This window comes from Phascolarctos cinereus, unplaced genomic scaffold (genome assembly GCF_003287225.1).
Source record: "Phascolarctos cinereus isolate Bilbo 61053 unplaced genomic scaffold, phaCin_HiC Scaffold_1;HRSCAF=81, whole genome shotgun sequence".
Lineage (NCBI taxonomy): Eukaryota > Metazoa > Chordata > Mammalia > Diprotodontia > Phascolarctidae > Phascolarctos > Phascolarctos cinereus.
The window spans coordinates 99,897,506-99,968,999 of NW_027555514.1; the positions used below are offsets into that span (position 1 = coordinate 99,897,506).

General features: G+C 43.4%; 2 protein-coding genes and 1 long non-coding RNA gene across 7 annotated transcripts; 1 reads left to right on the forward strand and 2 right to left on the reverse strand.

The window, feature by feature from the left end:
- The first annotated feature begins 22,797 nt into the window (after positions 1-22,797).
- On the forward strand, positions 22,798-41,980 carry EPHA1 (EPH receptor A1). Of its 2 annotated transcripts, none has more exons than XM_020997936.2 (18): positions 22,798-22,959; positions 24,114-24,181; positions 26,488-26,769; positions 26,950-27,361; positions 30,688-30,843; positions 31,161-31,505; positions 31,679-31,806; positions 31,970-32,120; positions 33,528-33,624; positions 33,971-34,029; positions 34,904-35,029; positions 37,761-37,946; positions 38,255-38,316; positions 38,600-38,809; positions 39,114-39,263; positions 39,783-39,976; positions 41,426-41,581; positions 41,731-41,980. In XM_020997936.2, exons 1-18 carry the CDS (start codon positions 22,878-22,880, stop codon positions 41,807-41,809), a joined length of 2,943 nt encoding a protein of 980 aa, XP_020853595.1. In that variant the 5' UTR covers positions 22,798-22,877; the 3' UTR covers positions 41,810-41,980. The 2 variants fall into 2 exon arrangements, with proteins under 2 accessions (XP_020853595.1, XP_020853596.1); XM_020997937.2 differs by having other exon boundaries at positions 30,688-30,791; positions 31,211-31,505.
- On the reverse strand, positions 26,083-33,967 carry LOC110216130 (uncharacterized). Its single transcript, XR_013486126.1, has 5 exons — positions 33,835-33,967; positions 30,268-30,630; positions 28,429-28,665; positions 27,290-27,405; positions 26,083-26,687 (listed from the first exon to the last, which is right to left on the reverse strand). It is a non-coding gene; the product is annotated as an uncharacterized LOC110216130 (long non-coding RNA).
- A 230-nt stretch (positions 41,981-42,210) lies between the features above and the next one.
- On the reverse strand, positions 42,211-52,147 carry ZYX (zyxin). 4 transcript variants are annotated; one of them, XM_020997938.2, is made up of 11 exons: positions 51,827-51,927; positions 51,308-51,413; positions 50,903-51,123; positions 50,214-50,404; positions 49,854-49,946; positions 49,203-49,676; positions 45,411-45,531; positions 45,032-45,201; positions 44,696-44,874; positions 43,388-43,508; positions 42,211-42,823 (listed from the first exon to the last, which is right to left on the reverse strand). In XM_020997938.2, the coding sequence occupies exons 3-11, from the start codon at positions 51,108-51,110 to the stop codon at positions 42,719-42,721; spliced, it is 1,662 nt and encodes a 553-aa protein (XP_020853597.1). In that variant the 5' UTR covers positions 51,111-51,123; positions 51,308-51,413; positions 51,827-51,927; the 3' UTR covers positions 42,211-42,718. The 4 variants fall into 4 exon arrangements, with proteins under 4 accessions (XP_020853597.1, XP_020853599.1, XP_020853598.1 ...); XM_020997940.1 differs by lacking the exons at positions 50,903-51,123; positions 51,827-51,927 and adding an exon at positions 52,127-52,147; XM_020997939.2 differs by lacking the exon at positions 49,854-49,946.
- Between the last annotated feature and the right edge of the window lie 19,347 nt (positions 52,148-71,494).

The window sequence follows — 71,494 nt, forward strand, 5'->3', positions numbered from 1 at the left end:
TAAAACCAAAATAGATTTAATTAAAAGAGGTAAGCAAGTAACTGCATTTTGATAAAAGGTACCATAGACAATGAAGTAATATTAATACTGTATCTCTATGCACCAAATACTATAGTCATCTAAATTTTTAAAAGTTAAATTAATTACAGGTGGAATATCTTAGTACTATAATAGTAGGAAACTTTAACCTTACCCTCTCAGAACTATACAAATCTAACCAAAATATAAATAAATAAGAAAGATGTTAAGGAAGTGAATACAATTTTAGATAAGCTAAATATAATAGATATCTAGAGAGAATTGGATGGGAATAGAAAGATATTTGCCTTTTTCTCAGCAGTTCATGATACTGATGGGGGAGGGATAGGACCTGAACCCCTAAAAGGAAAAGACCATGTCTCTGAAAACAACCCAGACTCTGAACCTAGTCCCTGGTGTTCACCTGAGGCATCCACCCATTCCAGTCTATGCAGATATTCAATAATCCTTTTAACTGTACCTTCATTGTGGCCCTATCACTATCTCTTTTCATTGTCTGCACTTGGCTCACCCCAACTACTTACCACTCCTTAATTCCATCAAGATCTTTTCACTGACCTTTTTTCCCCTTTTTTCTGTATAAAAGTACCAATTTATCCCCATTAAATTGTGCAGATTTACTAGACTCTCACCTGCTTCTATGAATAATACAATAAATCTTACTACTCTGACTGAAAGAAGGCTTGAGTGGTCAAATTCTTTCAAGGCAAACCTACCCTGTACCCTTGCATTTCAGGGTTCCCAGCACCCCAAACTGCAACACATAGGTGGCCCGTATGGGGAATTGCCTGACCCCCTCAAGCCCTTCTCCAGCCAAGACCAGGATGTATATATGCCTCCTCTCTCTATTCCTTTCTCAATCTGAAGTTGGGGTCACTCTCCAAGCACCAAGGAAGGCTTGGAGTGCTTTTCAGGCCTGATGCTCTCAGGTTCCATTTGGGTCAAATGGTTACAAGGCTGTCTTGGACCAGGGGAAGACCTTCAGCCACATGGGGGATGCCGTATCTGAAAGTAAATGCCTATTTCTCTCAATTCTCCAGGATGCTATGGAATTGGGAAAACTACAGGTCCTTTTTTGTTTCCTGAGGCTTACTTCCCTCTACATCCCCAGATCCTCCTTCATGGAGGGACTCCCTGTCCCCATGCCTGTGACTGTAGGATCTCTTTTCTCTTCCAGCTTTGTGGCCACTGGATCTTCACAGTCAGTGGGACTTCCTTGAGATTTGCCCCTAGATTAGATTTGGAGAAAGGTCAGTCTCCAAGACCTTGAAAAGGAAATCTTTGTGCCCAGCCTTAATATGATCTAGAGGACCAAGAAAATTGTTGGGCCTGGCCTCAGTAAGATCTAGAAGACCAAGCAAAATTGTGAAAGTTCAAAATAAATTCTCAAGATTCTTCTTCCTGTACTCACAGCTCTGATCAGCCTAAGGCTACAGTGAAAAGTTAGAACAGCTAAAAGCATTTTAGCAGATTCTGGAGCTTTTGAGATTGATCATTAAGGAGTTTTGAAACACCTCCTCATAACCCTGGTCTCTCCCTTCCCTTGAGTCAAAAGAGTATCTCAGATCAGGGATTGAAAATACTCCTTGTCTTCCTGTTAACTCCTCCCATCCCAGATAAGATTAAGAGAAGAGAGTGCTGGAGAATGGTAGGGAATTTAGGTCGCCTGTGAATTCACCCTCCCCCACCTGGTGAAAGGAAGAAGGGGGGAGGGGCGAGGGACAGTAGCTACAGCAGAGTCCCACGGGTAACAGCCATGTCCCCTGGGCACCCTGTAGCCCACCCACAAAACCCAGAAGTATCACCTAGGTTCAGCACATCCTGCTCACCACTACCACCACCCACCAATCTGCTCCCCCTCCACCCCAGCAGCTGTGGGAAGAGAGGAAAGTGAGATGGGTCAAGACAGTACAAGGTAAGAAGCCAGCCAGAGTCTGCACTTGGTAAGGCCATCCCTCTATCAATAATTTTTATAAGATCTGGAAATGCAATTGATGTCATCTTAAGTTTATTGTTTGTGTAACAGCTAAAACAATTTGGCTATCACTAATGAAAATTGTAAGATTATTGGTTGTTGTTTTAATGCTAAGACCTAAAGCTGGTAATTGGTGTGTGTGTGTGTGTGTGTGTGTGTGTGTGTTGAGGAGGGTTGGGTTCTCCCCATTCAGAGCAGTCCTCAGGGCTAGTCAAAAGGCACAGCCCACAGAACCTCTAAAAGGTAAATGAGGTAGATAGGAAGCCTCTTCTCTGGGGTCCCTGTCAATTCCCCCTTATTTTGTAAATCTCCCAAAAAGCATGTTTGGGTTATGGAGTTCCTAAACAATGAGAATTTCCAAGTATACAGAAATGATCTCTAATGATTGGCTTTTACACCAGGACAAATTTAAATTTGAGATGTAAATCCTGGTAAATTTCCCCCCAACCTGTAATTAGTGAAACTTAATGTCTTAGGTAAAAGCTCACGGGACTGTAACTGATTTTGAGTTGTCTGATGGATTATAATAATCTATCCATAATCGATACTCAATAATCCAACATCTGAGAGAAATGTAACAACCTACTCAGAGAGAATGTGACACAGGTAGACGTCTGCAGCTAGAAAAGCTGGGAGAACAATTTTAGCTCAGTCTAAAATGACATCCTCCTGGCACAATTTACCCATTGTGTTCCTTTGAAAAGGAATGTTTCCCACCTAATTATTCCTAAGTCTAGCTATGAGGTGGAACTGATGCTGTGTGGTAGGAATCATGTCCCTGCTTTTCCTTTTCACAGCAAATTTCTGTAATCAAAGCAAGTGGTCAGTAAAAGATGTGAGCACAAATACAAGTATGTGAAATCTTGTTGTTTTCAATCTGAATGTGTAGTCATTCCATATCCCCGAACAACTGGGTAAATTAGTACTCCTGCATGACTCCAGTTACATGAAAGATTAAATTTCTGGAATAGAACATTCTTTCTGAATGTTATGGGAATAATTAGACAAAGGGAAAAGAAGTTTGTGAAACAGAGGTACACACGCAATGCTGACAATATAGACTAAGGCTGGGATATATCTGAGCTACTATAATTAAGTGTGTGTTTAAGATCTGAGCTATTCAGCCTAAAATTATATTCCTTTCTATATTTTAAACAACTTAGTAAATGGGTATTTGGCCTAGTTATCTGCCTGTTACTAGATACACGTCTGTATGGAATAAGGACCTTACATGTTTCAAAATAATGTAAGAATAATTGAGTATTGGTACAACTGATAGAAAGACCTAGCTGTTATTCTATTAATTACTGAAATTAAATCAGAAGCATCGTTAGTTTGGTTTGGGAAAAGAGAATTTCAGTGCAATCAATTTTCTTAGAGTAAGGTAACCTATTTGGCATAGTTGTTACTTAGGTACCTCCCAAGTCTTTTGCTATAATTGCAGTAAAAGTCAGTCTCCCGAAAATTCATTTGTGTAACTATTGAACCCAAGGGTGGAAAACTTCTACATGCAAAAGTGTTGTTACTTCCCAGTAGCATCTGATCCTCCTAATGGAATTGGAATCAGAGTGGAAACTTTTGAGACAATAACAACATCAGATAATCCTGTATGACAAACGTAAATGATTCTAACTGGGCTCTTTCTTTGTTTTCCCCCATTCTGACATTACTTTTAATTCTCCCTATATCTGGGCCACTCACCTGCAGTTGGCAACAAACAACAGGTACCAGTCCATGTCCACCCATTGTCCCCCAGATACAGCGTATCCTCTGCTCCAGTCAAACTCCTCTTTGGTTCCCCCTTGAGGCAGGGAAAGCTCTATGGCCTTCCCAGCAGGAAGCAGTTTCAGAAGCTGAGACCTTCACCCCCTTACCCCCAAAAGATTTTGGGCACCATTTGTTTGAAGGGGGAATAATGGGGGGATGGGACCTGAACCCTTAAAAGGAAAAATCTTTGAATGCAACCTAGCCCCTGAATCCAGTCCCTGGAGTTTGCCTGAGGCATCCAGCCCACCCCAGTCTCCCTAGATCTCTATAATCCTTTTAACTGTCCTTTCATTTGTGGCCCTGCCACTTAACTCTTTTCATTGTCTGCACCTGGCCCACCCCAGTCTACTTGCCACTCTTTAATCCCATCCAGATCTTCCCACAGTCTTTTTCTGTATAAAAGTACCAATCTTGCCTCTCTTAAATTGCACAGATTCACTGGAAATCTCACCCACTTCTACTGGCAATACAATAGCACAGATTCTTAGAATCTTGTCCACTTCTATTAGCGTCACAATATTATGCAGATTTACTACAAATTGTGTCAGCACAATTGTTGTTATAATAAAACCTCACAATTCTGACTGAAAGAAGGCTTCAGTGATCAAATTTTTTCAAGGCAGACCCCACTCGGTATCCTTGCATTTCAGGGTTCCCAGAACCCCAAACTGCAACAGTAAGAACTTGCACTTTTCTGAGTCTCAGTTTCTTCATCTATAAAATAAAGGGCATCAACCGTATGATCTCTAAAGCGTCTTCCAGTTCTAAGTCCTATTAACCCGAGACCTAGAATCATGAAAATGAGGTGTCCCTGAAACACCGTTAGTTGGACAACCTTTTTGGATTAGGAACCTATGTAGGAGAGACCGAAGGTAATTGAGGGAAAGAAGTATACCCTAGATTATACCCTAGAGAAGTTTCATCTCTCTCTGAAGGAATTAATTCAATTCAATAAACATTTGTTAAGTACTTTCTATGTGGCAGGCACTGTGCTAAGCACTGAGGATATAAATAAGAAAAAGACAATCTCTGCCTTGATGAAAAGAGTTTACAATCTTATGAGGGGAAACAACATACAAAAGGAAGCTAAAGGGGGAGAGGGGAAGGAGAGGCAGGGAGAAGGTAGCCATGCCCAGGAGTATGATGATGGCAGATTCAAATCAAGCAGTGCTGATGGAAGGAAATGAAGAGCTGGCTGGGAATTCTGAGACTTCTTTAGAAGGAGGCTTTAGGAGGACTGTACTTCCCTCCAGCACTTCGATCACAGGGGCAGAGACTATAGAGAATATTGATGAGGAGTGAGTACTAAAGCTGATCTCCAGATGATTAGTTTCCTGGTCATGACTTTTTCCTGGGAGCATGATGATAGTGGAGAAGGATCTGAGGAGTGGAGGTGGTGGGAAATGGTTTACAGGAATACATACGTATATGCATGAATATATATATATATATACATACGTATATGCATGAATATATATATATATATAGTATACATAATTATGTATAATATACTACATCATTATAGTTAATATATTTTATATATTATGTTTATGTGTTATATGATATGTTATATATAATTATATCATACATAATATAATCACATGTTATATAATCATATTATCTTATGTATAATTAAATATAGTTGTATTATATATAGGAATACATTAAATAATTAGCACAATCTCGATATTGGTGCCCATCTATTCTACATCTCTCCTGGTAAGAACATATGTGGAGCATGGTGTTAATTCCAAGTGTCTAATGTTAGGAAGGATACTGATAAGCTGAAGAGTATCTCAAGGAGGACAACAGGAATGGCAAAGAGCCTCAAGATGATACTATATGACAACTGGGTGAAGGGAGTTGGGGCATTTCCTAAAGAAGAGAAGACAGGGAAGTTATGATAGCTGGCTTCAAGTTTTTAATGGGCTGTTTCCTAGACAAAGGATTAAATCTGTCCTGCTTTTCCCCAAGGAGGAAAATAAGGAACACTGGGTGAAAACTGCAAAAAGGTAAGGTGGGATTATAGGGAAAATGGGAGGGTGTCATTTTAGAATTAAAGAGGGAAAGGATATTTCTTTTTAATTTCACCAACTCATAAGGATAAAGAAAAAGTGGAGATATTAAAGAAAACTATATTAAAGAAGTATGAAGACCCATAATTTAAATAATGCTGAAAAATTTCCTTACACTTTTGCATTAGACATATCACTCTCACCCAAGAATTCCACCTGTGTTGCTGCAGTGGTCTCAAAAGTGGAGCCACTTGAAATCTGCTGTCGCCAAGAATCCAACATTATAATGTCATCCTGCTCCTTCACAGTCCTTCCACTTGCTTCGTGCTGAAAGGGAGCAGCATTGTTTACCATCATAGTTTTGGGCTGTGCAACCCTGCTTACAACACCTCAGTTAGTTCAGGCTTTCACCTAGGCTTCCTTCTTTTTAGTACTTGTCACTGCCAGTAGATGGTAGCATTTAAGCATTATGCCAATAAGTAACCTTAAAAGAGAAATTGTCATAAGATGTTATCCCCCATACACATGAGAGAGCAAGTGCTCACGTTCTCTCTCTCTCTCTCTCTCTCTTCTCTCTCTCTCTCTCTCTCTCTCTCTCTCTCACACACACACACACACACACACACACACACACACAAGTATGCTTTACTAGAATCCTAGAAACTTGATTACTAATTCATTTATTATCAATTGTAAGTAATGATGAATGCTTTGCTTTTAAAAATTAAAATATTTTATCATAAGAAAAAATAACATACATAGAACAAAACAACAGAAATTGTAATTCAATTCAACAAAGTGCTTTACAAACTGTATCTTATTTGATCCTCACAACAACTTTGGGAAGTAGGTGTTATTATTATCCCATTTTATAGAAGAGGAAACTGAGGCAAGCAGAGATTAAGTGACTTACTCAGGGTCACAGAATGAGTAAATATCTGAATTTAAAATCAGGTCTTCCTGATTCCAAGTGCAGTGCACTGTCCACTTGGAAGGGGTGCTAAAGTTGCTAATCACCAGCTGTATGTAATATACCATGAGAGCAGTGGAGGATGCAAATACAAAAGCAACACAGTCCCTACCCTTAAAGAGCTTACATTCTTCTGGGGGCAGGGGTAGGGGGAAAAATGTGGGGGGACAGTCAGACAAACAGAAACATAGAGAAAGAGACAGAGACAGAAAGAAAAAAAGACAGAGAGAGAGACAGAGAAAGAGAAGATCTGAAAAGTCCTGGTGTAAGAGGGAACACCTGATATGTACCTTGAAAGAATCTAAGGCTTACAAGAGTCAGAGGTGACAGAGAAGAAGATGCATTGAGGGACTACCTGGGGAAAAAGCCTAGAAGAGACAGGATGAATAGGTGTGTACAGGGGATAATTAGTGGGCCAAATTAACTGCTTGTACATGGAAGGAAAAATATTAGGTCAACTGGGAAAGGCAGGTGGGAGCCAGATTGAAGGAGGCCTTTAATGTGCCAGACTAAGTATTTTGTGTTTTTCCCCTGGACCAAACAGGGAGCTGCTAAATTTTTTTTTTTACTACAATGGAAATAATACTAATACAATGGAAAAAACACTGGATTCTGAACCCAAAGCTCAAGCTTTGTCACATATTAGCTGTGTGGCCTTCAGTAGACGATAGAGGGATCACAAATATTGAGAAGACAGGGACCTCAGAATTCATCTGGTCCAATCCCTTCATTTTTTGGGGGGGGGTTTTGGGGTGGTTTTTTTTTTAGGCAATTGGGGTTAAGTGACTTGCCCAGGGTCACACAGCTAGTAAGTGTCAAGTGTTTGATCTGAGGCCAGATTTGTACTCAGGTCCTTCTTACTTCAGGATCGGTGCTGTATCCACTGCACCACCTAGCTGCCCCCAATCCCTTCATTTTTAAGATGTAGATGGGAGACCCAAGGAGATTAAGTGACTTGCCAGGCAGTAAGAGTCTGAGGCCAAATTTGATTCCTGTTCCTTTGAATCCAGAATAAATGTTCTTTCCCCTGAAAGAACATTGGAGAACCTTGCCTCCCCTAACCTTTCTGAGCCTCAGTTTCATATATAAAATAAGGATAATAATAATTACACTACCTACCTCACAGGAGGGAATCAAATGAGATAATGTATGTAAAGGCATTTGTAAAGCGCTACATTAATGTAAGCTATCATTAGACTTTGCCAACAAGTTGCCCAACCCCAAATCCTGTTCCCAGACTTAGCAAAATTATTTTCCTATCTCTTTTCTCATAAACTCAGGGTACTTTTGTACATAATAGGTGCTTAATAAATGGTTGATTAATTAATTACTATTTTTCTCCCACTCTGCCCAATTCCCCCCTAACCCCTCATGCAGAGCAGAGCAGAGCACTCACCTCCACCAATGAGCAGAGAGTTTCATACCAATGAGCTTTGGGACTGGAGTTACACTAATGTAAGTGAAGAGAAGCTCTGGGTACTCAGAAAAACCCCCACTCATAGAAGTGAAATTGAAAAAGCTCTTTCATTTGATTTTCTGTCACAACCCCTGCCTTCCTACACACACAAACATACACACGCACATACACACACACGCACACACACACACACACACACACAACACACACCAATCACTAACTGCTTTAAGGTTCTTCGGTCTTTATTTTTTTCCCTCTCAATCTCTAAAGAGGACTAACTGTAACCCCTTTCCCCTTAGTATTTAACAAAGTAATATTGTGCCAACTTTTCCAACATACACAACTGAGATACAACAATAACAACAACAAAAGATATGGATTTGTTTTCATGACACTGATGAAAGGGCTGTCAGCAGAACACTAACCTTCCCTTGGCCCCTATAATTGGATAAGCTTTGACAGATCATCCATAAGCATGGATGAAGAATCATTTGTTCATTGAAAAGATTGATCGAGCCCCTACAGCCATCAGCACAGCATGATTGGTGCTGGGACAATTAGTAGGCAGCTAAGTAGAGCAGACAGATAAAGTGCTGGACTTCGGAGTCAGGAAAATTTGTGTTGGAATGCACCCCACCTCTGATATTTAGTTAGCTGTGTGACTCTGGGTAAATTGCTCAACTCAGCCTCAGTTTGTTTGTTTACAACATGGGGATAATAATAGCACCTACTCCACAGTGTTATTGTAAGGATCTGATGAGGTAGCATATGTAAAGTGCTTTATAAACATTAAAGTCCAATGGAAGCAATAGCAGTAGCAGCAGTAGCAGTAGTATCTATCACACCTCTTGGGAAAATGGTTGAAAAGTTGCAAAGTGGCAAACGTATAGATGAAGCAGGAATGTCTACAGTCACAGCATGAGAGGAGGAAGAGGCAGAAGATCTGTATGGCCCAGCTGGAGGTAAGAGGATCTTGAGATTACGGATTTCAGCTCCAAAGGGTTATCTACTCTAACTCCCTCATTTCCTACCTGAGGAAACTGAGCCCTACAGAGCTTAGGTGATTTGTTTAAGGTCACTCAAATAGAAAACAGAAGAGCCGGGATTCAAATCCAGGCCTTCTGATGCTAAATCCAGCACTCTTTCCATTCTAAGACAGAAACCCAATTTAAAGGTTTGCAAAGAGAATAGATGGTGAGAAAATAGAAGTACTAAGTTTAGACTATTCAAGATGAGGTAAATGGTTATGCAAATAATAATAATAATAACTTATAGTTCTATGACTTCAGGCCCAATCACAAGAGGACTTCAGGAATTCTTCCCTAGTTTCAAGGTACCATCTGGGTCAGCACCCACTCAAAAATCTTATCTCATGCCCCCAGCAATGTATTTGCTTTTACCAGCCTGCCTGAGGACACAGTTCAAAACAAAGATATCTAACCAAATAGCACTGCAAATCAAATGACAAGGAAACTCCTTCCACATGTACATGGCATAAGGTCATACATGCAGAGAACATATATGATTAGGAAACACGTGTGACCAGAAAACAAAAATGAAGAGTCACATGCCAAGAGCTCCTACAGCCAAGACCCATGCGTGGCCAGGGCAGCTCATGTTCCAATACTGCAGGGCTGCTAATGTCATCTGGTAGCGTCAAGCTATAATCTAAGCAGTATCTGGTATCACGTCTGTGCGAGGCATTGCATCTCTGCTGAGCATCTCTGGTTTTCCTGAACTGTTCTCTGCTGCTATCAGCTGGGCTTCATCTCTTCTGGGCCATCTACTGGCTAAGCGTTCTACATGCCTATAAAGGCTTTGACCCAGTCTTTTGAGTTAAGAGAAGCCAAAATTTTAAAAAAGCCAAGAAGTGTGTCTCTATATTAAGATTACATCTAGTCTCTTGACTGCCCATGTCTGGTGCTGATTTGGAGTCTATTGTCCCATACAACTACCTGATTTAGTGTTAGAAATTCTTAGTAACTTCTACTTAATTCCATATGTACTTCCCCATCCTAAAAATAAGAACTCAACATTTTGAGGACTCTAAAAACACTCACAGAAGTATGGAGAAACTTAGAAAATGAAACCAAATTTGCTCCCCAAATCGTCTTTGTCTGGCATGAAAATGAAAATGAGTAAGAAAAAAAGCTACCCAAGAAGGCAAGGTCATTGTCCTCCACCCTCTTGGCCCACATTCCTGATTTTATCATGTATATCTGCCAGCAATGAAAAAAAACTCCTGACTTCTCTGTATTCTGGCCATTGCAAAATCTTACTGCCTCTCTACATAAATAATAAGATATTCTTATTCATCAGTTCCTAAGAGGAGCAAAATCCCTGGACCAATGGTTGCAGATGATTAAATCATAGCAATTTTAGATTCCAAACAACAAAAACATTCTACCCTAGAGCAGCTCACTAAATTAAATGCACAAAAAATATTATATTAAATATTAAATGCACAAAAAAATGCAAAATCACATCCTCTACTATAGGATTTAGTTTTGAAACAGAGCAATCAAAACAGTGGATACAACATGCTGCTTAGAGTGGAAGTTGATCTTAAATTGGGGAAATTGTTGTTATTCAACTGAAAATCTTAACAAGCACATAAGATCATAGATTTAGAGCTGGCAGAAACCTTATGAGTCATCTAGTCCAGTCCCTTCATTTTATAGACTGACAAACTGAGGCCCAGAGTAAGGAAATAATTTGTCCAAGGTCACCTAGGTTATAAGGAACAAAGCTGGGATTTGAACCCGGGCCTTACTCCGAATCCAGCTCTTTTTCTTGGGCACTACACCCAAAATATTTTCTAGTTTTTGGCCATCTTACTTCTGTAGCACCTCTTTCAAGGTTAAGGTTAGAATTTTACCCCTGAAGTTTTACTGCTCTTGTTATAAGTCAAAAATACTTTTGTGGGACCTTCAAGCAAACAGAGCTCAGAGGACGTAAAACAGGACACGCCAAGTAAAACTAGGCCATCTGGTCACCTTATCTTCCCATTTGTGCCCATGGCACTACGTCTGTCTCAGGCTGTGAGCTGCCCAAGGGCAGGGACTATGTCTATGGTACTATCTTTGTACATCACACAGCATAGGCCAGGGGCAATCAGCTATTTCATGAAGGCCTGGTGGTGATGCTGGTACTGATAATAACTAATTACAGTGCTTTCCTCAGTTGTGTTTTTCACTTCTGAATGTTGGATTTGTAAGCAGTCAGTATGTGATGATGCCTTTGGGTATTAAATGCTGGCAGCCTGGGAAGGGGTGACATCAGTTCCTGGCAGGGGAAAAAGGAAAAGACAGGAGTACTCTGGCAGTGATTTGCTGGGAGAAGTCAGGTGTCCAGGGGGCTTCCCTTGGACAAATAAAACCTTCTGGCAAAGGGACAAGGACAGACAGTGAGGGAAAAGGAACTAACTATAAGGCTGACCAAGTGCCAGTGAGCAGAGAAATCTACTAGATTCATGATGGGGAGGGTGTCAATTTACTAGCTGTCACTTGAAAATCCTTTTTTTTTTTTCTGTCATTGGAAGGCTACTATAGGGAGTAGATCTGTATCATCTAACAATACCCAGGAGGCTACATTTAGAAGTAACGTTTGTTGTTTTACTCTGAACTGGACAGAGTATTTTCCCCCACTCACACTGAGTTGTTTAGATAAAAATAACTGAAATTTATATCGTACTTTAAAATGACTAAGTGCTTTCTCTCATTGGATGCTGCAAGCATCGTGGGGGCAGGCCCTTACCACATCATGCTTGGACTATCAAAATTGCCTGCTGGTTGGTCTCCCTGCCGCAAATCTCTCCCCGCTTTAGTCTATCTTCCACTTGCTGTCGAAGCACTCTTCCTAAAACACAAGTCTGACCATGCCACTCTTCCCTAGCTCCTCTAACTAGGTTAGAGTCTAACAACTACCTAGAAAAATAAGTCAAATGCCAAATTACCTGGAAGCTGGGAACAGAGAAAGGAGGAACCCTACAGAAAATGAATAATGGATTGATAGTAAGCTAGTCTAGCTACAGCCAGAATAGTTGAAATGTAATTTGGTGCTGGATGTACTAATGTGTATGCTAATGTTTGTCTGAGAAAATAAAAGGACCTGTAAATTGAGACCATTGCAGTAAGTTGATGATTCTGGGAGGAGAGAACTACAAAGAACCTTTCAGACAATCAAGGGTTAAGAAAGTGTGTGGAGGTGATTCCCAAGGACTGAGAAGGAAGCATGCTCCTAACAGAGGTGAAATGTAGACTGAGACAAGTGCTTTTCAACCTGGGCAAAGTGGAATTTGTTTTGCTTGACAATATATGTTTGTGACAAGGGTTTTCTTTTTTCCTTTTTTTCCCTCACTAGGGAGGAAGAAGAGAAAATAATGGTAATGAATGGTAATGAAATGTTAATGAAAGTGTTAATTAAAAAAATAAAATAAAATAAAATAATTGTCTTTAAAAAAAAAAAGGCACGTGAACAGGGAGCCACAGAAAGTGGGTAGTGTTTGATTATGTTTTTTACATACCAGGTGCATAATGCACCATTTTGATTTTTCTTTCAAAACATGTAAAGGAATTTAGAAAAAGAGGCAGGAGAATTTCTCTTAGACCCTTTTCCTGTCAGTCAGAAAAGGGAATCTCCCCCAAGGAAATTCTGTGGGCAGAATCCTGGAAAGCCCTAAAGTCTTGGTTGGGGGGGGTCGCCTTAAGAGAAGAAAGTCTTACAGGGACCCCAGATTGACCTACAGCCCCAATCAAAAGGAACTTGCTTCCTCAGCGACAAGGAAATCTCTTAGTTTCTAATGGTGTCATAAGTAAAGATGAAATGGGATGTAGCATCAGCTAGAGATAACCGTTAAAAACCTGATCCTTATGCTAATTGTGCCAAACTAAAGTGAGTAATAGACTGGACTTATAATTACCTACCTTTATATAAAGGTTTCAATGCCTCATCATGCTGTAGAGGTGACCCTGGGCTCTTCAAAGTCACACTCTAGCAGAGCACAAGCTCTGACAGATTCTATCTTCCAAGCTAGAAAATCCTTGACCATGGGCCTAGCATCACAGGAGGACCAGCCTGAGTCCAGAGAGGGTGATCGCTAGGTAGGTCAGAGGGCAATGGATTTCTCTTCTAGCCATTTTTCTTTTGGCTCTGCCAAGAAGGTGCTATCTGCTTCAATGCAGGGAGTACTCACACCAGGAAAATCACAATATGCCTAGAGTATTAAAGTACATAAAGTACATGGAATTAGACTTAAAGATATCCACACAAAGATATTCATATCCACTCCAGAAAAACAACCCAGGAGAGGGGAAAAAACTTGTACACACAACACATTTCCTCTATCACTTTCTTAAATATAAACAATCAAAAAAATAATAAGTCAAGCCCTGATTTGTAGCACTTGCCATTTCCAAGGTGTAAATGCTCACACTGAAAATTTAACAAGTAGTACTCCTAGCTAGTTAGAGCTAGCTCCAGCACATCCCAGAAAACTACTTCCCCCACCCCCCATTCTAAAGACTGACTGTGTAGAGGGGACTGCCTGGAAGGGGCCTGAAGGAGAAGCACATGGCAGTAAACTAAAGGACAGAATCTTGATGTTCTCTGCAATGTTGACAGGAGGTTGTAAACTCCTGTTTGGAGACTAAGCTGAGCTATATTTTTGTCACATAAGCCATATGTGAGGAATGCTCATTTTAAAAGTATAAGGTCAATCTTCCTAGTTCTCAGCACATTCTGCTTCCCCTGGGATAGTTCTAAGGACTAGAAAGGAGAACTTTGGTTGTGGTATTAACTCTAGGACAAGGCCAGCCATGAGTTTTCCAAAATCATAGGATCATATAGTTCCAGCTGGAATCACAGAAGTCACCTAGTGCAGAGCTTTTTAACCATTTTCATACCCTGGACCCCTTGACAATCTGGTGAAGTCTATGTGCCCCTTCCCAGAATAATATTTTTTAAATGCATAAAATATATGATTATAAAGGAAACCAATCATATTAAAATATAGTTATCATTATTAATAAATATTCTATATATTATATATTAATTAAAAGTTCATGAACCACAGATTAAGAACCTCAATCTGGTATAAGTTTCTAATTACACAAATGAAGACACTAAGGTCCCGAGATTAAGTGTTCAAGGTCATATAGGCAGTTAAGTAGCAAATCTAGAATTCGCACCCAGGTCCTCTGACTTCAAATCCACTGTCCTCTTTACTGCAGATCCTAGCTATAGATTTGAAAGTGACCTTAAATGTCAACTGGTCCAATTCTCCCATTTGATAGATGAGAAAACTAGGGCCCTAAATCATTAGACTACAATAATTCTATTCTCCCTAAAAAATATATACTGCCCTGTGATGAAACTACTTTACATCTCTATTCTAAAGCCCCATACAATTCTCAGTTAAAAATACTCTGTGGGAAGAAATATTAGACTTCTAAAAAATAATTTCTAAGAAGGTTTATGTTAGAAGTTGTCTATAAAAGGCAAGTATGTTCAAGATTTTGCTGTAGGCCACCTTAGGTGTAAAGAGAGACAATATTGTAGATACAAGACAACTGCCTGCGTCAACAAACATTTATTAAACACCTAATGTGTGCTCAGCATTCTGCTACTTCTGAGGTCAGAGGTACAAAGATGAAAGAGAACATAGACCCTGACTTCAAGAAGCTACCTGAAGGGAGGGAGCAGGAGTGAGGCCTCTCAAGAAGAAACAAAGCAGATAAGGACAGTCCAGTCAGTCAAGAAGCCATTCATTTCACAATTAGAGGCAACCTCATCACAGGGTTTTCCTGTCATGACATCAGTATCATTTAAGTCAGTTGGATTGGCAAGGCAAGTCCCAACTCCCCACCCCTTCTCCAGAGTCTAGTTAATTACTCCTAGATTCTATCTGCCACTACATGTTGATTGTGGTGCTAATGGAAATGGGACAACAGACTCTGCTAATAAAGATCTCAATATCCACTCTACCCATTCAAAGAATTGTAGAAGTTTGTGGTTGGAGCAGACGTCAGGGGTCATTTAACCAACCATCTAATCCAACCAGGACTGGACAAAGGATCTCCACTTCAATATACCTAGCAAGGGGCCATGCAACCTTGTCAAAGGCCCTAAAGTGAATGGGAACCCACAGCTTCCTGAGACCACCCACCCACTCCACCTCATGGACAACTCAATCCTCCTGAAGTCTCAGTTGGCCTCTCTGCAACTTCTAGCCATTATTTTTAATTCTGTTCTTTGGGCCTAAGCCAAACAAATCTAATTCCTCTTTAAACACTTGAAGACAGCCATTGTACCCCTTGTACCATTGGGTCTTCTTTTCTCCAATCTAAACATTCCTTTCAACTACTGCCCTCAACTGACACTCATAGGGCATGACTTCAAGGCATTCACTATACTGGTTGCCCTCCTCTGGATACGTCCAACTTCTCAAAGTCTTTCCTAAAATGCAAACGGTGCCCAGAATTGACCACAATGCTTCAGGGGTAGTCTGATCAGGTCATAATATGGTGGGCTTCTTATTCTTCCTGGTGTTCTCTGAGCTCTGGGTGGGGATAGTGAGCCTCATGGGAAAGACAGCAGGGGGTAGTGGAAAGAACACTGGACTTGATGCCAGGAGACCTAGATTTGAATCCTGGCTCCAATACCCAACAGCTGTGACAACTCATATAACCTCTCTGTGCCTCCTCTAATTAGAGATTAATTTGGTCTGCCAAGCTCTTCTTTCAAAATGCAAATACCCCCTGAGAGAATTAAAATTGTAACAGAGATAGAATGATTAGCTGGATAAACTAGTGTTGCAATTGCCCTGTTTTTCCCTTGTTGCCTGCCTGGTGGTGAATGAATAATAATACATTACAAAGTAACACGTAGAATTTACTATATACTTTTTAAAAAGCAAACAATGTAAATTAAAGATTCACTGTCTCATACAGAATCCTTTTTTGTGTGTTTTATGTATATAGAAATGCTCTTTGGGGGAGGTGTATTTTAAATTCAGAATTTAAAAAATTTTAAAGAGTATATTATCAAAATAAGGAAGAAGGATCCTGAAAGAGGAAAGAATAAGGATAGAGCAAATTATAAGCAAAGTTTATCTTCTCATCTCTTCCAACTTTTCAGTTCCCCTCTTGTCATTTCTGTCTTCCTAATTGGGTTTCCCAGAGCCCCTAAACTCAGGGACCCACCTGGACCTGCCCTTTCTTTCTGGTTAATACTCCAGTCTCTATACTCCATACACTCTCCCACCCTTCGTGTCTGATGCATTCAGGTCTTAAAGTAACCTGACAATTGAGCTGAGAGACAAATGTGTGCTACAGCCTAATATCACAGCCTTTTTAATAAAGAAAGGTTTCACTTTAGAAATGAGCTTCCATAAACAAAATGCCCTAGCTCAGGGGTGAAAACCACCCAGCCAGTGGATCAGATCAGGCATAAAGTTTAATTTCCTCTAGCTTCCTTGGAAAGAATGATCAGAGATTGCAAGGTTCCAAGCTGCTCTGTGTTTGTAGGGAATGCAAGAAGGGGTCATCAGAATAGTACTCAGGCATGGGACAATATTGGCAACTTGGGAGTTTGTTGTCAAGGCTACATAACTCCATGAGAGGCCTCCCAGATTTGTTCCTAAATTGGCCTCTTCCTCTTTTGCGGTGATGTCCCTTAAGTTTCCTCTTTCCAATCCTTCTGACTTTATTTCTCCTCCTTCTAAATTATGGAACAAAATTATGGCAAATTATGGAACAAAAATTAATCTTTTATTTATTGAATTTATTAAATGAATTGCTATGTTTCTTGTTCTTGATTCATAAATGCAGACAAATATTTTATATTTACCTTCTGTTAAAGAAACCAGTCTAGGTGGCACAGTGGATAGAGGGCCAGACCTGGAGTCAGAAAGACTCTTCTTCCTGAGTTCAAATCTGGCCTGAGCCATTTATTAGCTGTGTGACACTGGGTAGGTCACTTAACCCTATTTGCCTTAGTTTCCTCTTCTATAAAATGAACTAGATAAGGAAATGGCAAGCCATTCTGGTATCTTTGTCAAGAAAACCCCAAATGGTATCATGAAGAATCAGACACGACTGAAAACGACTGAACAATAACAAGAAACCATGTGGTATGCTATAAAGGACTTGGAGTATGATGAAGTGTGGGTTTAAATCCTGTCTTTAACATATAATTACTAGAGCATGGACAAATCACTTAACCTATCTGAGCCTCAGTTTCCTCATCTGTAAAATGATAGTACATTGCCTTAGAAACAAACTGACATATGTCAAGATTTGAAAAGGGTGCTCTGTGTCTGTGTACGTGTGTGAAATCACATTCGCTCTTCTGAATAACTCTGTGAAGTAGGCGAAGTATTATTACTCCCCCCTACACACACACACACACACACACACACACTTTACAGATGAGGAAACTGAGGCTCAGAGAGGTTGACTTGCTTATGCTCCCATATTGTGTAAGTGACAGAAGCAGGATTCAAAACCAAATTGCTTTTTACTTCAAATCTAGTGTTCTTTCCAACTGTGCATGTTATGATGTATGGAAATAAAAGTTTATTTTTTGAGTTAGGTTGTGGTAGGTTCAGGTAGGTTAAATTAGAATACTGTAAAAGTAAAGGTGGGGCAGCTAGGTGGCGCAGTGGATAGAATGCCGACCCAGGAGTTAGGAGGTCCTAAGTTCAAATGTGACCTCAGACACTTAACACTCACTAGCTATGTGACCCTCAGCAAGTCATTTAACCCCAATTGCCTCACCAAGAAAATAAAAAAACAAAAAACAAGTGAAGGTGAATAAGACGCTCATTGGTAGCTTTCTTATGTCTAGAGATATAAATTCCCCCTCCAATATTTCTTGTCCCCTTCTCTCCACTCCCACAACCACTACCCTGGTGCAAGCCCTCCCTCATCACCCCACTCTTACACTATTGCAATAGCCTGCTGGTTGATCATCTTGACTCAAGTCACTCCACATTCCAATCCATCCTCCACTCAGCTGCCTAAGCGATTTTCCTAAAATGCGTATCTGATCATATCACCCCATCATTCAATAACCTCCAGTAGCTTCACATCACCTCCAGTATCAAATACAAAGTCCTTCGTTGGGTATTTAAAGCTCTTTACCTAAACCTGGCCACCTTCCTACCTTTCACTCTTTTTATATTTCGCTCCCTTCCACGACTCTTAAGATCCAACCACACTGGACTTCTTGCTGTTCCCCCTTGCTCTTCCATCTCTCTGCTCCGTGTCTTTTCAGTGACTGTCCCCCATGCCTGGAATATTTTCCACCTCATCTCCACCTCTTGGCTTCCCTGGCTTTCTTTAAAACTCAGCTCAAATTGCCCCATCTGCAGAGGATTCCGAGTCAACCCACCTCCCACTGCTAATGGCCTCCCCAGGAAGTTATTCCCCATTTACATTGTTTGTATCTTTTATGTGCGTAGTCATTTGCATTTTGTTTCCCCCATTAGAATGGGAGTTCCTTGAATATGACTGGGTTTTCACCTTTTTTCTTTTTTTTTTGTATCCTCAGTGTCTGACACCATAGTAAGCACTTAATGTTTGTTAACTGATTGACTTATTAGAACTTCATCCTCCAGTTTGCTTGAATGTGTAGATTTCTGTTTCTTAAGTGGAGACCCATAGTGATGTTAATTTCCACAGGTGTAACAGATCCAGCCGTGGGAGGTGTGCAATGTAAACAAATTCAATCCTGAGACTCAGAACCATGCTTCCAGATTTGACTTTATTTATGGGGCTCCACCACTCTTTGTCACAGTCCCAAATCAATCCCAAAACAAAGGGGCCTCTAGCTATTTCATAATCTTACAAACCACATCATGCAGATCCTGTAAGTTGCCACAGCACAGCTGATTTCTTAATCAAGAGTGTCCAAAGCTTGTTCCTGTCTCCTCCCCCACCCCCTTGGTCTCCCCATCATCTATGCCTTTCTCCTATTCAGTCATTATCCAATCACAAAGCTCCATTCCCAATGACTGGACATGGATGTCACTTCCTTCCTGACTCCCCTAAAATGCCTACAATTAACTCTCCCTCTCTTCCCCCCTACACAGGCTTTCATAAGTAAATTAGAGGTGATTCACACACTGACATCAAGAAGGGAAGGGGAAGAATATAGCCACGTAGACTTTTAACTGTACAGTTTCTGCAGAGGGCAAGTTGCACACACTGCTTTGTATTACTGGGTAGAGTTGAAGCTGGCAATGTTTAGACCTTCTATAATCTTTCTATTGCATCACATGTTTGATCAAAAACCTTCAGTGCAGGGAAGAGTGTTTGCTGAACTTGGACCCCCAAATCCTGAGTGCCAATCCCATCTTTGCCTGAGGGATTTGGGGCAAATCATTTCACTAGTCAGGAGGGAGCTGCAAAAGGGTGCTAAATTGTACATGCCCTTTAACTCAGTGATGCTACCAGGCCTATACCCTCAAAAGATCAAAGAAAGAAGAAAAGGGCCCATAAGTAAGAGAATATGCATGGAGTTCTTTTTCTGGTGGAAACTAAGGAGATGCCCATCAATTGGGGAATGGCTGAACAAGCTATTGGTGTACGAATGAAATGGAATACTATCTTACCATAAGAAATGATGAAAGAGACAACCTCAAAAGATTGGTATGAACTGATCAAGAGTGAAGTGAGCAGGACCAGGAAAACAATTTATACAATAACAACACTGAAGAAACAAACAACTTTGAAAGACTTAGGAAATCTGATGAACCATGGTTTCAGGAGACCAGTGTGATATATTATCTATGTCCTGACAGAGAAGTGAAGGACTCAAGATGCAGAATAAGATGTTTTTGGACATAGCCAATGTGTACCGTGTTTTATTTAACTATTCATGTTTGTTGCAAGGGTTTGATTTGGTTTTATTTTTCAAGTGGGTGGAGGTGGGTGGGAAGACAAATGCTTATTCATTTAAAAATATAAATTAAATTAATTAATTTAAAATATAAATTAAATGAGGGGACTAGAGTAGATGACTTCTGAAATCCCTTTCAGCTCTACATCTATGATCTATGACTATAGAATAAAGTCCAGACTCCATGCCTACCATTCAAGGTCCTCCAGACCTTGGATAGGCAGCCCCAACCTACCTTTCCAGCCCCATCTCCTACTCCACACTCCAGCCAAACAGGTCTGTTTGTCATTCTCTGAACACACCTTGTACCTTCCTCTTTCCACACCTTTCTCTTCTCATGCCATTCCACCTCCAGGTATACCCTCCCTAATCTCATCCTTCAAGGCCCACCTCAAATGACACCTCTCCCAACAAACCGTCCCTGCTCCCTACCAGAAGTAGGCTGTTCCTTCTCTCAGTGCCTCTAGTACGTTGTAATGTTCTTACCATTTATTGCTATATATTACAGTTATTGGTGTACATACCTTACCTACACCCTAGATTGCGAATCTAACAGCTTATATATCATGAGCCATGTCTGCACGTAGTGGATATTTAATAAATTCTTGTTGAATTGAATTAAAACTTACTCTTACATCCTTCATAGGGTCTAAGCAGTTAGTCAGTCACCAAGGATTTAATATGCCCTTACTCTATATGCCAGAGGATAGAGTGCCATGCCTGGAGTCAGAAAGACTCATTTTCCTGAGTTCAAATCTGAACTCAGACACTTACTAGCTGTGTAACCCTGTGTAACTTAACTCTGTTTGTCTCAGTTCCTCATCTGTACAATGAGTTGAAGAAGGAAATGGCAGACCACTCCAGTGTGTTTGTCAAGAAAATCCCAAATAGGGTCACAAAGAGTCAGACATGACTGAAATAACTGAATAACAACAATATGCCAGCTGCTATGTAAAGACATGGGAAAACAAAGAAAGGCAAAACAGTAATTCATCCATGAAATGGGGACGTCAACATGCAAATAATTACATATGTACAAGGTGTATATATTTTAAATGGAAGACAATCTCAGTGGGAAGGCACTGGGGGGCTGAGGGGAGGAGAAAAAGGGGACAACTGGGAAAGGTAAGATTTGAGCTGAGTCTCAAAGGAAGCCAGGAAAGCCAAGAGGCAGAAGTGAACAAGGAAAGCATTCACAGAGTGAGCTAAATGATTTCAGAAAAAGCCCTCCCCCAGACATCTACTAGCTTGAGCAAGTCACAACCATTCTGAGGCTCAGTTTCCACATCTGCAAAGTAGAGTACAGTGGTACTTATAGGGTGGTATGCTTTCAGAGGGCTTGAGGGGTCAAAACTATTTTCATAATAATCCTGTCTGTTAATTTTAAATGTGGTAAATATCAGTAGATATAATCCACATTAATAAAACTCTTTGGAGAGTTCTCAATAATTTTTAAGAGTATAAAGGGGCAGGGGCAGCTAGGTGGCACAGTGGATAGAGCACCAGCCCTGGAGTCAGGAGGACCTGCGTTCAAATCTGCTTTCAGAGCAGACATTTGGCACTAGCTGTGTGACCCTAGGCAAGTCACTTAATTCCAATTATCTAGCAAATAATAATAATAATAGTAATAGTGTAAAGGGGTCCTGAAACCAAAAGGTTTGAGAACCAGCAGTGTAGAGAGAAATCAGAGACAAATGGTGTGGAAAGACATCCAAATCTGGTCTTATTTAGCTCCTTACTATCTATCCAATCCTGATCAAGTCATTAACCTCTGTAGGCTTCAGTTTCCTCCCCTAAAAATAAGATTAAACTAAGATCCCTTCCAACTCCTTGTTTGTTCTTCCTATTCCAAAGAAGACCCATGACATCAGGAGGATGAAGGTGATGTCTTGACTTGTGAGCTAACTAGAGATGAGTGGGCAGAGCTACCTAGCAAAGTCATTCACTTCACCCTCTCTTCCAGAGTCACTAAAGTCCAGTGGCAAGACAAAGGTCAAGACGGCCCAGAATGAAGTGGATAACCTTGGCCTTTCCAAACTGAGGTCTTTCCCAAATTCTTTGGTCCGATAATTACAGAAAACAGCTTCCTCCAGCAGCTTTGAGATTCAGATGCTATCTCTAAAAGGAGAAAATGCATGCAAAAATAATTTGAAATTGTAAGGCAGGGAGGGAAGTAGATAAAGCATTTCTTCAGAGCTCACTATGTGACAGACTGGGGATATGAGCGCTGGGGATACAAGTACAAAGCAAGCGAGATAGTCTCTACCCTCAAGGTCCATTCTAAAGAGGGCAAACAACATCTAGAAGGGGTGCTGGAAAGAGGGGAACTTGCTTTCAGCTCTAAATCTATGATCTATGACTACAGGATAAAGTCCAGACTCCATGCCTTATTATTAATCAGTATTACTATTAATACTTGTTAATAAGTATTATTATCCTTGATTATTATCAATGATTGGTTGATTATTGGAATCCTTCGGGTTAACGTTACTCAGGGGCAGTATCGGAATCCAAACCTGGTCAGGATTGTCTGAGTTTAGAGTGGTTTGTCAATTAGACAGTTCCAGGTGGCCCCCACTAGGTGGATCTGTAGCTTCATTCAGGTAGGGCTACCGTCCTTCACGAATTTCAGTGGCGCATTTGAGCCTAAGCTACTGGCCCTTTAAGAAGGTGAGCCAGGTGAAGCTCGTAACTCCGCCCTCTGCCAAGGCACCGCCCCCGGCCCCCGCCCTACTTTTCCCGGCTCCACCAGCCCGGTGACCGGCCCTTGGTCCCGGTCCCGGCTCGCGCGCCATGGAGCGGCGCAGCCCCCTGGGGCTCGGGCTCCTGCTGCTGCTCTGCGCCCCGCTGCCCCCGGGGGCGCCCGCCAAAGAAGGTACTGACTTCCCTCCGCCTCAGATCTCTTCTTCCCACTTAGTCTTTCCCTTCCCCCAACTCCCTCCCTTACCCAGGAGTCCCCGGCCCTGGGGACCACCTGCTCGCTCCCCCACACCTTCCACCGCGCGCGCACACACGCTCTTGTTCCGACTGTTACCCCTGTTCCCTTTCTTTGCAGAGCTTCCTGCAGCCTCTCACACACCTTCCCCGTGACACACACACCCCCTCCCCTGGCAGCCCAGGCTAATGAACTTGCCAGGCCAAACTTTGCTCTTTAACCCCTACGTGGTAATTCTGGGGTCATTCAGTCCTCACACTAGCACCACGAGCAACTAGAGCTGTTGGGGTGGAGGGGTGGAGACGGGGCTGGAATGGGCCTGAAGACTGAAGAGAGGCCCCCGTGATAGTTTACTACTTGCTGAAGAGTACCGATCACCACCACCCTCTATTCCTGGGGGAGCCCATACTTTGGGCTACGTCTCTCCTGGGAACCCAAATCTTAACTCCACCATCATTACCTTAATAATATGCAGTGAAAAAGGGAATAGGGCCTCCCTTCCTTTCCTGGGCTATGGGCTTCAGACTGCATTTCCTGGGTCCCTTATACCAAACCTCCCCACCACCACTCAAACTGTGAAAGCCAAAGCCCATCAAGTCCCACCCTCATGCAATCCTGGGATAGTTTATAGAATTACAGGTTTTTAGAGTTGTCAGAGATCTGGTCCAGTTACAAAAAAGGAAACCGAGGCCCAGTGAAATCAAATGACTTGCCTAAGATATTGTTTTCTATAAGCCCTTACTCCCTAGCTAAATGGACTGCCCCCTGGGGGCAAGGGTTATAGATCCTGTCATCCAGTCAATCTGGAATCTCCACCCCCAGATTCTTCTGGCATTGAACCTAGCAGAGGGTCCCGCATCGTAGCCCTTTTCATATTTGCCTTTTCTTCTCCTAAACTCTCTAAGTGTCTTTGTAACATGAATATTTCACAGGTATGAATACCCCTCATTGCTAGTCCATGTTTTTGCTCAAGAAAAGGCAGGAGGTTTGATGTGTTGGGGGGGAGGGGTAGGGGGAAGAGGGAGACATCAATCAGCAGGTCACTTCACCAAGATGGTCTGACGTCCCTCTCCACCCCCACCCCACCCCCCCAGTAACTCTGCTAGACACCAGCACTGCACAAGGAGAGCTAGGCTGGCTACTGGACCCACCAGAAACTGGGGTGAGTACCAGGGGAGAGGAGGGTTTTTAGGACTAGGGAGGGCTCCAGACCAGTGGGAAATGGGACAGGCAAGTGGGTGGGAGAAGAGAAGAAAAGAGCAGGAAAAACTGGAAGTGTCTCCCAGGGAGGCGGCTGTCGGGTGTGTGTTGGGGAGGGGGGGAAGGGGGTGGAATAAAGGCTGAGTCAGAGCCTACTGAGCAGGGCGGGGTGGGGGGGCCAGACTTCTCCCCATGGAGGATGTCTAAATAACCTAGCTTAGGTTGGTTCCTCCCCTTTCCTGTTTCCCCAAAATGAGGTGGGGGTGATCAGAAGGAGTGGATTTACCAGCAGGAGGTGGTCACTTGTAAGGACTTTAAAGATTCTCAAAATTTATAGGAGGGGGAAGGTGTGGAGGAAAATCCTGGATTGTGTCTGATGGCTGCTGTCTTGGCTACTCTTAAAAAAAGGATAACTATATGAAGTTTTCTTCCTTGTTCCCAAGCTCTTGACTTATGCTGCCATCCTTGCCATCAGGAGTCCCCTACTCTTAAATCCTTCATCGTGCTGTCCTGGGGGGGTGTCATGCATGTTCCACATACAACCCACCCTCTGGTCCTGGTCATCAGAGGGCAAGCAATATCCCATGAAAAGGGCTAGGAGAGTCTTGGGTACGGCACAGCTATGAGAAGCTGAGAATGAGGGTTTTATGTCTGATATATTAGGGTGATAGAGCAGTGAAAAAACAGCAAGGGGGTGTTGCTCCACCTGGTTAAAGCTCCGAGGTTCTTGATTTGGGCCTTTCCCCCTTTTGACTCCATTGTTTTCATTTTATGGCAGCCACCTTCTCTAGTTTCTTAGGTGCTAGAGACTATTCATTCTGGGTTTGCTCTTCCCTTTTTCTCTGTGTTTTAGGGTCCTGGCTCCACTCTTTCTGCTCTCCCACAGTGTGGCCTGTAATTAGAGTTAATAGACTAAACTATAATGTACCCTCCAGGAGGGGCTGCTTAGGAAACCCTGAATGAGACGTGCCCTAATAGGCGCCTTATCCCATAAACCAGCTAATCACCCCCACAACTATGGCTACGGGCCCACCTGCTGGTTCCCACCAGCCCCTTGAACTCCCGCCCCCTCCCAACCTTACCCCCATTCCCAGCCCCAACTAACTCTTTCTCTAGCAACTAATTATCCTTAACTGAAAAGGAGTAGGCTGTTCAGTTAAACAGATCTGCAGTGGGTAGAAGATCAAGGGGAATTCCTCCTTCAGTTGTCCATCCCACACACACCCCCCACCCCAAATTTAAAAGTCAGTAAAAATAACCAGCAGCCAACCACCTGGTTTCCCAGGGTGCACTTGGGAAGCTGACAACTTAGCCGATTAGTAAAGGGTACTTATTGCTAGTACAGAACATCTGTTTGTCTGCTCTGTCTCCTGTTTTTGTCAGTACTGAAACTGAGGGGAGACATGTTGAAGTCAAGACAGGCTGTCTTTGCAAGTTCCAGCTGAGGCCATGGTGACCTGACTGTGATCACCCTTCCCACACTCCCCACTTCTATGCCAGCAGCCTGCTTAGCTTCTTCACCTATAGCACCCCACACCCCAACTTAGGTCTGGGTAGCTCACCCTAATCCCCTGTACTTTCCAAGTACCTAGAGTTCCATAGGCACAGTTGTGCCTTTAGTACCTATGGTAGCAGGTATGGAGATGGTACTTTTCCAGCCAGTGGCCGTTCACATTCCACCCTTCCCTACCACCAGCCACCACCAACCACTACCACCACCACCACTAATTAGCCCTTTAAAAGATCCCTTGCTATTCAGTTTACCAATCCCAGCTACCAGAGTTCCATGTGGCCAATTTTTAATTTCCTAAAGCTTCAGAACAAACTCCTCAAATGTTAGACAATCCCAATGATAGACCAGTATTAAGTGATGATTTATTTCATCCTTTTACCTGTGAGGATTTTCATCCTCTTTACAATTCCCAGTGCTGCTGATATCTTCACAACCTTGTGAGCCATGTTGCATATACTAAACCTGGTCTCCATAGGTGAGGCAGGAGGGATGGATTCTAGAACCAAAGAAGCCCCACATTGGCTGCCCTTTCTTCAGTGGGACAGGGTGGTGAGGGCAAAACAGTGCCTGGGTCTTAGGTATTCTACCCTGAAGTATTATAGGTATACCCCAAAGCAGGGCTGAATCTTGCTGACTAGTAAAGATAATAGAATGAGACTAGAGTGAGTCTGAAATTGGACCCTCCACTCCAACCCTCACAAATGGAGTGGGAGGGAGGGGGAAGGGACACACTGACACAATTTCTCTCCATCCAGTGGAGTGAGGTGCAGCAGATGTTGAATGGGACGCCCATGTATATGTACCAGGACTGCCCTGTGCTGGCTGGGGGGGACACGGACCACTGGCTTCGCTCCAATTGGATCTACCGGGGGGAGGCCGCTTCCCGAGTCCACGTCGAGCTTCAGTTCACTGTTCGAGACTGCAAGAGCTTCCCAGGAGGCTCAGGACCACAGGGCTGCAAGGAGACATTCAACCTCTTCTACATGGAAAGTGACCATGATGTGGGCATCCAGCTCCGGCGACCCCTCTTCCAGAAGGTACTGTTGCCCCATCGTATCCATCCATAGTCTAGCAACTGACCCCTTTTACCAACCTGATCTCTTGAGATAAGCCTTACTACCAAGGAGAGGAAAATCATGAGACAGGGGACCTTTTCTGGGTAAGAATGAGGAGTATATACTTCCTGACTCTAGCACCCAATACTCTTGTCTCTCCAGGTGACTACAGTGGCCGCAGACCAGAGCTTCACCATACGGGACCTGGCGACTGGTGCCGTGCGGCTAAACGTGGAGCGTTGCCAGCTGGGCCACCTGACTCGTCGCGGCCTTTACCTGGCTTTTCACAACCCAGGGGCTTGTGTGGCATTGGTGGCCGTTCGAGTATTCTACCAGCGTTGTGCTGAGACTGTACATAAGCTAGCACATTTCCCTGACACCCTTCCGGCACCCATGGGTTTTGCTGAGGTGTCAGGGGTCTGCCTGCCCCATGCCCAGTATGCCCCTGGCCCTTCAGCTGCCCCTCGAATGCACTGTAGCCCTGATGGAGAATGGCTTGTACCTGTGGGTCGATGTTACTGCAAACCAGGCTATGAGGAGGTCAAGGAGGAGAATGGTGCTGAAGGATGTACTGGTAAGGGCATGAGAAGAAAAGAGCACCTGGGTGAGGGATCATGGCTGGGGAGGAAACGACAAGCAAGCATTCTCAGTACCCTGCGCTCTCCTCAAGACCCTGATCTGTCTGCCTATGACCACTGTCCTCATCACCTCAGCATCATCCACTGACCTCTCCCCTATCTCCCCCACCCACCCACCTCCAGCCGTATTTGCAAAGGACTTTGCAAACCTTAAAGAACTGCATGAATGTGATTTGGTGTGTGCTTTCTACTCTCCTCACCCTATCCTGGATCCCCCAATCTCATCACCAATGTTATGCGTTTCCATTTCAGCATCACTTATGCTCTCTGTCCTGTGACCCTGTGAAAGGCAAAAGTGGAGGGAAGGTAGATATGGATAGGGGGCATGGGCCAGAGCAGGGTCATGGAGTCAGCTTGGAAGAGAGGGGCAGGGATAAGTGCTGACGCTGCTGAACTAACCTTCATTCTCAGCTTTAGGTTCAGCCACTCACTTCTCTATTACATAGAGATGGGAACTGGCATGTCAAAACTCTGCCCTACCCTGAAGTATTATGATGACAATAATAATAGTTTTCATTTATATGGTACTTTTTTTGGAGGCAATAGGTGTTAAGTGACTTGCCCAGGGTCACACAGCTAGTGTCTGAGGCTGGATTTGAACTCAGGGCCTCCTGACTCCAGGGCTAGTGCTCTATCCACTGTGCCACCTAATTACCCCATAATTTTTATAGCACTTTAGGGTTTGCAAAGATATGTGTACATATGTACATGTATACATATACACATACATAAAATTTTCTTTGATCCTCATAACAGCCCTGTAAAGTAAGTGCTATTATCTTCATTTTACAGATGAGCAAACTGAGGTTCAGGTTAAGTGACTTGGCCTTGGTCACGGGCTAGTACATATGTGAGACAAGATTCAAACCCAAGTGTTCCTGACTCCAGCTGGTCCTTTATCCACTGCATAGGTTCATGCCTTATTCCTTCCTGCCTCACTACCAATCAGTTAAAAAGTCTGAAATGAAGCCCATACCATCTCACTCTTGGACTATGGCAGTACCTTGTTAACTGGTCTCCTTGTTTCCAGTATCTTCCCCCTTCCAGGCTATCCTATATGCTCTACTTCACCATAATAATCTTGCTAAAACACAGATTTCAGACTTCTCACTGCCATATTCAGGAATGTCCAATGGCTTTCAGATGATGCAAGAAAATTCCAGACTCCTCATTCTGGTATTCACAGCTCTTTACAGTCTGGCTCCAGTCTCCAAACTCTTGTTCATACTGCTTTATTGACCTGAGGCAAAAATTGGGAAGTAGACATTTGGGTTTTTGGCACCCTCAGCTTCCCTAATTTACTTCCTTTTCCGCTTTTGGGTGACCCTTCATCATCCCCACCCCCTGCCATGCCCCTTAGATATACAGTGACCTGAGAACCTCTCTCTTTTCTACATTATAGACACCAGTGCTGTTTTGTTTTGTGGTGGAGGGAGGGGTGGAGTAGGGGATTGATTGCTAGCACTAACATATCACTTTAAGGCTTGCAAAGCGCTTTACAAACATTATCTGATTTTTTCCCCCTCACGATAACCTTTAAGGTAGGTGTTATTATTATCCCCATTTTACAGATGACAAAACTAAGACAGAAAGAAGTTAAGTGACTTGCCCAGGTTCATACAGCTAGTAAATGTCTGAGGCTGGATTTGACAGGTCTTCCTAACTCAAGGCCAGTGCTCTATCCATTTTCTCACTCTGGCATAAATGGCTGAAAGCAAATTAACCCTTCCCAGGTGTTTTCATTTGGACAGAGATCAAAGTCTTCAGCCAAAGGAATGAAACTCTGACAGTAAAATTTGGGGCCTTAGGTGGAAAAGGGAATTATCAGTGATGTTAAAATCATACCTTGTTAATAATAACCTACTCCACCTCTTGTTGAGGGTTGAGGTATATTTAGGAAATTATGAGGTCATGACATACCAACTAGTCAGAATAATGGACTAGGAAACTTAGAGGTCATCTGGTGAAGTCCAGGCTGGCTCGGAAATTATTATTTACTCTTTGAGAAAATAAAGCCAGATTTATAAAAATGTGATTCAGATGTAACCATTCAGGAGCACAGTCTTCACAAAATAAGATACATACCTGCAGCTGCATTTCTTCTGTCGTCACTTCAAAATTAGAAGGGATAGATGGTCATCTCTTTATATCCTTTATTTAACTTTTCTGGAACCCTAACAAGAAGCTGACCTCTAGGTCACTAAGTCACGTATAAGTGTTGTTGTTGAGTCATTTCAGTCCTGTCTGACTCTTCATGACCCCATTTGGAGTTTTCTTGGCAAAGATACTGGAGTGGTTAGCCATTTCCTTCTCCAGCTCATTTTACAGGTGAGGAAACTGAGGGAAATAGGGTTAAGTGACTTGCCCAGGGTCACATAGCTAGTAAGTGAGGCCAGATTTGAATTGAGGTTTTCCTGACTCCAAGCATAGCTGCCTGTACATTTATGAGAAGTTTTGTCCTTGAAAAGTTGTATGTGAAACAAATTCATTCTTCTCTAAGAGCTTCACATAAGAGCTGACAGAATTACAAAATGAGAGAGTAAACCCCCTAGGCCTGAGTGTAATCTAGGAATGCTTTTTATAAGGGGAAGGACTTGAACTGGCCCCCAAAGGATGTGCAGAATTTGGGTAGGAAGAGAAGAGGGGAAATTCCTTCCAAGTAGGAGAAAGTCAAGAAACATTTATGTAGCACCTACTGTTTATGTATCAGGCACTGTACTAAGCACTGGGATACAAAGAAAGGCAAAAAACCGTCCCTGCTCTCAAGGAGCTCACAATCTAATGGGGGAGAAGTCAGCCAAAGGGGAAATGAACCTTTCATGTTTGACAGGCATTGGCTTACCTTGAGTGGAAGGTGCTTGGTGGAGGGTAGTAGAAGATACTTCTAGACAAGTGAAATGGGTTCACGTTCTAGAGGGCCTTGACTGTCAGAATGAGGAGTTTGGAAACAGCCTTGTATAGTGGGTAGAAGACTACCTGTGGAGTCAGAGGACCTGGGTTCAAATCCTTCCTCTGATACATACTACTTGTGTCACCTTGGACAAGTCATCTGACTGCCCCAGGCCTCAATCTGTTAAATCGATAAAATGTAGAGGTTGCACTAGCTTGCCTTTGAGATGTCTTCCAGCTCTAGATCTTGGTGATCCAGATCCTTTTGGATCAGTCAACAATGGATTAGCCACTATGGTGGCTCAGTCTCCCCAACCTACAAAAGTGAAATGATCAAGGAAGCTGATGTCGGCTTTCTATTCTCTCTCTTCAGCCTGCCCTGTCAATTTCTACCGTGCTGAGATGGATGCCCCCAGCTGCCTCAAGTGCCCTCCCCACAGCACAGCTAAGTCTGTGGGGGCCCCAGTCTGCACCTGTGTGAGTGGCCACTACAGAACTCCTGGGGAAGGGCCCCAGGTAGCATGCACACGTGAGTGGGGTGGGTGGCCTGGGTGACTAGGGAGGGAAGGGTCCCAGATTATATGGAGGGCTATACTGGCAGTGGGTCTCCCCACTCCAAAACAACCAGGTAAATGCTCCATCTTCCCCTAAACCAACAGACACAGTTTCCAGGAAGTAGGGCCACCATAGTTCCTCCCCCTATTCTCTTCAAAAAACCTCATAATTCACAAGGGAGTCTCCTTATTCAATCATGACCCCATAAGTTTATACCTCAAAGAGTCTCGTTGGTAGGAGTGACCTCATATTGGGGATTTCTGCCATCTGATTTTATATAACCTCCCATAGGTCCCCCCTCAGCCCCTCAAAATATCAGCTTCTCTCTTTCGGGGACTCAGCTTTCCCTGCAGTGGAAGCCACCCAAGGATTCAGGAGGTCGTCGAGATGTGAGCTACAATGTGGAGTGTGCACACTGCCAGGGAGTAGCCCCAGATGAGGGGCCATGCCAGCCATGTGGGGCAACTGTGCACTTCTCCCCTGGCACCAAGGGACTCACCCTGCCTGCTGTTCAAATCGATGGCCTTGAACCCTATGCCAACTACACCTTTCGTGTTGAAGCCAAAAATGGGGTATCTGACCTGGACCCTAATGGTTCTCCCAGCACTACACTCAGCCTTAGCATCGGACATGCAGGTGAGGGCACCTGGGAAGGGGACAGCCAGAGCAACATTCAGGAAAGAGAAATGAGGGAGCAGTGCTAAAGACCAGCAAGGGTCAGGAAAAAGTGATGGAGGAGAAATCTAGGTCGGGCTCTTGGAGGTCTCTCCCCCTGCCAACATCCTGACTTTAACTATTACACTCTTCAGAACCACTGTCTGGCCTGTCCTTGAGTCTGGTGAAGAGAGGACCCCGACGGTTGGAGCTCTCCTGGGCAGGGTCACGACCTCGCAGCCCTGGAGTGAACCTGAGCTATGAGTTGCATGTGTTGAACCAGGTAAGAACCCACCCTTTCCTCTACCCCCCCCAAAAAAAGTTTCCTCAACATCTATGCCCAGCCACATCCAGGGTGGGAAACCAAAGGACAAGGTCTTCACCACTTACTCCTTTCTGATGCTTCTCCACAAAGCCCTTTCTCTCCTGTTCATCCTACCACACAGGAGGAGGAGAGATACCAGATGGTGCCAGAGCCCAGAGTATCATTGACAGAGCTACAGCCAGACACTACCTATGTGGTGCGAGTCCGCACATTGACTCCCCTGGGTCCTGGACCCTTCTCGCCTGATCATGAGTTTCGGACCAGCCCTCCTGGTGAGTAATCAATCCTCTGAGACTGACTCTAAACCATTATACTAGTTCAGTCTTCCCAGTGAGTCACCTCACCTTCCCCGACACACATGCACAGTCTTCCAGTGACCCCCTATGTACATGCACATGCACACACACACACACACACACACACACACCAGCCTTCCTATGAGTGACCTCTGCCCACACAGAGATGCTACCCGTTCCTCCCCTCTTAAGAACACACACAGCAGATCCTGCCCCACCTGCAGCCAGCAGCTCCCTAGTCAGGGACCACACAAACAAACCACGCTGTGAGTGCGCGCACACACACACACACACACACATATGTGTGCGTGTGCACACACGCACAATGAGGGACCTCCACATACACATTTTGTCGAATGAGGTCTCAAAAAATTTACCCCAGCTTCCCCAGTGAATTAGTTGTTTCATACAACTCACACATACTCCGGTTTTCCAATGAACGATCTCTTGTCCATAATAATAATAGCTGTCTGGCTGGGTTTGGACAGCCTTGTTACATAGGGGCTATAACAATAATTCCCATTTTACAAATGAAGAAACAAGTTGAGATGGGTTAGGGGTCATGTAGCTGGTGTGGATCTGAGGCAGGATTCAAACAAGCTCTTCCTGACTCAGGGTCCAGAATGTTATGCACTGGCCCCTGTCAGTGATACCGTGTACACTAGCCATCTCACTGAGTGAACTCTCGCTGAACAAACATCAGCCTCCACAGCAAGGGACCACATCCCCCTGCCAACATCCTGACTTTAACTATTACACTCTTCATCTCTCAGTGAGTTGTTCCCTTCCTCCACCTGCATGTACACATATGGTCCCAGAAACTATGTTTTATGTGACATACAGATGTGGCATATGTATGCACACAGACCAACCCTGACTCTTACCCCCACAAACAACTTCCAGGACATCACACAAATATCAGCTCCCAAGTGAATGACTACACACTCACACAGAGCTGCTCTTCTCAATGAGTTATCCACATATGACCACAAAGAGCCCTTGTGAACAACCTCCCACACACATATATCAGACGCTAGTGACTGACCCTCCCCAACACATACACATATGCTAGGGCCCCCAGAGAATAATCTTACACAGATGCACCAGCCTTCTCCCCCTTCCCTGCCCCCCACCATCCTCCCCTTCCTCACTTCCATGAATATGGGTTTGACTAGGTAGCCACTATGTTCCATTCCAACTCTCCAATTCTGGGCTTCTGTGATTGACCACATATCCACACCAGCACTCCAGTGAATACAGAATCACCTTCCTCATCTCCACTCATTAATCTCATCTTTCCCTCCTTACTTTCTTGCCTTCCCTCTCCCCAGCCCATGTCCTTTCAAGCTCCAAAATGCTTTATCTCAGTTCATTTGTCCTCAGTTTCTAAGGGCCTATCTGGGGGAGAGATTGTGGCTGTTGTTTTTGGCCTGTTGCTGGCATTGGCTCTGATCCTTGGATTCCTGGTCTTCCGCACAAGGTATGAGCATAACAGACCCCCTCACCACTGACCACTGACCTTCCCACTCATAGTTTCCATACTCCAATGACAATTCTAATTCTTCTTCAAGGCCCCCTCAGCCCGTCATAGTACTCTGCTTCTCCCCCAGTACCCAGTAAATTAACTCAGGTCAGAGCACCAAACCCCCCACCACCACCACCAGACATTATCCCAGAAGAAGGCACATACCATTCACTGGGTTCTCTGAGAACAGACCTGTTCCCACAGCCTCCCTGGAAGTATGAGAATAAGGAGATGGGGGTAGAGGATGTGAAGAACTGCGATGAACTCTTTTCCGTTCCTTTGTCCTTCCCCTAAACTGTAGGAGAAGAGCTCAGAAGCAGAAAGGGCAGCGAGAGTGTGCTTCTGATGGTGGGGATCGTGGTGAGTCAGTAATGGGGAGTGGTGACAAGGGCCCTGATCTCCTAGGAGGCAATGAATATGAGGGGGATGATGAGGAAGGCTAGGAAAAGGGAGTGAAGAATTCTGGAGCTTCTGAGGCAGGGGAAGGCTAGCTTGGGATTGTCTCTGGGGCTCTCAAGTTTTGCTGCTTAATTAAGTTTAGCTTAATTAATCTTGTGCTAATAGCACCAGTGTAGCTCTGGTGTAATTATCTATTAGCTGCTAGTTCTTTTGCACCCTCCATTACCACACCCCCTCCCCCATTCACTCACACAAACACACTTTCCATCAGCCCCAATCCCATCTCCAGGCTGCCTTCCCCACCCCAGCTATACTCTGGGTCACAGCTCATAGGGCAGGAATGCATGCCTGCAGGGAGAGGTATGGGACTTGGGGATGTCCAGCTCAGGCAGATGGACCTTATCCCAGTTACCTCATTAGAAATCCAGCCTCAGCCCCCCTTTAAAAAAAAAAGCAGAAGGAGGGGGGACATAATGACCCATGCAGCTGCTGAAAGCAGCCAGGGAGTATGGGTCATCCTGGCAGGGAATGTGGGGGAGGTGTGAGCCGTAGAGGTAGTTTGGGAGGTGGAGGTTAGAGGAGGAGACAAGAAATTTGGTGGGCAGGGGAAATTGAGTAACCCACTAACATCAGAGAATGGTGGTCAGAAGGGGGAGGGCAGTAAGCAAGATGCTAGAGCTTGAAGCTCCCCTACCCCTAAACCACAAAAGGGCTGTTTGGAGGAAGTCATGGTAGTGGGGGAGAGGATACAAATGGCATGGATTGAGAGTCTGTACTCTCTAACCCCCCTCCATATTAAGTATCTCTAGCTGACCCCTCCTTATTCTCATCCCAGAGGATAAGCTCTGGCTGAAGCCCTATGTAGACCTCCAGGCATATGAGGATCCAGCCCAGGGTGCCTTGGACTTCGCTCGGGAGCTTGACCCAACCTGGCTGACTGTTGACACAGTCATAGGGGAAGGTGAGCTCAACATAACCCATATCTACCACCAGCCTAGTTACTGAATATCACTACCACTGAATATCCCTTCCCACTCATCCTCAGCTTCCTCTCAACAAACATAGATAGACACATGTATGCTCGTGCATTTCAATGCTGCCCCTGGTGGCATGAAATTGACTACACTCTTCTGCTTTTGCTCCCATCTCTCTCAGGATGGGGATGTTTTCTCTTGGCCATGATTTAAAACTACCGCACTCCTTTTCAGAATGAATTCTTTTGGCAAGAATAAGCTCTGAGACCACTCTCCTTGAGGGAAACAGTAACTAAACCATAGTAAGAACTATAGTATGTGTGTTGAGTGACACCTCCATTAAGGAATTCTCTGGTAATGCAACTACCTTTACAACAGAGTCCACTGAGTTTAATTCTGCAACTAGGTGGTAAAGTGGATAGAGCACTGATCCTGGAGTCAAAAAGACTCGAGTTCAAATGCAGCTTCAGACACGTCCTAGCTGTGTGTGACCCTGGGCAAATCATTTAACCTATATCTGCCTTAGTTTCCTGAATGGTAACATGGGATAACAATAACACCTCCCAGGGTTGTTATGAAGATCAAATGCAATGATATTTTTAAAATGCTTTGCACAGGACCTGGTATATAGTAGGCACCATACTTACTAGCTGTGTGACCCTGGGCAAGTCACTTAACCCCAATTTCCTAAGCAAAAAAACCCAAAAACATAGTAGGCACTATATAAATGCTAGCTATGATTTGCTATCATTATTGACTTTTTACATATTGTGAAAAGAAGAGGTCCTTAAACCCAGAGTCTCACACACTTATACTTGCCTTGACCTTGTTAGGGGGTAAAATTGTAAGGCAGGCAACGTTTTCTGCCTCCTCACCCTGCCCCACTGCCCCTCAATGTGCTTCCAGCTGGAAGGGCATCTCGTCCAATCCCCTCATTTTTCCACAAACGAGAAAACTGAGACCTAGGGAAGCGCAATGATTTGTGCAAAGTCATGAGGTTTGTAAGTGGGAGAACCCAGGTTCAAAACCAGACCCTCTCGTTCCAAATCCAGCATCCTTTCCATTGTACCATGTAGTCAGTGGTTTTTCATTTTGATAAAAATATTAACAACATTTGTATCGTACTTTCTTTCAAGTTCACAAAACGCTTTACATGTTATTTTATTTGATCCTCACAACACTATGAAGTAGTGTTGTTGTCCCCATTTTACAGATGAGGAAATTGAGGTCCAGAGACTAAGTGACTTATCCAGGGCCATACAGCTAGTAAGTGTTTTAAAAGCCTTTTATGTCTTATCAAAGGGGTTTGGGGTATCAGTAAGCAATTTAGATAGATACACGCGCGTGCGCACGCGCACACACACACATGCATTTGTATATATGTACATATATATGTGTATACACATATACATATATAATGAAATTTATTGCTTACATATTCAGATATCAGTAGTCAAAAGTAAATATATACACCTATGAAATGTGTGTGCGTATGTGTATAAATACCTAGGTCTATTGAAAAGACTTGCCCTGAATTAAAAAATGATTTAGTCTTTTCAAGTAATGGAGATTGTGAGAGAGAAGATTTTCATTAATATCTTTTGTTTCTATGTCACCAAAATTTCTTTCTGTGTCCCCACTGGGCCAACCTTCTCCCAGACAGCTATTCCTTTATAACAAAGATTTTTTTAAAGTAAAAAATAAGTGAAAGAGAAAAAAATTCAGCAAAGACCATCAATACATTAAAAAATGACATTGTATGCCATGTTAAATGCTCATGGACATCCTCCCAATAGCTAGTAAGGTTTGCAGAGAGCTTTACATAATGTCACATTTGATCCTCACAACAATTCTGTGAAGGAGGTGATATTATCCCTATTTTAAAGATGAGGAAAATGAGGCAGAGAGAGATTTATGGGACTTGCCTAGGATTACACAGCTAGCAAATGTCTGAGGCAGGATTTGATCTATAGCTCTCTATGCCACCTCGCCCTATATGTTTTGCAAGAGTCAGAGGGTTGGTATAGTGAAGAGCATCAATAGGTGGCCCAATGGATAGAGTTCTGGGCTTGGAATCAGGAAGACTCCTCTTCCTGAGTTCAAATCTGACTTCAGACACTTACTAGCTGTGTGACCCTGAGCAAGTTGCTTATCCCTGTTTGCCTCAGTTTCCTTATCTGTAAAATGAGCTGGAGAAGGAAATGGCAAGCTGCCCCATTATCTTTGCCAACAAAACCCCAAATGGGGTCACAAAGAGTTGGACACGACTGAAAAGACTCAACAGCAAACACTTTACTTAGTGGCCCAGGATCTTGGCGATGTGCCCTCTGTTTTGAGGAAGTCATCCCATATTGTTTTTGCATCAGTAATAACCATATTATTCAAGAGCCAGTATGGCATCCTCAACAGAGAGCTGGCCTCAGTCAAGAAGACTGGGTTCAATCCTGCCTCTGACATACGTTGACTGTGTGACCCTGGACAAATCACTTAACCTCCCATTGCTCTAAGCAACTCTCTGAGATTATAAATTGAAGAGAAGGTGCTGAATTGCACTGGTAGAGGGAGTTCCCTAAGAACTGATGAATTCACAGGCCCATTCCCTATCTATAATATATGTGAGATACTGCTTGTTCTTATAGTAGATGACAAACGTGTCATTTGAGACCAACGTGAAGGGCATGATCTTATGTCTCCTTTCTTCCCCCCCCCCATCTCTAGGAGAGTTTGGGGAAGTATATCGAGGGATTCTGAGAGTCCCTGGCCAAGAAGTTTTCACGGTAGCCATCAAGACTTTGAAAGCCACATCTCCAGATGGTCATTGGTGGAATTTCCTTCGAGAGGCCACTATCATGAGCCAGTTTAATCACCAACACATCCTGCACCTGGAGGGTGTGGTCACCAAGAGTACGGAAGAAGGGGGTGTGGGAGGTTGGGAGGCATCGGATTTGATCACCAAGAGTATGGGGGAGCGGGGAAGGCTATGGTTTGCCAAAAGAACAAATAAGGTGTGGTCACTAAGCTAGAGTTGGAGTGGGTTGGGTACTGTCACCGAGAATGGTGGGATGAAAAGAAATGGATGTAATGGCTGCAATGGCTGCAATGATGGGATTTAGGAGTTCTTTGTGAATAAGAGATTAGACTGAAGTGGGTGATGGGAACCCTGGTTCTATTACGTGAGTGAAGCCATCTTTGATCTGTTTTCTGTGTCCCAGGGAAACCTATTATGATCATCACGGAGTTTATGGAGAATGGAGCCCTGGATGCCTTCTTGAGGGTGAGGAGGATTGAATCAGTTGGGCAAGGGAGGGAGGTTAAAGTCAGCCTTTCATTGTCCCTACTGGATGGGGGTGGGTTGGAGGTACTTGAGGGAAATCCAGAGGGTTAATGGAGAGAGATGAAAGAGGGAAGAATTAATAAAAGCAAGTTCTAGGTGGTAGTTCCAGCTCCTGGGAAGGAAAGCATTGCTTAGCTAGCTACATGAGATAACATTTGTGAAGTGCTTAGCGTAATGTTTGGCACACATTAGGCACTTAATGTTTGTTCCATCCTACATCCAGGCACAGGAAGAGCAACTTGCCCCTGGACAGCTGGTGTCCATGCTGCAGGGTATCGCCTCTGGCATGAGCCACCTGAGTGACCATAGGTATGTTCACCGAGACCTAGCTGCCAGAAACATCCTGGTGAGCCAGAACCTGTGCTGCAAGGTCTCTGACTTTGGCCTGACTCGATTGCTGGATAATGACCGCGATGGCACTTATGAAACCCAGGTCAGATCCCTTCGCGTTTCTCCCGTTCTCCCCTCTCTCTTCTTAAAAATAGGGTGCTGGCCTTGGAGTCAGGAAGACCTGAGTCCAAATCCTGCCTCAGATACTTAATACCCTGCACAAGCCACTTAACCACTTTCATCCTGTGGCCTGTTTCCTCATCTGTAGGCATGATAATAATAGTACGGCTAATAATAGGACCTGCTTTACAGAGTTGTGAGGATCAAATGTGATAACATGGCAAGTGCTTTGCAAACTTAAAATGCCATGTAATCATTATTGCCTTTGTATCGCCTTCCTGTTCCAGGGAGGGAAAATCCCAATCCGTTGGACAGCCCCGGAAGCCATCGCCCATCGAATCTTTACCTCAGCCAGTGATGTGTGGAGCTTTGGGGTGGTAATGTGGGAAGTGCTAAGCTTTGGAGATAAACCATATGGGGACATGAGCAACCAGGAGGTAAGCCCAGGACAGTTCTATGCCCATATTCAACTATATCCTCTGTCTGTCTCTAGCTGTCTCTCTTTATCTTTCTGTACTATCATTCTGTATTTTTTTTTAGGCAATTGGGGTTAAGTGACTTGCCCAGGGTCACACAGCTAGTAAGTGTCAAGTGTTTGGTCTGAGGCTGGATTTGAATACAGGTCCTCCTGACTTCAGGGTCAGTGCTCTATCCACTGTGCCACCTAGCTGCTCCTATGTCATTCTATATTCTTCCCCTCGTCCTACCTGAGTCTCCATCGTATCTCCCCTATCTTCTCACAGAAATGCTCTTTTTCACCTCCTTTAGGACTCTGCTGCATCTTCCGTCTCATCTTTTGGGTCTTTCTTCCCCCACATTACCATGTGCTGTTCCGTGTCTTCTTTTTCTTTTTCTTTACTACCTTCTCTGTCTACCTTCCTCAGGAATCCCATGCCCTTCCTGCCACCACTGCTATTGCCCAATGCCTTTTCTTGTCATTCTCTGCTCCAACGCAGGTGATGAAGAGCATTGAAGATGGCTATCGCCTACCTCCCCCAGTTGATTGTCCCGCCCCATTGTATGATCTCATGAAATGCTGCTGGGCTTATGATCGAACCTGCAGGCCACGATTCCGACAGCTTCAAACACAGCTAGAACAGCTGCTTGCCAGCCCTCATACACTGAGAACCATTGCCAACTTTGACCCTCGGTAACCACACAAGGGGAACTATGAGTGGGTGAATAAAGCTGGCAGAAGACAATATTCAACTGCACGTTCTGAGTGGCAGCATAGATATAGAGCGGGAAGGGACCTTAGTCTCTCTAAACCATCTGTATATTTTGTAGATAAGTTCAGAAGTCAAATGACTTGCCTAAGGTCACAGAGTCCTATTCTGAGGAGAGGGAAAGGACACACACAAACTTTACAGATAAATAGGTAGAAATCTTTTTTTGAAGCATAAACTAAAATAGGGTTTGATGATCTATGAAAAGAAGCAGCAGCTGGTATGTCAGAAATTTTTCTAGCAATTACAAGTGTTTCTGACATGTAGACAACCACACTATATGAATATTCACCTACCTATAGAAATATAAATGTGGTTTAGGATCTGTAGTATATCATTCAGCTACACCATGGGTTAAATAGACATTTGTGTGCTATCCTGGAAACTTAGCCACCCTTTAACACTGTTTCTAGGGAAACATTTTCCAAACAACCGATGTACAAACAAACTCTTGGAACACACCCTGTTCATAATTTGGGGACTGCTTGTCTATCTTTTTGGAATGTGTTTGTCTTTTTCCTGGCAGGCTTAACGTCCTAATGACTTTTGGCTCTAGCTAACAGTACAGGAAAGTCCATCATATGGAACATGGGTGTCAGTTGGGATAGAAAGAAGCAGCACTTATAATTATAGAATAAAAAAACTGGAAGATCTTAGAAGTCATCTGATCCAAACACTTGACATCATCCCAAAGAATGTTCATAGAGCCTCTGCTTAAAGATATCTTGTGTTGGGGAATGCACTCTCTTCCTAGGTAGCCCATTGCCCTTTTAAAGCAACTCTTCATTGTTATATTAAGCCAAAGCCCACCTTCCTCTAACTTCTACCCCGTGGTAAGCAAAACATGTATAATCTTTTCCATAAGTCAGCCTTTCAAATAGTAACATTGACAGGTTACAATCATACATCTACAGCCAAGTGGCCACACCAAAAGTCAAGAATACTTGACTTCAAATTTCCTGCTACCTGAGTCCCAGGCACAGGAATGACCATTTGCAAGTTTGATGGGTCAGCTGGCTCCACTCCCCCTCCACTGGTATCAACTCAGTTAACTTTGGAGGCAGGAGGAGGACATGATCTTTTTTCTCAATTGAAGGTTGGCAGGATATATGCCATGTTAAAGATCACCCAGATTTGTAGGTTGGTTGTATAGTACTGTTCCATTATCGTAGTCAGTATTCCCTGAATACACACATACTTGCTAGGGAAGGAAATAGAAAGCTGGGGTATAATCCAACAGTGCTATGAATATTCCAGATGTACAACTGACAGCTAGTTATAGCCTGGTCAGTAAAGGGAAGAACTGTAGAAGGGATAGAGAAGGCTGGACCTTGGAATCTCGAGGAGCATGACAACTACATCTCTTTCCCTAGAGTTACCCTTCGGCTGCCAAGTGTAAGTGGCTCAGATGGGATCCCGTACCGAAGCGTCTCTGAATGGCTTGAATCCATCCGCATGAAACGATATATACTGCACTTCCGATCTGCAGGGTTGGACACTATGGAGTGTGTGCTGGAGCTGAATGCCGAGTGAGCAAAGATGGGGACTGGGGAGGGAACAGGTGGACACCAGGGAATGGATGCTGGAATTGACTGCTGTGGGGTGAATGGATGAGCCAGGGAAGGGGCTCTTTGTGGCTTGGTTTCAGAAAATTGCCTTCCTCTTTCCACTCCCACAGGGATCTGAAGCAGATGGGGATAACACAGCCTGGACATCAGAAACGAATTCTCTGCAGTATCCAGGGTTTCAAGGACTGATTTGTGGACAGGATAAACTTGAAACCCACCCATGATGCCCATTTTCAGCAGGCCAGTGCTGAAGGTGTGATCTTTTATGCCCCATCCCTTGTCCTGGATCATGTATGTTTTTGGTGCTGCTCTTTCCCACACCTCCTATGGAGGAATTACACCCTATGGTTTGGGGGAGGAGATGGTTGTCTTGTTTTATACTTGGACAGGCTGGCAGAGTTATGGGTAATAGTAAGTGGGACTAGGGTTTGGAGATCTGAGTGTGAGCTGTGACATACGTACATATACATATATATATATTTTTTGTAAATAAATAGCTTAGGAGAGATATCTACCCCTTTATCATACTACTGGGCCTGCTGCCCCCTACCCTAGTCTTTATAGAACAGATCAGACACCAAATTCTGTGGGACTGTGGGAGTGAATACTTTATTTGTAATTGTGGCCAGAGTCCCACAATGTGTGGTCCAAACAAGGTGCTACCAGTCCAGCTTCTCCTTAAGCCCCGCAACAAACAGTACAAAGGTTGCTGGGAGTGAGCCAGCCAACAGCTTCAGTGTAGGAGCAAAAGCAGTAATGCTGCCCAAGCTGTCAAGCTCCCCAAAGAGGAAAGGGATAAAGAAGAGGGTACAAGAGGATGCTGTAAAGCCTGGAAGACGAGAGATAGGTGGTCCTTGTACTAGGTGGGAAAAGGAATATTGAAAACAAAGGGATTGGTCTCATCAGGTTCTGCTGCTCTCCATCATCTCCCTGCCCCCTTAGAACTTAAGAGGGACTAGCATTAAGACTAAATTTTCTTGTGGCTCAGGGTGGGGAATGAGGATGGATTGAGTGAAGGAAGACTTGATCTGAAGGCAGGTAGTTCTCTGATCTGGAGGAGATCCTGGTTCTTCAAGATTCAGGAAAATGAGTTCACCCTCATGTCTGGGCCCGCATTGTGTGGCAGTGACGACACAGTACATGTCCATCCAGAGGAAAACAACCATTCTCATCAGCCTCAATTGACAGGGGTTTCCCACAGTCCTGTTGGAAGGCGGTGGCACAAGATGGTAAAGCGCAATGCATGATCTCTTTCCAGTGCACATAGTTCCCTATCCCCCATACACTGCTGGCTCTAGTTCTGAAACTAGGTCAGTGTTTAGTCATTCCACTTCCCATCTCCTCCCCCTACTTCTCACCACCCTTTTACTTCCTCTTCTCTGCTTCAAACCCCTCCCTTCTGTAGGGTTGGCACTTTACTCCTCTTGGGGAGGTGGAAAAAACCCTTCTTTGCATCCTGCCCCACCTTGCCCTAGGATAACTCTAAGATAATCTCTTAGAAAGCCTCACCTGCCCAGTTTATATTCCTAAATCCTTTCTGGGTCATGAATTCAAGGCCACCCACTTCACTCCACTCTGAGAAAGATCTTGAGGGGAAGACGGAATGACCTATGCCCCAGTTTCTCTCTTCCTTGGACAACCTCTGAATGTCCTGGGATTTTTTAAAATCACCTTTGGTTTCTAATTGTAATGTCATCCCCTCACCACCCAACCCAAGACATGGCAATTTGGCGTGGGTGGGTGGGGACAACTTGTGATTGTTCTGACCTCACACTTGTAGCATTTCATATGGAAGTTTTTGTCAAGAGCTACCACTCGAACAGTCTCATCTCGGCCGGGTTCAGGCATGATGGGTTCAGCACAAACAGAGCAGCGTGGGGCATACTGCCTGTGGAGGGTAAAGAGAGGGAGAAAAACGGGGTCAGTGGGAGCTCAGAAGAGCAGAAAGGCTGGGAGCTCAACTGAGGCAATACAAAGCAAAGTGATCCAGGAAGCAAAGTCTCCCTTTTGTATGACGCTATGTGGCACAGTGCATAATAAAGCACCCTGGCGTCAGAAGAGCCAAGTTCAAATCCAGCCTCAGAGACTAGCTCCACACCCCTGGGCAAGTTACTTAACCTATAAAATGGGGATCACAATAGCACCTACCTCTCAGGGTTGTTGCAAAGATCAAATGAAATACAAAGTGTTTAGCACTATGCCTAGCACATAGTAAGTGCTATATAAATGTTAGCTACAGTTATTACAGTAGACTTACACATGAGAGTTAGGCCCTTGTTGCTTCCCTCTCACAAAAGTCCTCCCCAGCCAGACAGGAGTCTCACTTTTAATGCCTGCCCTGAAAGCCAGATCTGCCCAGTTATTGTCTCTCCGACCCTAGGCCCAGCGAGGTGCTGCACAAGTCCCCAGTACCCTGGCTGCAAAAAGGAGAAATGTTTCTAGTCCCAAATTGAAACTCAAGAAGTACATGAGTGAAAGAGGCTTTTGTGGACTGGCCTGGGAATGTAACCACTATACATATAATTTATTGTTTCTGCAGAAAAATGAGTCCCAATCAGCTGCTCTAAAAAGGAGCTCTTGGAATATAAGTCTTGCATTAAAAAAAAACTATCCATGTGAAAGGAGTATAATACATGGCTCCCAGAGAAGATTCAGAAAGAGAAGGGTCAATCAAACAGCAAGAGAAGCAAGCCAACATACTCAGATGCACTGTAAAATATGGGGCAGCTAGACAGTGCAGTGGATAGGGTGCCCAGCCTGAAGTTAGAAAGACTCCTCTTCCCAAGTACAAATCAGGCCTCAGACTAGCTGTATGACCCTAGACAAGTCACTTAACCTTGTTTGTCTCCGTTTCCACATCTGTAAAATGAGCTGGAGAAAGAAATGACAAACCACTCTAGTATCTTTGCCAAGAAAACCCTAAATGGGATCACAAAGAGTTGGCATAACAAAGGCAAGTTAACTGGCCCCATCCCAGCTGTGAAAATAGAGAATTGCTTATGAAATTCCCCAAGGTCAGGCACAAAAAGCCCGGGGCCCTACAACACAGGCAGGCAGGACCAGTTCCTGGCTCACCGGTGATAGTCAGGCACGCAGTGGGGCCGGTTGGCTTGGTCCACGATGAAGGAGGTCCCTTCCAGTGGGCAGGCACACACCACACAGGTAAAGCATTGGGGGTGGAAGGCCCGGCCTGTGGCTCTCAGCATCCGCTCAGTGATAGGCTCTCCACATGTGCTACATTTCTCCAGGGTGTTCTGGGGAAGGAAGGCCATGCACATTTACTAACTACCAGGTGCTTCTGATTTGAACGAGGGTCTGGAACCCCCCTCCTCAAGGACAGGGTACAACCACCCTTCTCCTGTTCCCCCCACCCCAAGCTCTTTCTTAGGCTTCCCCATGTGGCTTCCTCACCTCGTAGCACTGCTCACAGTAAGGTGCCCCTTCCAGGCTATAGAACTGCTGCCCCTGCAGCTGCCGCTCACACTGGTGGCATGTGAAACACGTGACGTGGAACAGACGCCCAAGTGCCCGGACTGCAGGCTGGGAACGTACCAGGGCCTGGTTGCACCGACCACAATACTCTGGGAGGAAGAAGGAGGGGAATACTGGGACAGTGGAAATGGCAGGAAGGACGCGGGAGGGGAGCCAAAAGGTACCAGTCACAACAATCAGGAGAAAGGCTAGCTAGAGATAGGGAGGTAGGGAACATAGTGGAATGGTGATGACCTGGATCCCCTTCCTGTTTAGGACCTCACTGGCAGTGGGATGGGGAGGGGAACTCAACTCTCACCATCGGTGGGGAGCTTGTTATTGGATGGCTGCTCCATGTCCCTCATTAGCTGCTGTGTCAACTCTTCCAGCTCTTCTACCTCCCGGAGAGTCAGAGGTCCTGGGGCCCCAGGAGGGCGCACCTAGAACCCCAACGGCCTTGGTTTTTCTCTGCAAATTCTTTTAGCATGGCCTTCATTTTAGTCTTCCCCAGCTGTCTCACCATCTGCCCCTCCACCCACTGCCAAGACGTTTTGTCCTAATTACTAAAACCCCTAACTCCCCACACCACCCCCCACTCCACATCTACCCAGAGGAAGGAAAACAAGTTATGGCCACCCATATTAACTCCAGACCTTACGTAGCCCCTAGACACATTTTAATCCCTGTTTCCCAAATCTTCCATGTGCAAAGTATCACAGACAAGTGAGGAATAGGACTTGTGCAGATACAAGCCACACACATTGCTCAGATCACTACAGCACTGGACATACACGCCACAGACATACCAGGGCCAGAGATTATAGCGATCTAGTAGTGGAAGGAACCTAAGAAGTAATTTAGTATAACTGACATTTTTTACAGGTAAGGAAACTGAGGCCCAGAGATATACCACTTTGCCCAAAGTCACACAGTGGCACAGCTGGGGCTGAACCTGGATCTTCTAGTGCCCAGACCAGGGCTCTTTCCATTACACCTCATGGAAGAGGGCAGAAATAAGCAAGATTCTCCACTGAGACAGACCGTCTATGACAATTTTAAAACCAACCGCATGGAAATCAGTACAAAATCTATACTTTTAGATGATTTTTTAAATACTTTTAAATGGGAACTCTCATAGGTTCAGCCAACTTTGGTAACACCTAATGACCAGGGTAATAACGAGGGAAGATGCTTAATGACTCCCAGGACTGAAAAAACAAAATTTACAACCCAAACACAGAAGCCTCACAGAATACATAAATACATATACCCCTACAGCACATGCATAGCCCCCATCTCCAAAGAACATACACACCAGAAGCACACCTACCCGTCCCAACCGCTGCTGAGCAGCCCTGCCAGCATAGAAATATAACATAGGGCAGGAAGATCAGGTTAAACCCAAGATGCTGCCTGTGGAGCCCCTTAACCACCCCACTTCTGAATTCTCACACTGGGGATCTCAGGGCCCCATGTTGGAATGAGGACTCCTGGGGCCCAGAAACTGGGCCCAAAACACTGGAGGGCAGGGGAGGGGAGTGTAGGAGGAGGTGGTATAGATGGACGATTATATGTGGATATAATAAGCCAGTTTAGCCCTGCCCCAGAAAAACTATCCACCAGGAAACTCCCAGCACACTTGGGACAAGGCAAAATAGCCCAGACCACACCAGCATCCTAGATCCTATTACCATCTGCTGGACACTACTGGAGAAAAAAGTGCTGACTTTGCTACAAATTCATGGTCTCTGACTTCAATTGGACTCGACTGCTGCTCAGCAGTTGTTATTCAGCTCTCGCTCCCTCTCTATTGCATTCCCCACAGCAGCTGTTTCAAACCTTTTTCCACTCTTCAAGCCCCCAATCACCATTCCATTCCACCACCACCCCCTCACTCCCAACAGATGACTTCATCCCCTACTTTATGAAGACAGTTCAAGTTCCCTCATATTCACCTCTATCTCCAAACATCTCTGAAGCCATACTATTTTTAATACCAATTTTCAAAAAATCTTCATTCATCCTCTCCTCCTTCCTGCCTGTCTCAAAGAAGAAGTACACCTCTTTCCCATGGCCTAGGCATCCATGTTTGGTCTTAAAACCATCCACTACTTCCTCCTCATTATGTCAAGACCAACCCTGCCCCTCATTTTACAAATGAGCAATTTGTGGCCTGGAAGGGTTATGATACTTGTCCAAGGTCACACAGCCAATAAGTAGCAAAGCTTGAATTAGAAGCCAGGTCCTCTGGCCACACATCCGGCAGTTTTTATAATTTTCTCCCTTCCAATCTCTTTCCACTATCTTTTTTACCTAGTGAAGATATTAATCTTCACAAGTTTTCCCTCCTTTAAAAACACACACACACACACACACACCTTCTTCCAACCTGACTACCCCAAGGCATCTTCTCTTTAGTCAAATTCACTGCTTCCAGTTCTTCCACCATCTGATCATTTCTTCAATTCTCATAATTTGCCCCCACCACTCTACTGAAACAGCCGTCAAAGATCCCAGATAACCTTCTAATGACTAAATCTCCTGGTCTTCCCTCAGATTTCACTGTCCTTGACCAACATTGTGGACAAGCCCATATTTCTTGAAGTTCTCCCTTCCAGCTTCCATATCATCGCTGTATTGTCTCTTCTCCTCCTACCCCCTGAGCCATGACGGTCTCCTTTACTGGTTGCACTTCCTCCTCTCCTTCAGTGAGGGTGTTCTTCAAAGTCTGGTCCTCAGACTGTTCTCATTCTACTTAAATCTCATTTTTAACTTCCAAGTGGACACCTCTACGTAGACATCCTCCTCATGTGTAACTTTAACAGAATTCTCGCACTTTTCCCAAAACCAGATCTTTCTTCTATTTACTCACTTCTGTCAACAATGCCTTTGTTCTGCCAGTCACCTAAATTGAAAGCCTAAGTCATCCCTCCTACTCCTCCCATATCCAGTCACCAGGACTTGTCAATTCTCATCTCTCACCTCCACCCTTTTTTTCCCATTGCCATCCCTAGGTAACTCAATCCTGGACTAGCACAACAGTCTCCTAACAAGTCTCTCCCCCAAGTCTATCCTATAAATGTCTTCCAGATCAATCTTCCTAGAATATTGTTTTGCACATATCAAAAACCTTCCCACTGCCTATAGAAAAATACTGGAAAGGTCAAACATCTAATCAGTCCTCTGCCAACTGTTCCAAACTTATCTCTCACTACTCCCCAAAGCTAATAACTCTCCAATCTAGCTAAACACAAACCCAACCTGTTCCTACAACATTTCACACACATTCCTACCACCACACTTTTTCCTATCACTATTCACTCTGCCCCATATTCCCATTCCCTAGACTCCAGGATGCCCTCACTTTCCTTTCCATTTAAGTCCTACCCTTCCTTCAAGGCCCAGCTCTGGTTTTACCTCTTTCATGAAGTCTTCCCCAAATGCCTCAGCCCTGGGGAATCTGTCTCCATTCTGGATCTATTTTCCATACTATTTGGCACATAACAGAATGAAGTATAAAGAAAGCATTTTTATGTATACATCCTGTTCTCCCCAATTAGATGGGGAGCCTCTCAAAGACAGCCTATGTCATATTTATTAACAATCTCTAGCACCTGGCACATTACCATAGTAGGTACTTAATAAGTGTTGTTAATATTACTAATGATGCTATTGCTAGAAAGCTCCCAAGGCCCAGGCCAACCCCCACAAAGTGAGTAATAACCACTCAGGAAACAATGTGGACAGCTGATAACAAAGTCAGTTGATCAGACTCCCTTATCCTCCCATTGTTAAAGGGGAAGAACTCAAAAAGGACTAAGTGGAAAAGCATCTAAATGTTGACCTAGTGAGAGAGTCTTGAGTCCAGGCCCAAAGTAAAGTTCAGTGCTTTTACGTATGCACTCCCAGCCCTGCCCCACCCAAACACCTAGACCCTTCCAGGTCCCTCCTCTAGGGGTGCTGTTTCCCTTCTTCCCTTTAGTTGCCCCACTACTCCAAGCAGAGCAAATACCCCCACTCTTATTCCAACTTTGGGTTCCAGAAAGCCTGGACTTTATACTTAGCCCTTCCTCTTGCTCTTACTTTTCAGATCCATCTAGTTCCCCCTCACCTGGTCCTGGGCAGGAGGGGGCACTGGACGTTGTTTCTCCTGAACACGGGGCTTCTCTCTCTGTTGAGCGTAGGTGAAGCTGGGAGGCTGAGGCTGTTGAGGGGATCCTGTACCAGTGGGGGGTGAAGGACCCCCCTTCTTGTGAGGGGGACCCCCAGGTGCTGGAGGGCTAAACTTAGGGGTCACAGGAGTGAATTTGGGGGCCACAGCATTAAACTTGGGGGTGGGGGCTGAGGCTGGGGCTGGAACTACAGATGGAGCTGCAGCTGGAGCTGAAACCAGAGGTGGAGCTGGAGCTGGGGGACCTCGAGGCTGTGTGGTTAAGGTCTTAGACACCGATACAGAGTGGGACTGAGGAGGGACAGTAGGAGCCAACCAAGGAGGAAGAGGTGCTGTGCTGGAGGCTGCAGATGGGACATTTGGCTTGGGAGGGAATTGAGGGGCAGCTGGGGGAGGCATAGATCCAGATGAAACCTGCAGGATAGGGAAGTTTGGGGGAAAATTGGGTTAGAGAAAGGTATTATATATCATATCACACAAACACACACACACACACACCCACGTAGGTTCACTTTGTATATATACAAAGACATAGCCCCCCACACATATACATTCCTGACCTCCCCCCACTCTCCCTACCCCATCCCTCACCCTAGGCTTGAAGGGATCATTCCGGGCCATATCATCCAACAGGGAAGACAGAGAGTCCATCTCCAGGTCAATGCTGCTCACCTTTCCTCTGGGCTGAAGAGTAAAGACTTTGAGGACCCGGCCAGACTTCTTTATATACCCTACACTGAGTTTAAGGACTCCCCTTCCCCAAGGATCTCCTAGTCCCATACAGCCTGTAGGGCTACATGGAAGTTTCATACTCAGTTCCCTCCTCCACTGAATATTTCCTTGCCCTTGCCCATAACTGGAGAAAGCCAAGTAGAAAGTAGCCTTCTTCTAGCTCTTCAGCCCTTTTATGGAGTATCAATTTCAGCCTAGCATTCCTTTCCCTTCATTCACCTGATGGGTTGATGCTGGAGCTTCAACCCCCACTTCTTCTTCCAGAGGAGGTGGAGGGGAAGGGAATGTCTCTTCTTCTGGAGCAGGGGGAAATGGTTCCTCAAACGGGGGAGGGGGTGGTGGGAAGGGCCCTCCCAAAGAAGCCTCTCCATCATCCCCAGGTAACAATGGAGGTGGTGGCAGGGGGAAATCTAGAGGTAGGGGAAAGAGGTCCATTAACAAGGCCCTCCTCAAGTTCTCTTACTATAGCCCAAACTCCTAGGAGGGTCTGTAAAGGAATGAGCTAAGACCCAAGGTTTACTTGGCATCCTGTACAGGCCTCTGAAGTCTTGGGTATCCCCAGTATACTGTAAAGAGCTCTCTTTACATTAAGAAGGTGTGTTTTATGTCAGGAAGTCCTGCTGAGAAGGGAAACTCACTCCCCCTTGCAGTTTAAAGAAGTAAACTCAAAAAGAGTCATGCCCCACACACATTCTCCTTCACACCCACCCCCAGGCAAGGAATTTGAAATGGACCCAGGAGTCCTGGCTCAGGGCCACCGGCTCCAAGATGAGGTAAGTAGAACATCTGCTCAGGACTGAGTGGCTATGCTTGGCTCAATATCCCCTCCCCCTCCCCAGCACTACCCAAACAAGCTCCTCGAACCCTTGTCCCCCTTGGCTTCCAGACATTCCCCCCAAAATCCTTACCTTCCGGGGGTGGGGGAGGAATCTCTCCCACCTTGCCCATCTGAGCCCTCTGGGCCCCGGGCCCTGGAGGGTTCTCCGTAGCCCCCGCCCGGAAAGGGTTCACTTTGGGTTTGGGGGCCACGACCGGGGCAAACTTCTTCTGCGGGGCATAGAAGGCGGGCGCCGAGACGGAGACGGAGATCACGGGTGGGGGGCGGGGGGCCGCCATGCGGAGGCCGGGGCTGGAGGGAGGGCCACAGTTACACGGAGCCCAAGGAGGTAAGGATCGATGGATGGATGAATGGATGGCTCACCCCGCACGGTCCGGGACCCCCAGCCCCCGGCCAGGGAAGGGCCCGCTGCCCCCACCCCCACCCCACCTTACATTTTCGGCCGCTGCCTGCCCGTCCCCCGCCCCTTTCTCACCGCGGAGCTCTGCCCGTCTACTCGGCCAGTCCGAATGAATAGTCCTCAGTGCAGTGTCCAGTCCAGCTGTGACTCCGTGCGTCGCGTTGTCCCGAGCTGCTTCTAGCTGGGGGGAGAGGGGGGCGGGGAGAGAGAGAGAGGCAGGGAGACCATACAAGGAGCGGCCCAGAGAGGGGGCGGGGAGAGCTCGAAGGAGGAGGCGGGGAGAACTGGGGAGACCGGGCGGCTGGGCTGCGGGTGGGGGATGGAAAGGCAGGAAACTCCCCCAGGAAGGGCCCAGAGCACGCCCAGGACCGGGGAAAGCGGAGAAAGGTCCTCCCCCCCTTGCAAACCTCCCCGCGGGCTACAGAGTCAGAAACGGACCAGCCCTCCCAAAACACGCTCAGCTGATGTCATTTCCTGACCTTCCCAACACTACTCCAACCCCCCCCAGAGCGGCCCCCTCCTCCTTCCCAGACACACAGCTGCCAGAAATCTGACTCACAGTCCCAGTTCCCCCCGTCCCACCCCCATGCTCACCTCCCACCCACGTTTGGGTTTGTGCCGGCCAAAGTCGGGTGGGGGGCGGGAAAAGCAGATCCAGCCTTTGCCCCCGATTTGGTCTTCAAGTCCAAACCAGCTGTTCCTACCAACTGTTCTTTTAGCCTCTCCAGCCTTGTCCCCTGGCCCCCCTTGTTCTCCTCTTCCATCCAACTCTCCAAGAATTCCCGCCCACCTCCTGCTCTAGGACTAGACTACAGGGAGAAGGGACATAGACCTGCTCCTAGCACTAAACAGACCTCTTCCTGCACTCTCCCCACGCCCGCCACCAACACGTACACGCATTGACACAAATCCACATCCTTCAGTGAGAGGTTTGGGGGGGAGAGTGAAATGAGGAAGGACTGTTAAATCACCCGACCCTACTTCCCTAGGGGTCCAGGAGAGGTTTTCGAGCTCTGAGCTACGAGTTCAAAATTGGTCATATCTTAGCTTCCCTCCAGCAGCTCCCGATTAGCCAGGGCTCCACCCCAAAAGCCCCTCCAGGCTAGTGAATTTAAGACTCAGAATTCCTGGAGGCACCAGGCTGGCCCAGAACTGAAGTGGAGTGCAGGTGGGTGTGGCCTTTTCAGTTATTGAAGGTTTTGGGGGGAGAATATAGAGAGGTCGAAGGTGTGTGTTTTACACACATATACATACACACATTCAGTTTGCGTGCATCTCCCCCCCCCAAAAAAAAAAAGTAAACGTAACTAGCGTCCTAGAATAAAAGAATTATAAATGGAAGGGACCTTAGATCTAGGTTCAACCCATTCTTCTTAAAGAGGAAGAGTCTTCAGGCCATAAAGATAGTAAATGCCTTGTCTAGGGTCATACACCTAGAGTATGTAAGTGGTGGATGGGTACTTCCAGCCCTGTAAGCATCTGTAGTCTTTATCCCTTATCACCAAATGCTGTAGTTTCTTCTTTTGAAGGGTATCAAATCAAGTCAATTGGAATTTATTCAGCATTTACTGTGTGCCAAATGCTGTGCTAAATAATAGGGATGCAACTACAATACAAGCAAAAAGACTTTCTTCGTTCAAGCATTTCAGGTTCTATGCTCCTTCTAAGTCTTTCATATACTCCCTTGTTTTCCATTTCTACTACCTACCACATCAATGTAATAAACAAGTCAATTTATCCAGTGTATATATTAAGTATTTACTATACTCAGTGTTAGACACTGAATTTCAAAGAGGAAAACCAACACAAACACTGACTTCAAGTTGCTTATAAACTCAGAGGCTATGCCATGTACAAGAATTATATAAAACTAATATAGCCCCTCTGTACCCCACTCACAGTTGGGTTTCCCTTATAAGCTATCCCAAATTCAAGGCTCTCTTGAGTCCACAGCCACTCAAATCATAGCTCATGAGCCCCTACTAATTGGTTAATTTTCACTAGTTAGTGAGCAGACACCAGAAGATCAATGCAAAGGCATTTAATGAACTAGCTTCATAAGAAAAGTAGAATAGAATAATTCCCCCGTAAAATTGAACAACATTCTTCTACAAACACACACCATCAGTGGAAAAGGTGAACTATAACTAGGAAACACGCATGGAGGGGCACATCTGTAGAAAACAGTTATACCCAGGGTGCACACAGGGATGGGCAACTTGCAACTTTGATACCTATTGAAGGGCTGTTTACAGCTTCTGGAGATGTCATCAAGCTGCTCCAACCAGGAATACTCCTCGATGGTCTTTCTTGGCTTCTGCTGGATGGTCTTCTGTTAGTCTCCATGGTTCCTGCCAAACATGGATCCACCAGATAAAAGGTTACATAACTTTTTTCTCCTTCTAATTTCTAGCTTCCACTAAAATCATCAGCTGAAGTTCTATTTCTTGTTGTAAGGAGGAAAGGGAGTGGGCTCTCCACCACCATGACTCTTTTAGCTTAGAGCCCAGAGGCTTCAAATCTTTTAGAATTGCAGAGCCATCACATTCCAAGAAAAACTCTTAATTGTTTTCCTTCCCATTGATTAGTTCTGTACTTTTTTGAGCCATGGTCATGATATAGACTTTCCTCTTCATAAGAGGAGATTTTCTTTCTGGAGCAAAGCTGTTTTGGATTGCAAAGTAGATATTCAGCTAATTTGTGCCCACAAGGCATGAAATCTATTTTTTAACCCCAACTTCATGATCACTAAAAGCAGGGTCTCAGTTCCAAACTCCTATCCAATTTAGGATCACAAAACCCTTCAACATCTGTTCAAATTCCAGTTGCCAAACATCTACACTTCAGAAATACTTTAGGGGCTTCCCTCTCAGCAAAAGTTCCCTATTTTTCCCAACCTCAAGACTCTCTTTGGTCCCATATGCAAATGAATGTAAAGGGGGAAAGGGCAAAGGAATATCCCACTCCCCCTATCATCTGAATGTCTTCCTTTCAAAGTACTTTATATATTTATTTCATGTGTATATATGTGTATACGTACACACATATATAAATACACACATACACACATACAAAAATATTCAAGCTCCTAGTTTGTTCACCAACTTTATCTTAGTTTCAAGGATTCAGGTTTCCTTCCTAAATGTGATTGACTCAATTAGGTCTTTGATAAGAATGAAACCAGACTACAGAATAGGGTGTTGACTCCTTTGCATTGACTACGCCTTCAATTGAAGGGAGACTGATAAGGTGTTTTTTTTTTTTTATTAAGGAGAGGCCAAGGAGAGGCCCAGGACTTTAGACCAGGTCTAACTCTTAATGACCCAATTTGGGTTTTGTTTGCAAAGATATTAGAGTGGTTTGCCATTTCCTTCTCCAGCTAATTTTATAATTGAAGAACTAAGGCATACAGAGTTAAGTGGCTTGTCCAGGGTCACACAGCTTGTGAGTGACTGAGGCCAGATTTGAACTCAGGAAGATTAGTCTTCCTGACTTCTGGCCCAGCACTCTAGATTACTGAGCTGCCTAGTTGTCTCTTTTAGACTAGGATCCTGTCAGGTGATCTTCAGAATTTGTTCAAATGCAAAATGAACACTTGCCAAAAAAACTATTTTATGGAGTCACACACACATTTGAAGAAGATACTTCTACATATATATGGATGGTAGATACTTTTTTGTAAAAGAGCCTATAAATAAGCATCTTGTTTAACTAAATCAAATGCTTTTTCATAATTAACAAATAATGAGTACAATGGAATCTTAGATTCTCTAATCTTTCAATCAGTTTGAAATAATAAAGGTGTGGTCCATAGTTGAAGATTGCTTTTAAAAGTCAGTTCCCTATTACAGTACCTTCATTAAGGATGCTCTTAATTACTATATAGGTGATTGTCAAAAAGATTTTGTATAAATGGGAGAGTAGATAGATAGGTGATTAGTTTATGATGGCCTCTTGGCTGCTTTTTTCAGTATTAATAAAGTCCAAGATTTTCCCTCTAGGTTCTTAACATCTTCTTTAGGTGCAATGTGTATTGGTCCACCAACAGCCCCATGACTGTGCAATATGCAGCACAGAGCTCTTCTATAACGCATCTTCTTTTCCCATCTTTGATCTAAGCACTATTTTGAGCTGATAATAGAAATAGAAAAAGCAGGACTTCTGAGTAACATGACCAACAAAATAGAGGACTAAATGCTTTCTCCAACCCTCATAAACCTCTCCAAAATAGGAACTAGATGTAAGAGATAAGGCATTTTCAGCTGTCTCCATGGTCTAAGACACCAAGAACCCTAATAAGGTAATAACCTGATGAACTAACAACAGAGGCTAATCCCTAAGAGGCTCACTCAGCACCTTTTCCCCATCCCAACCCCACCCCCATCCCAGGCTACCCTACTCTAGCAGAACTGCACAGGGTAACTTATGAGTTTGCAACAGAGCTTAATTAGCTTTACTCTCATCCCTGCATTGTGTAAAGCCAAAAGCCAGAAACTTTCTCTGCCTACCAAAGTGGCAGGCAGCTTGCTGTACTGTGACATTGCTCAGCCAAAGAACTGAGAAACAAAAGGAACTTAAGACAGGGCACCAAAATGTATGAGGCTCCACCAGGTTTAAAGGAAAGCGCCCTGGTATATAGCTGTGGCCAATTCTGTTCCTCAGGGAATTACTTTGGGTAGAGAATGAGGCAGCATGCAAGAAAGCTGAGATAGCTTTGAGGTCCAGCCTCCAAGAAAACTGCCATCAAAGGGAAAGGAGTCAGAAAGTGAATGATAGGGAATACCAAAGATCACAACAGGATGAAAACTCAGTTCAAAGACCTTGAGCACAAGCAAATGAACAAAAAGGAGGGAAGATATTAATAATAAAAAGGAATATGGACTCCCTCTAGATGCGTCCACGTATATATAAATGGTTGGTTGGGGTCTTTCGTGCAAGAGGACCAAAATGATATCACTATGTTGGGGTCAAGGTGCAATGTATCCAACTGAGGCTAATCAGACCAATATGAGATCGGAAGGCTCTACCACAGGTTGGGCACAAATAGTCCCTATGAACATTTGGAATGGAGACATCTCTGAATTTGTGTATCTCACATTTTTTTTGAGCTATTGCAATTCTACTTTGCTCATAGAGCATGGCACCTTGCCAGCGTCACCCACATCTTACAATTGATTCCAAAGTTCTTCAGAGAGATCTTGAGAATGTCCTTGTACGATTATTCTGCCCTCCACATGAGTACTTGCATTGTGTGAGTTCTCCATAGAATAGACCTTTAGGCAAGGCATTTGAACAAAGCGGCCAGCCCATTGGAATTGTGCTCTGTGAAATAGAGTTTGAATGTGTGGCAATTCAGCTTGAGAAAGGATCTAGGTGTCCAGTACTTTATCTTTCCAGGTGATCCTCAGAATCTTCCTAAGACAATTCAAATGGAAGCAATTCAGTTTCTTGGCATGGCGCTGGTATACTATCTAGATTTCATGGATATACAACAACGAGGTCAATGAGATCAGCACAATAGCTCCGTGGACCTTCAGTTTGGTAGGCATTCTAATATTTCTCCTCTCTCACACGAAGCTAGCTCTGGCAATGTGTGCATCCAATTCATCATCTATGTGTACATCCTTGCCAAGGTAAGTGAACTTACCCACAGAATTCTAAATTTCTCCATTTGCTGTAACTGATGGTTCCGTGTGTGGTTAGTGTGGTGCTGACTAGTGGAGAACCTCTGGTTTTTTGGTGTTCATTGTTAGGCCAAAATGGTATAAGCAGCAGAGAATTAATTCGTATTTTGTTGCTTCTCACCTCAGAGCCTACACTGAGTGCACAGTCATCTGTGAACAAAAAGTCACACACCAGTTCTCCTTCCATTATAGTCTTGTCATGTAGCCTTTTCAAGTTAAATAATTTACTTTCAGTGTGGTAGCTGACCTTGATGCTATTTTCATCTTCATTGAAGGCAGTCAACAACACTGATGAAAACATCATGCTAAAAAGCATGGAAGCAAGCACATAGCCCTGCTTCACTCCTTTGGTGACTGGGAAAGCAGGAGAGCATCTTCCATTATCCAAAACTCGGAAAGCATGCCATCGTGAAACTGACATACAATACTGATGCACTTTTCTGGACAATCAAATTTTTCTGTGATCTTCCACACAAGCCCTCACAATTAACAGTAGTAGCAAATGCCTTGATCATATTGACAAACATTGTATACAGACTTCTGTTCTGTTCCTGGCTTTTTTTCCTGGAGTTGGCAGAAAAATACCATACTGACTGTTCCTTGGCCATTTCTGAAGCCACATTGGCTGTCAGGTAGATGACCATCTTCCAGGTAAAGGATCAGCCTATGAAGGGGAACTCAGGCAAGAATCTTTCCAACAATGACTGAGAGAGAAGCCCCCTTTGATTATCACAGGACAATCTATTTCCTTGTATTTTATAGGACAATGGAGGCATCCTGGAACTCTGGGTGAGGGCGCGGGGGAACCTCTTGTCACATAACCCAAAAAATTTCAGTCAGCTTTTATATAAGCAGTGGACTACCCACCTTGTAAATCTCAGCTGGAAAAGAATCAGCACCAGGAACTTTGCTATAGGAGAGGAGCCTAATGGCATTCAAAATCTCTTTTTCAGTTGGAAGTTTGGCTAGAGAGAGATTGACTTCAACCTGAGCTATATATTGATGGCTTCAGCATTGGTGGATGACAGTCTGTTAAGAGCACTATGGAAATATTCAGGCCATCTCTCCAGGGTCATATCCTTATCATTAATCAAGGTGGCTCCATCAGTGCTGAGTAGTTGAGATGCACCATAGGTCTTTGGCCCATTAATGACATTTAGAGCATCATAAAAGCACTTTGGATTATTACTATAAGCAAAAAAAACCTGAATTTCATCTGCCTTTTTTTTTTTTTAGGGTTAGGCAATGGGGTTAAGTGAATTGCTCAGGGTCACACAGCTAGTGAGTGTTATGTGTCCGAGGCTGGATTTGAACTCAGGTCCTCCTGACTCCAGGGCTGGTGCTTTATCCACTGTGCCACCTAGCTGCCCCCATCTGCCTTCTTACTGAGCCAAAAACCCTGCATCTCTCTGAGCTTCACTTGCTCTAATCTGTTGACAGTAAGTCTTCTGTTAGTATCTTGTGTTGGGGCCTCCATTTTTGTTGAATGCAAATGTTTAGCTTGGAGAGGATAAGTCTATGATTGGTCCAGCAGTCTACACCACACTTCCTTTGTTACCCTCTTATCCTCTCTATTAAATGCCAAAGTTTGCTGCAAGGATGCATCCATGAAGTTTTGTTGTGTTTAGGTAAACAGAACATAGTGTTGGTGATGAGAAGGTCATCAGATGCACAAGTCTTCAGTAGTAAGTGACCATTGCTGTTTCTATTTCTGACTCTATTCTTACCAAGAACTCCCTTCCATGTCTTATAGTCTGTGCCTACTCTGGCGCTAAAGTCCCCCAGAATTACAAGTTTGTCCTCTTTCGGCACATTGATGATGAGGGTCTCCAGGTCTTCATAAAATTTTTCTTTAACCTCATTGGGTTTCATTATGGTGGGAGCATTCTCACTGATAATGGTGGCATGGTACTTTCCTGCAAGGGGCAATTGCATTGTCATGAGCCTGTTGTTCATTCCCTTTGGGAGGCATACAAGCTTGTTGACTAGATTAGGGTTTTGTTTTTGTTTCTTTTTTTTTGTTTTTGTTTTTGTTTTAGGCCATTGGGGTTAAGTGACTTGCCCAGGGTCACACAGCTAGTAAAGTGTCAAGTGTTTGGTCTGAGGCTGGATTTGAACTCAGGTACTCCTGCCTTCAGGGCTGGTGCTCTATCCACTGTACCACCTAGCTGCCCCTTAGATTATTTTTTATTGCAAAACCTACACCAGCTTCGTGGTGTTCCCCATAACTGCATTTACTCTAGGAAAACATGTATCCATCTCCAACTTTAATAATCTGACCTTCATTTGCCAGCCTCATTTCACTCAGGGATGCTGTTTGGATATAATACCTATTGAATTATCTTGCAACAAAAGCTGTTCTTCTTTCAGGTCTACTAGATTTCTTATTGTCCCTCAGTGTGCACACATTCCATGTACCAATGATGAATGGAACCATCTTCAAAAAAGTTTTTGTGCATTTTTTTTGTGTTTCCACTGTAGACCACAGTAAGGCTTGAGGTAATCAGGCCAGGGTTTGGTTTGGTGAAGCAGACAATTTTTAGGGCACTTTTTCTAACCACTTCCTCACACAAGGAGGTGAGCAGTGTGGTCCTTAGAAAAGGCTGTTCAGACACTAAGGGGGCTGCTAAATTCCACTATTGCTTCAGTGTAGTGAGAAGATGACCCTATAGCCCGGCCACCTGTATTTAGGTATTTAAATACCCTCCCAGTGTATCTGCACTTGCTGCTTTATCATTTGCCTTTGAGGACTTTGAGGTGGGTAAAAATAATAAAATGGTATACGTGATATCTTTTGACCCAAACATAAATTGAGGCAGAGTTGCTTGAAGTTGTTGGCCTCATTCTTTCTTCCAGAATCGTTGGAGTCCAGTGCCAAGATAAAAATCAAGATGACTGGCAATGGCCCAAGATGCAGCAGATGACCTTGGCACCTTTGATGTCTGACCAAACTCTAAGCACTCCACAGCACTTGCTTTTACTGCCTTCATGGCCCATTGCAACAGATTGTTCATATCCACCCATTTTGCCAGGGAAAGTCTTCACACGCTTGGTTGGGGTAGACACCTCCTTAACTCACCAATGGATCTGAGGCCTGTCAATTATCTTCAACCTGGTTTAGCCCACCTGCCAAAATGGTTTACCTGGGTGTGGCCAATATGCATGCTACAGCTTCTTAGAGCCACAGGTGAGAGTTGGGTGGCAAGTGGACACCAAAGGTGGAAAGCAGCCCTGAAAAGGTCTCAGCAGCCTTCACACTAGAGGTACTAGTGTTCCCGGACACCCATATACTCCATGAATAAATAGTGCAAGATGAAGGAAATTAAATCAATGAATACCCAATGAGGCAGAGGACCCAGTGAATTTCCAAGAGCATGAAACCACAACAGTATATTAATGGGTTAAGATAGAAATGGAAAAAGCAAGACAGTCCCTAATCTCAAAGCATTTGCATTCTAATAGAGTAAGATAACACAAATGAGGCAGTGGTGGCCAGGTAGGAATGTTTTAGTTAGAGAAGTAATATTGACCTCAGTTAAAATGGATCCTGGCAAGGAAGCCACACACTAGCACCAAAGAAATACTTCCTCCGTAATATACCAGTTATTGTTCATTTTGGTTTTGCAAAAGTTTTTCAGTTTCATATAGTCAAAGTTGTCTAATCAATCTTTTGCAATTGCTTCTGTTCTTTATTTGGTTAAGAAGATACTTCCTATACATAGCTGAGGAAAACATATCACCTAATTGTCCTCTAATTTTTTTATGGTGTGATCTTTAATATTAAGATCACTTATTCATTTAGAATTTATTGTGGAATATGGTGTAAGATGTTGGTCTAAGCCTAATTTCTACAAGTTTGCTTTCCAGTTTTCCCAACAGTTTTTATCAAATAAGAAGTTTTTTCCTAAGAAATTTATGTTTTGAAATGTTGGGTCATTGAATCCCACTGTTTGTGGTTCTTCATTGTCTGTCTGCATTGATGAAATCACTGGTGGAAAGAAAAAGAAAAAAAGGTGAGAGTATCCGTAATTGACACTGTCATCTTATCAAATAGGTTCTGTATAAGAAATGGGATTGAAGATTCCCTTACCTATTAACATATATGATAAGTTTCAAACTGGAAGGGACCTTCAAGGATATCAAGACAATGCCTTCATTTTATAGGTGAGGAAAAGGAGGTTCAAAGCATACATGTGACTTGCCCAGGGTTCACATATATATATATATATATATATATATACAGGTAACTGACTGCACCAGGAACTGAATTAAGATCCTCTGGTTCTGTGTTCTTTCATGCAAAATTTCTCCCACATTATTGCTATCCTATTCAGAAGTCTCTGGATTCCTGGAGTTCTTAATTTAGAAAAAAACAAACAAAAACTCCAAATCTTCTGGCAATAACTTTGAGACATTATGGTTTTCACTGACAAGCAAGCCAAGGTTCCTGAATATTTCACCAAAAATAGCCAGCTCACTGAGGAACATTCGTCCCACTCCTACTTCTCAGTGCCTCCTATTGCCTATCCTCTACTACCCACCCTACACCCACCATATACCCCACTCCACACACATTAAAAAAAATTCAAATTCCCTCACTATTAGCTTGTCTATATGTTCTGTATTCTAAGAAATGATACATGGGGATAAATGATTGATAGCTTCTGTTTTCAGGAGTATTTGCTTATTATATCAAATGAATCCAAAATGAAAATTTCAGAAAGTAGAGGAAGATATTTTTTGTTTGTATTTCTTTTAATTCAGATTTATAGTACTGTACTGGTCAACTAAGGTCTACATTTTTGTACCACATAATAAAAACACATTAAGAAAAAAAAAGGAACTAGGAGTTCTCAGGACTTCAAAATAGCTTTCTGCTTTGCCTAATTCCCTTTTCACTTTTCTCCCTACTCCCATCTTTCTCCCAGTTTCAAATAAAAGATGAGATAAAGAGCTTCTTAACCTCATGTCTGTTAACTTTTTAAATATTTTGATAATTTTATTTCAATATAATTGGTTACCTTTGTAATCCGCTGTCTTTTATGCATTTAAGAATATTGCTCTGAGAAGGGGTCCACAGGTTTCCCCAAACTGCCAAAAGAGTCCTTGACCCAAAAAGGCCAAGAACCTTTGGGCTAAAGGTTGCAAATACTCTTTTACTCTCCAGGGTTAGTGGAATAAACTGAACAGTTTGAGTTAAGGAAAGCTTCCCAGAGAGGATTTAGAGGATCAAGGGGCTTTGAGAGGGCTGCTTTCTTGCTTTCCCCAGGTTCCTTCTTTCCATCTTTATAGCTAACCAAAGAAATACTTGATTTGGCTATGTAAAAGTAATACTAATTGTGGAACGTATTAGATCGGCAAGACCCAGCAGTAACAGAACAGGTAGCCTAGTGTTCCATAAACTCAAAAACACAAATTACTGGTGGAAGAGCTCCCTATATGAGGGTAGCTAGGTGGCACAGTTGATAGAGCTCGGGCCTTGGAGTCAGTAGGACCTGAGTTCAAATGCAGCCTTAAACACTTGATACTAGCTGTGTGACCTTGGGCAAGTCACTTAACCCCAAATGCCTCACCAAAAAAGAAAAAAAAAAGAGCTCCCTGTATGATCAGATTTGCTGGGAACCTGGAAAGCAGATCAGGATGATCTTAGTTCAAATCCAGTCTCAGACACTAGCTGAGTGACTATGTACAAGTCACTTAACCCTTATTTCCCTCAGTTCCTCATCTGTAAAATGGAGACAGGCTGGAGAAGGAAATGGCAAACCACTCCAGTATCTGTCAAAAAACCCCATGGAAACAAGATTGAATTACTGAACAACAATAAAAGAAAAGTATCTGAAAGAAAGATCAAATACCTAAAATTATATATACTGATAAGCACCAATGAATACACACTTTTATAGCCTATGTATAAAAGGGTTGCATCATAAAGATAGGAGAATGAAACTAGCTACAACTATGGCTAGAGGAAGAGTTCTTAACCAGATAAGGGATCTAGGTGATCATAAGAGATGAAATAGACAATGGCAGGGGAATGAACTGGTCATTTTAGGGAAGTCTCATTAAGGAAACTCCCACTACCACTGCAGGGCTGTACCTTATCTGTAATTTATAATATTAAGGAGTTCTTAGGGGACACTAAGAGGTTAAATGCTTTCCCTAGGGTCACAAAGCCTGTCAGAAGTAGGACTTGAACCCAGATCTTCCTGAATCTAAGGCCAATTCTTAATCCACTGTGCCATATTGGTAGATCACATTAAATTTGAAGTTTTTGTACAAATGAAACCAATGCAGCTATAATGAGAAGAGGAAATGTCAAGTGTGTGTGTGTGTGTGTGTGGTGTGTGTGTGTGTGTGTAACTATTTGTATCGATGTCTAATAAAAGTTTGCTAAGTTATATGGGGAATTGACTCAAATACAGGATCCCCAAATCTTGGCTATTAAGGCAATACCCTGTATATGTCTGAACCATTCCCCAATAGAAAAGTAACTAAAGAAAATGTAAACCATATTTCACTGCACAATCAATGCAACCCGTGTTTTTCCAGTCCAAAATTGGTTTGTAACCTTTCATCACATAATTTGTCACATGGTAAATTCTGTTCACCATGCCACTTAAAAGGTAAACAGAGCAGCAATATATTCACCAATAGCATATGAATACTCATTTATCTCTCACTCATTGAAAGCTGCAAGCCTAGAATTCTCAGCCAATGTGCATTGTCAGTGTATCTCCAAAAGCCAACTTGTGTGGTTTGCTTAGAGCCCTGCAGTGCTACCAGTATTGTCAGTCAACCCAGTGGAGAGTGGAGCTGCCATGAGTAAGTCACGTGATATGGTAAGATTTGCATCTTCCCGAGCTAGCTAACTTGTACAGTTCATCTGCCAGAAATACATTAAGGTGTAAAGCATTTTTTTCTGATTATGGGTAAATATAGAAACTATTCTGCAGGCTTCAAGCTGAAAGTGATTGTGTTCAATGAACAGCATGTAAACAAAGCTGCAGAAAGACAGTTTTCAGTGAGTGAAAATTGGTGCAAGACTGGCGGAAACTAAAAGACAAGTAATACCAGTACAATTTTTTTAAAAAAAAGCTTCACATAATAGTTTCACCCCACTTTTTTGCAAAAAAAAAAAGACATGAAATCTTTGATGATTATGCAGTAAAATACAGTAGTTTTCAAAAAAAATAAATCAACAACCATTAGCAAGAATTTTCCAAATCACTAATAATAAGGGAAATAAAAATTAAAATAATCCTGAGATTTTACCTCATATCCATCAAATTGGCAAAACTGATAAAAGACAGATATTGGAGGGATTTAGGAAGACATATTATCAACAAATATTTTTAAGTGCTCTAAATTACCATTAACAAGAAAAATGCAAATTAAAACAACTTTGAGATTTCACCTCACAGGCATCAATTTAGCAAAGGTGGTAAATGATACAAATAATCCACGTAGGAGTGACTATGAGAAGACTTAGTAAACTAAGGTAAACTTGGTGGAACTGGGAATTGATCCAAACTTTCTAGAAAGCAATTGGAAATATGAAAGAAAAGTCACTAAACTATTCTTACTTTCTGACCTAGAGATCTTACCACTGAGCATATATGCTAAGGAGATCAAAGACCATCAGTGAGCAAACATTTATTAAGCACCTACTATATATCAGGCACGGTAGTCAATGGTGATAGAAAGGCAAAAGACAATCCCTGCTCTCAAGATGTCCATAGTCTAATGGGGAGACAGATGCCCTATAAAGAAAAATATTCACAGTAGCACATCTTGTGTCAGCAAAAGAATTGGAAACAGCGAATCCTCATTGAATGGCTAACCAAAATGAGGAGAAACATGGAAAGACTTGTATGCGCTCACATACAGCAAAGTAAACAGAACTAGCAGGATATACAATGATTGTAAGGTAAGTGAAAAGACTACTAAAAGGCAATTGAATTCTGATTAAATCTAATGAAAAATCTTGGTTCTAGAGAACAGATGGTGAAACACATTTCTCTCCTCTTGGTAGAGAAAAGGGGAACTATAGCTCTGGAATGTGGCATATGTTGTTAGATGTGGTAATTTTGTAGGTCAGTTTTACTTGTTTTTCTTTATTACAAAAGAGGATTTAGCGAATGGGGGTGGGGAAGGGAGAGAGAGAGCAAATTAATAAATCAATAAATCAACCAACAAACTGCTAAGTTTTTAGGGTGCAAAGATACAAAAAAATCCTTTTCCTGAAGGAGCTTATATTCTAATCAATGGAGGGGGGTAGGGGAGGGCAGAGAGAAAGAGAGAGAGATGTTCTATTAAGCACTTACTCTGTGCTTAATAGATACAAATAAAAGCATGCAAGTCATTCCTTGCCCTCAAGCTTACAATTTAGTTGGGGAAAACAACATATAAAGGGGAACTGAAAGGGGGAGGTACCAACATAGTAGAATGGGGTGGAGATGCCCAGGAAGTAGTTCCAGGCAAGATAAGAAAAAAAGTTTAGCTATCAGAGTTAGGGAGCCCAAGAGTAGAGTCCAAAGTTGTAGTTGTAGGAGAGATAATGATGATGGCTAAAATATAGGCAACATAGTGAAGAGATGGTCAGAATAGGTCATGAAAACTTAAGAGCTGGGGGCCTCAGGACAGAGTTCCAGTTGTGGTTAGAGTGGGAAAGGAGAAGGAAGGTAGTCCTTCATTCTCAGAGAAGACCAACCACATGATGTTAAGAGAACTAGAGAAAGGCTTCTTTTTTTTTTTTAAAGGCAATCGTGGTTAAGTGACTTGCTCAGGGTTACACAGCTAGTAAGTGTCAAGTGTTTGGTCTGAGGTCGAATTTGAACTCAGGTCCTCCTGACTTCAGGGCCAGTGCTCTATCCACTGCGCCGCCTAGCTGCCCCTAGAGAAAGGCTCCTTGCTGATTAAGAGGACTGACTGTCTGCAGGATTTATGATATAATATGGAATCAAGCTGTACAGAACAAGAAAGTATAAATGGTTTGCCCTGTGTACCACTGGATGGATTTCTGACTGATGAGCTAATGGATCTATTGAAAGCATCCAAGAAGAATCATTTCTCTGTTTTTCAGAAGCTCATTCTGAGAAAATTATTGTGATGTTTAAAAAAAAAAGCATAGGGGCAGCTAGGTGGCACAGTAGATAGAGCACCAGCCCTGAAGTCAGGAGGACCTGAGTTCAAACCTGGCCTCAGACCAAACACTTGACACTTACTAGCTGTGTGACCCTGGGCAAGTCACTTAACCACGATTGCCTAAAAAGAAAAAAAAATCAATAAATATGCAACATTTAGAAAGTAATACAAATTACAATTATTTAGTGAGCTGCTTATTATCTATACCTGACTCCTGTCATGCCAAGTCATGGATAACAATTATGAGACATGAGGATTTGGACAAAACAATGCAAAAACTGCTTCCTTTACCAAGAGGGGCTTTAATCCATCCCAACGTCCATATTTATTCAAATGCTGCCAATGGAAAGCTCAAACCAAGGCTAGGACATGAACTAGGTGCACAGACTTCTATGAGTGACTGTCATCCATATCCTGCCAAATAAATAAGAAAATACAATTTTCTATTTTCTACTCTTTTTGAGTAATGGATTTGACATCATTTATTTTATTCCTGCCCTTGTAGCATTACTGAGAGTGAAAGAGAGCAGGTCCATCCTGAGGATAGATTTTCCTTGTTCACTTTTAGGTCTCATATGTAGAACAATAGAAGGGTTGTAAAGACGATTGAGAAGGTCACTGGGAGATCTGTTGGTTGGTTATGTATGAACCTTGAAACCAGAGACTGGGTTCTTTCATCAAAACATTTTTTATCTGTAATGTATGCTAGGGGGCACTGTGATGCAGCCTTTCCATATCTATTCCTTTGAGTTCCTATTAGTTATTTTATCCCTTCAGATTTCCCGTAATTGTATGTGTAGGAATTTTTAGGCTGATGTGTTGTCCATGTGAAAGTTGGCTCTCTCACATGAAGGCCTGCTTATCCTTTACCTCTTTATTGATAGTGATTATGACAACTTTTCTGACAGAGGATGGGAGATTGTTAAAACTAAATAACAGTAGATAGTATCCATCCAGACTTACGTACTCCCAGTAAGCAATTGCTTGTGGCTCCCACCCTGGAACCTGAGCAGACTCTGGCTGCTTTAAGGCATATTGAAGAGCTTAACCTGGATTGTTATGTACAATGACTTTGCTTCTATCTTGAAGCATAAAAAACAGTGGGCCTTGAACTGAAGTTTGCTATGTCTTGACCATCTCTGGGGCCTCAAACATTTATTATAACAAGCTCCTTGATCACCCTCATGCTTTACCTAATCTTTCTGTTTCTATTCTGTAGGGAAGACCAAGACATTTGGTGACCTTGTGGAATTATTGAAGTGTACTCAGTGAGACCATCAGTGGTATGGCAGAGATTTAAATTTCACAAATGGAATGAACAGCCTGCTAGGGGCATTGCTATTTATATTGCAGAGTGGCATCGTTTTTCTCAACATTGCAATCTGGGAAAATTCTTAGACAACAAGCTGGGGGATCATATTTACAAAATGCATGATGAAGCCCTCAATGGCACTTCTTAGTTAAATCATGTTTATAATTTCTAATAACCAAAGAAAAGGCCCCGTTGCTACCTTTTACTGAAGCTAAAGGAACAGCTGCTAATATAAGTGCTATTCATACCATGAAGACAGAAGTGTCTCACCAATAGGATGATAAGAACACAAACAATAGATGTTCTGTAATATCAGCAGATTAACTCTTGGCAGGTTAGGCTGATGCTCTAATCATAGGCTCCAAGATGTGGAATGCAGATGCTGCAAATGGAAGGACACCTTGAAAAGGTGTACCCTTCAGAATCCACAGGCGTAAAGCCCAGAAACTGTCACAGCTGTTCAATCCCTTGGAATCAAGTGATCTCGACTATTTGCATAATCAGTGAATCTCAGAATTCTATCACATTCACTGAGTCAATGACAATATGCTCTATCATCGGCCGTGAATACAAAATGGAAGTTGACTCTGATTGTGGTACATGAATAATCAGTAAAGATAACTTCCATATTATTTCCACACAAATCTCATTGGAAAAGTTGAGACCATCATTCGTTCTTTTAAAAAATACATTGTTGTTTATATTCTTGCTTTTACATCACCTGTATTTCCTATTGTGTCCCTTCTCTACCTTCTCTCAGAGAGTCATCCCTTATAAGAAAAAAAAAGAAAAGTTCAGCAAAACTAATATACCCAAAAAATCTATACTTATGGTTCCCCACCTTTGCCTAGAATCTGGAGAGAATGTCTTCTCATATATCTCCTTTGGGGCCAATTTGATTATTAAAATTTCCACTCATTCTTCAAAATTTTTTTTTAATGTTTTTGTTTTTTTTTTATGCCACAGTTGCTTCTCAGTGTAACATCCTTAAGTGACCCCTATTAGAAGCCCTGCTCTGGAACAAAGAAAAGTAGTAAACTGACCAATATAGCAATTATCTGAGACAGTATGTGCTTCATATTTTGTACCCACAGACCCTTTTCCTTAATAAAATGAGGGAAGAATGTCTCAGCATCTCTTCTCTGGGACCATGATTGTTCCTTGCATTTCATCCGAGTTCAGCTGTGTTTTAGCACTGTTTCTCTTTACATTATTATAGCCATCATTGATATTGTTCTCCTGCTTCTGTTTACTTTGTACTCTCTTTCCATGTTTCTCTGAATTCCTCATTTTTATTGTTTTCTATGGTCAACAATATTCCATTACATTCATAAACCACAATCCATTCAGTCATTTTCTAATCGATAGGCACCCACTTTGCTTCTAGTCTTTCACTACCACAAAAAGTCCTGCTAACATAAAATTTAAAAAGCTTTTTATGATTAAAATCAATGAATATAGGATTAGGAGAGGAACTAGAGATTTAAACCATTTCCATCAAATATCACAAATAAAAGTCTGGTGGACTAGCTATATGGGTGGAGAATTAATGAAATACATAATATCTAACATTCCCTAATAGATAAATGATCAAAAGATAGGAAAAAATAGTATTAAAAAGAATTGCAGAATGTAAATGACAATATGGAAACATGTTCCAAATCACTAATAAAAGTAAGAAAAATTTAAATTTAAAGCTTTTATCTCATACCATGCAAATTGGCCAAGATGGCAAAAAATGGAAGTGGTCAATGTTGGACAAGATGTGGGCAGACTGGTAGAGAAGTCTATTGTTGGTGAGATGATAAATTTATCCAGCTATTCTCTTTGACAAATTGGGATTATACAATACAAATGACCAAACTGTCTAAACCTTTTGATTTAATGATCCCACTATGAGGCTTGTGACCCAGAGAAGTAAAAGATAGAAAAATATATTAAATGCTCAAATCTTCATAGCAGAACTCTATGGTAGTAAAGGACTATAAGCAAAGTAGGTGCCCATCATTTGGGGAATGACTGAAAACAATATGGCATATGCATGTGATAAAGCATTTTTGAGCAATAATATATGAATGTAAGGAATTCAGAGAAACACAGAAAGATTTGTATGAAATAAGCAGAACTAAAAGAACAATATATAGAATCATGTAACTAAAAAGGTCACTAAAAGGAAGTAAACTTTGAGTAATTGAAAGAAAATCAGTGGAGCGAGGCAATAAGATATAGTGGATAGAGAGGTGCCCTATACTTCAGGAAGACCTTGGTTTAACTCTTACCTCTAAAACATACTGGCTTTATGACCCTGGACAAGTCACTTAGTGCCCTAGGCAGCCAAGACCATAAGTTGTACTTCAGGTGCCAGTCTGCAGTGGTTGGGGGGATTCCCCTCTTTGAGAGTCTTCTTTATTAAGGAAATCACATCTGATCCAGAACACCAGTAACAACAACAAACCAATGAAGACTCTGGAGAGTAGATAATGAAACGTGTCTCCCTCCTTATGACAGTGAGATGGGACTAACCGGACGGAACGTTGCACACGTTGTCAGATATGACCACTGTATCAGATGGTTTTTGCTTATTTGTTACTCTCACAAGGGAGGATCCAGTCTCTAGTGAGGAGAGATTTCCCTACCCCTCCCAGAAAGGACTGAAAAAAGACAAAATGCATCAAATAAGTGTGTCTTTTAATTGTGGTGACAAATATTTTGGTTTATAAGGTAACTTTCTTTCTATCCTTAACCTCCTTGAGGTATATGCCCAGTGTTGGGGGATTGCTTGGCCCAAGGGCATGGCTAGTTCAGAGACTTTTCTTGCACAATTTCAAAATGTCCTACAGAACAGCTGGACCAGTTCACAACATCACCAATAGCATACCAGTATGTCTGACTCCCCACAGCCCTTTCAACATCAACTATTTTCATCTTTTATTGTTTTTGCTAAGGGGATGGGTGGAATGTGAAAGCTCAAAGTCATTTTTTAATTTGCATTTTAAAAGTATTATTCATTTGAAGCATTAAAAATAATTTTTGTTGATAGTCCACGTTTCTTCTCCTAAAAACTGCCCACAACCCTTAACCACCCCTCTCTTCCACTATGTAGCTTTTTTCTTTTTTTGGCTAGGCAATGGGGTTCAGTGACCTGCTCAGGGTCACACAGCTAGTGAATGGGGTGTGTGTGTGTGTGTGTGTGTGTGTGTGTGTGTGTGTGTGTCTGAGGTCAGATTTGAACTCAGGTCCTCCTGAGTCTGGGGCCAGTGCTCTATCCACTGTGCAACCTAGATGCCGCCTCACTGTGCATTTTTCAAGATTGCCATGATTCAGTGTGCTGGCTGGAAGCCATGTCGGGAATGCACAGTATGGTGGCTCCTTCATGAAAACCTTCTGTTGTCATCCCAAGGGAATGTTGCAATAGCCTCTTAGGACAAACTAGTTTATACCACAACTGATCAGCATCCAAGCCATTTCTATCATTAACACAGTCTGACTACAGGAAGCTGTTAACAGGTTTGCCAGTGTTGCCAAGGAATTCCACGGTTGGGGAAAGAAAGCAACAGGCTCCCTCCCATTCTGAGGCTGACTTCAGGTAGCAGGGAGAAATAGCGAGAGACAGAATGTGTAGGCTGGTGTTTCTTATTCTGGATCATTCTCTTACTATTGCAGAGCCAATAGCTCTGTTTGGGGAAAGTAGAGCTAGAAAGAGAAGGAACCTCAGAGGCTGCTTTGGTCCAACTCCCATATTCTGCAGATGAAGACACTGAGGCTGAGTTAATGACTTGACCAAGATCACATAGGTAGGAAGGAAAGGAGATAAAATTTGAATCAAGGTCTTCTTAGTCTAAATACAGCGTACTTTCCACCGTACATTGATAGCAGGTTAGAACAGTGGAGCCCATGAGGACTGCTGTGCCTGGGTGGCTTTCCCTATGTGTCTCTTTATTCCCCTGTACTGTGTTTGTTTTGTTGGAAGTCTTGAGGGCTAGCCTATGCTTCCAAGCTGAGGTCCTGGGCACAGAGAGCACAGAAGTGCTTGGGAAAGGATGATCATGTCACAAGGTCATTAACAGCTGTATGTAAGACAAAGCCTTCTGAGCCCTTCTCTCTCAGGCAGACCTGCGTCAA

Excerpts from the sequence above, each read along its gene's own strand:
- ZYX (XM_020997938.2), bottom strand. The coding sequence starts at position 51,110 with ATGGCGGCCCCCCGCCCCCCACCCGTGATCTCCGTCTCCGTCTCGGCG. Across the intron at positions 45,532-49,202 it reads CCCCTCCTGCCCAGGACCAG|GTGCGCCCTCCTGGGGCCCC; the intron begins GTGAGGGGGAAC and ends TTGGGGTTCTAG. Across the intron at positions 45,202-45,410 it reads TAACAAGCTCCCCACCGATG|AGTATTGTGGTCGGTGCAAC; the intron begins GTGAGAGTTGAG and ends TCTTCCTCCCAG.
- EPHA1 (XM_020997936.2), top strand. The coding sequence starts at position 22,878 with ATGGAGCGGCGCAGCCCCCTGGGGCTCGGGCTCCTGCTGCTGCTCTGC. Across the intron at positions 35,030-37,760 it reads TGACACAGTCATAGGGGAAG|GAGAGTTTGGGGAAGTATAT; the intron begins GTGAGCTCAACA and ends CCCCATCTCTAG. Across the intron at positions 39,264-39,782 it reads GGGACATGAGCAACCAGGAG|GTGATGAAGAGCATTGAAGA; the intron begins GTAAGCCCAGGA and ends GCTCCAACGCAG.